Below are 72,089 nucleotides of genomic sequence, written 5' to 3' on the forward strand. Positions count from 1 at the left end.
GTTAAATGACAGACTAAATAAACTTCTACTGCTTCCACTCTAAAAACAATACTTCTGGAGTCTAAAAAATAAAACAAACTAGTGAATATAATAAAAAAAAAACAGACTCACAGATATAGAGAACAAACTAGTGGCTATCAGTGGGGAGAAGGAAGGGAAGAGGAGCAATATAGGAGTAGGAGAGTAAGAGGTACAAACTATTATGTGTAAAATAAATAAGCTACAAGGATATATTGTACAACACAGGGAATATAGCCAATATTTCATAAGAACTATAAATTGAGCATAACCTTTAAAAATTGTGAATCACTATATTGTACACCTGTAACTTATACAATATTGTACATCAACTACACCTCAATAAAAAATAAAGTAAAACAAAACCTTAAAAAATAAAAACACTTAGGTTGCTTCCATCTCCTAGCTATTGTAAATAGAACTGCAATGAACATTTTGGTACATGACTCTTTTTGAATTATGGTTTTCTCAGGGTATATGACCAGAAGTGGGATTGCTGGGTCATATGGTAGTTCTATTTGTAGTTTTTTAAGGAACCTCCATACTGTTCTCCATAGTGGCTGTACCAATTCACATTCCCACCAGCAGTGCAAGAGTGTTCCCTTTTCTCCACACCCTCTCCAGCAAAGTGTCCATCATCAGATGAATGGATAAAGAAGATGTGGCACATATATACAATGGAATATTACTCAGCCATAAAAAGAAACGAAATTGAGTTATTTGTAGTGAGGTGGATGGACCTAGAGTCCGTCATACAGAGTGAAGTAAGTCAGAAAGAGAAAGACAAATACCGTATGCTAACACGTATATATGGAATCTAAGGAAAAAAATGTCATGAAGAACCTAGGGGTAAGACGGGAATAAAGACACAAACCTACTAGAGAATGGACTTGAGGATATGGGGAGGGGGAAGGGTAAGCTGTGACAAAGTGGCATGGACATATATACACTACCAAACGTAAAATAGATAGCTAGTGGGAAGCAGCCGCATAGCCCTGGGAGATCAGCTCGGTGCTTTGTGACCACCTAGAGGGATGGGATAGGGAGGGTGGGAGGGAGGGAGACGCAAGAGGGGAGAGATATGGGAACGTGTGTATGTGTATAGCTGATTCACTTTGTTATAAAGCAGAAACTAACATACCATTGTAAAGCAATTATACTCCAATAAAGATGTTAAAAAACAAAACAAAAAAACCTCTATTTGAATATATATTATCCATTATTTAGATTTTGTACTTTACCTATTTCAGGAAGCTCAAAATCCACATATTCAGTCTGTCTCATGACTTGTCTTAATAGCACTTTGCCAGACACTAGGACATTTGTGTGCCCTATGAAATGTCAGAGGGAATGTAGGGGAAAGTTCTGAAGGAAAGGAGAAAAGCAAACTTGGTGATCTCAGGTCTTATGACCCTCAGCATGGGGGTCACATCTTCAGCAGATCTCTGTCACAGTCACAGTTTAGTGGGTGAGTCAGGTGAGGACTTCAAGGGACCATAGGATTCACAGTGGAATTCTATTTTAAAGTTAAAGATAATCCTAAACTATGAAGACATGCCATGACATTTTTTAAACAGGATTTTAGAAGAGAGTATAATGGCATAATAACAACTACTATTTATTATTTTCATGTCCTATGAGATTTGCAATAAACTTTTAATTATGTATTTTAAATATATTTAGAAAATGCATAGCAGCTTCTATATACCAGGCACTGTTCTATACTATTTAACATAATAAGCATTTGAATTTTCATAAGAAGCCTGTGAAGTCATCACTATTACAGGCATACCTTGGAGATATTGCAGGTTCAGTTCCAGACCACCACAATAAAGTGAATATCGCAACAAAGTGAGTCACACCAGTTTTTTGGTTTCCCAGGGCATATAAAAGTTATGTTTACACTGCATTAAGTGTGCAATAGCATTATGTCTAAAAAAATCCCAATGTGTATACCTTAATTTAAAAGTAAACAAAAGCACTTTTTACAAAAGTAAGAAGTTAAAAAATGCTAACCATTATCTGAGCCTTCAGGGAGTCTTAATTATTTTCCTGGTGGAGGGTTTACAATATCTGGTGGAGAATTACCAAAATGTAGCACAGAGTAAGGAAGTGAGCAAATGCACCAATGGACTTCCTTGACAAAGGATTGCCACAAACCTTCAATTTGTAAAGAACACAATATCTGCTAAGTGCAATAAAACAAGGAGGTATGCCTGTATTTAATATGCCATTTTATAGATGAGAATACTTGGAAGGTTAAAATTTACTCACTCTCCTATAGCAAGTAAGGGATAGTACTGATCTTCAAACCTAGGCAATCCAATTTCAGAGTCTCAACCACTGTGCCATAGTATGTCTTATACTGTTGTTTTTAATTTTACCAATAATGTTGGGTGAATTGAACCTTCAACACATAAAAGTCAATTTCCCAAGGTCATAGAGCTAATGTACACCAGGGCCAGGATGTGAGCTGAATTTGGCCTGACAAAGACTATCTTCTTCCACAGTTATCTTGTTCCACTTCTTGCCAAGTACAAAGCATTAAACATTATTCTGATTTATTCATCTGCATCTGAACCTGCCTTTTTGCAAAGCCTCTCTTCCCTAATAATTTCCCCCTTCCTGGGTTCCCTGTCTTGGCAAATGACCCCACCATATTCTCAGTAACTAAAGCCAAACACCTCACCCTACCACTATTCCACAGCCATCCCTTCCCATTTAACTTTAAAATGAAATTCCACTGTGAATCCATCAGTTTCTTGGAAGTACTTGTCTGACTCACTAAACTGTGACTAAGACAGAGATGGTAGCATGGCTTATTTGTTAATGGGGAGGAGCCAGTAGAGAGTGAGAGGATGAAGACATAGGAAGATGTGGTAACCAATGGAACAAGAGCTTGAGAGGGTGAAAGAATTTGGGAGTACCTATACAACCACACTTTACCCAGTATACACTTCTGTGTACCCTGTCATAGTCCTTGAGTTATTTGCTTCCAGGTTGTTCTCCTACTAGACCATGAGTTCCACGGACCCTGTTTTGTCCATTTGGATCTCAGGTTCCTAGTGTGGTGTCAGCATAATTTAGTATGGCTTCCAAATGTGTTAAGTGTGCATAAATTCATTGGTACAATAAAATATATTACGCAGCACTATCGCATACCAGGAATTGGGCTAGAGAAACTGTTTGCCTTTATAAAAATTGCATTTTCAGTGGTTTACATGTGTAGTGCACCAGAATGTTCCTAAGGAGCATATAACACATATATAGCCCTTTATAGTTCACAAAAGTATTTCCACATACAATAATGGCATCTAATACTCACACCATCACTGGGAAGTAGTTGTTTCACTCAACATTTTACATAAGGGGAAACCAAAAACCAGAAATGTTAGGCAATTTCTCTACAGACAATGGTCATAAATGGTTGAAAATATACCATTCAGAAATACACACACACACATATTTGGTTATCACAGTTTTTCTTACTAAGGTCACTGTATAGTGCAGAGATAAATTTTTTAAAAAAGAAGAAAATGGAGGAAAAGTTTTATTTTTAGTTTTTTTCATTCTAGGATACTACTACTTTTGATCCATGAAGTTCAGATACCCAAAAGGCGAGGGGAAAATCATTTAAGAGTGATAGAAGCTAGCTTTTTGAAATCCCATGTGCAGCATGTATTTAATTGGCCCTTTTAAATGTGTACTTAATAGTAAATGGTAATGGTTTAATATATGCTTTCGAGAAGGATTTTTATAATACTCCAAGTCCAGTTTTCACTGATGTGAATAGTCAAATGGAGGAGTTTCAGGGGAGGAAATTCTAGTATCTTTATAAAGATCCACATTATATTGTTATTTGATTAGATCTTGAGAGGTCATTTACTAAGTTATAATTGTTATTAAGACTGGGTGAAGCAGCATATTGGGTGCCCCAGGCCTGGGGGCAAAGCCCAGGAAGATGAGACTTGTAGATGGTTAGAAAACCAGTGGGACTAACATGAGGGCTGTAAGAAACCTAGACTCCACTCAAGAAGAGTGCACCCACACTTACTTACTTCCAAAACAAAGTGGAGAAAGCAGATTGAAACTGCATGGGACTCTGACCAGTTTACTATGACCACCCTGGTGCACACTCCAGCAAGTAATTGCTGGTCATGTATCTTAGTGTAATTTTCTTCCAGCCTTTCAAATGCATATATGTTTTAAACTGGGGTAAATAGAGCAGACATTTTTGGGGCCGTTTAATTCTGGGGACCAATAGCCGGTCCCTTTGCCCCACCCAACCTTAGGTATTTTTCTATCAAAACATTTGTTTTAATCCTATTAATGTCTGTTTTATTTATCCCATTTCTTTATAATCATCTAAAGATTTCTATCCTACCAGAACAAGTCCCTTTGAAGTTTTCACCTTGCTGGGAAGAAGACTCTTGACTTTCCCTTCAGCATTTTTCCCCCGTTAATCAACCTAACATTAATTAACCTAATGTTTTAATTAGCATCTGTAAGACCCATTGAGGGGAAGCCAAGACCACAAATAAGGCTTCCCAAAATGTTTTTCTGTTTGTTTTTGACTAAGCGAGTTCTTAGTTAGCCATTATTTTTTTTTGTATCCACCTTCTAATTTGTTTTTTTTCATAGGTACCAACAAAACAGCTCTTCATATGAGAGCTCCCTTAAAATTTACCAATTTAGAAGTTTCTAAAATTTAAAGGATCCATCATCTGGCCTTTGACAAGTAGCATCTTAATAGTGACTCAAACCAAAAAGATGCAAGAGGAGTCCCCACGAGATACTGTAAAGGATTTGCAGCCTTCACAAGATCCAGAAAGTTAACTCCCAAAATTAGTCTAAGAAAGTAAATACCTTCATTGCACAGGCAGATGCAATGAAGGTTGAAATGACAAAGGCCCCTGAGAGTTGGCACAGACAGACAAAAGACTGCTTGGAATCCCATTCTATTTGACTGGCTACCAAATGTATACTGTATGTGTATGTTCCAGATGGCAGAGACCAAGCTCTTATAATCCTAAAATTTATATGGAACCCCAAAACATCCCCCAAATCCAAAGCAATCTTGAGAAAAAAGAAAAAAGCTGGAGGTATCGGGCTCCCAGACTTTGGACTACACCACAAAGCTACAGTAATCAAAACAGTATGGTACCTGCACAAAAACAGATATATAGATCAATGAAACAGTATAGATATCCCAGAAATAAACCCACACACTTACAGTCAATTAATCTACAACAAAGGAAGCAAGAATATACAATGGGGAAAGGACAGTCTCTTCAATAAGTGGTGCTGGGAAAACTGGACAGCTACATGTAAAAGAATGAAATTAGAAATTTTTCTCACACCATATACAAAAATCAAGATGGATTAAAGACCTAAATGTAAGACTGGATACCATAAAACTCCTGGAGGAAAACATAGGCAGAACACTCTTTGACATAAATTGAAGCAATATTTTTTCGATCCATCTCCTAAAGTAAAGGAAATAAAAGCATAAATAAACAAATGGGACCCAATTAAACTTAAAAGCTTTTGCACAGCAAAGGAAACCATAAACAAAATGAAAAGACAACCTACTCAATGGGTGAAAATATTTGCAAATGATATGACTGTTAAGGGATTAAAATCCCACATATATAAACAGCTCATACAACTCAACATCAAAAAAAAACCCAATTAAAAAATGGGTAGAACTGCATAGACTTTTTTCCAAAGAGGAAGTGCAGGTGGCCAACAGGCACATGCAACGATGCTCAACATCGCTAATCATCAGGGAATTGCACATCAAAACCACAATGAGATGTTACCTCACACCTGCAGAATGGCTACCATCAAAAAGTCTACAAATAACAAATGTTGGCGAGGATGTGGAGAAAAGGGAACCCTTTTATGTTGTTGGTGGAAATGTAAACTGGTACAGCCACTGTAGAAAACAGTATGGAGGTTTCACAAAAAACTAAAAATAGAACTACCATATGACTATACACACACACACACACACACATACACACACCCCACTCCTGGGTATATATCTGAAAAAAACCCCACTAATTTGAAAAGATACATGTACCCCAATATTCATAGCAGCATTATTTACAATTGCCAAGACATGGAAGCAACCTAAGTGTCTATCAACAGATGAATGGATAAAGATGTTTTATATGTACACAATGGAATACTACCCAGCTGTAAAAAAGAATGAAATAATGCCATTTTCAGCAAGATGGATGGACGTAGAGATTATCGTATTAAGTGAAGTATGTCAGAGCAAGGCAAATACTATATGATATCATTTACATGTGAAATCTAAAATATGACACAAATGAACCTATCTACGAAACAGAAACAGACCCACAGACAGAGAAAACAAACTTATGGTTACCAAAGGGGAAAGGGGGTGGAGGAGGGGTAAATGATGAGTTTGGGATTAGCAGATACAAACTACTATGTATAAAATAGATAGACAAGGATTTACTATATAGCACAAGGGACTATATTCAACTTCCTATAATAAACCATAATGGAAAAGACTTTGAAAAAGAGTATGTATATATATGTATAACTGAATCACTTTGCTGTACACCAGAAACTAACACAACGTTGTAAATCAACTATACTTCAATAAAAAAATGATATTTTGCCATTTGCAGCAACTAAGTGAAATAAGCCAAAGACAAATACTGTATGATATCGCTTATATGTGGAATCTAAAAAATACAACAAACTAGTGAATATAACATAAAAGAAGCAGACTCACAGATATAGAGAACAAGCTAGTGGCTACCAGTGCGGGAGGGGCAATACAGGGGTAGGGGAGTGGGAGGTACAAACTATTGGGTGTAAGATGGGCTCAAGGATATATTGTACAACACGGGGAATATAGCCAATATTTTGTAATAACTGTAAATGGAAAGTAGCCTTTAAAATTGTATAAAAATAAAACATTTTTTTAAAAATTAAAAAAGAAGTTAAACATATTTTTACCATATGACCCAGACATTTCACTATTAGGTATTTACCCAAGAGAAAAGAAAGCATGTCTATGCAAAGGGTTGTACATAAATGTTCACAGAAGCTTTATGTCTAATACCAAAACATGAAAAACAAATATCCATCAACACATGTTTGAATAAACAAATTGTGGTATATCCATACAACGGAATACCACTCAGCAGTAAAAAGTATTAACTACTGATACACACAATTGTTTTGGATGAATCTCAAAATAATCATGCTAAGTGAAAGAGACAAAACAAAAAGGAGAATACATTACGTATTTCAATTTATATAAAACTCTCTTGAAAATGCAACACAGTACATAAAGAAAGCAGGTCAGTAATTGTCCATGGATGAGGCCTGGTGGGGAAGGACATAAGGGACCATTGGGGGTAATGTATTTGTTTGTTAACTTGGTGATGGTTTCATGGGAATATATATATGTCCAAACTTATCAAATCATATGTTTAAATATGTCCATTTATTTTATCTCACTTATACTTCAATTAAGCTGTAAAAAAAGGGAAGGGAAAGTAGAGGAAGGGAAAGGAAGGGGAAAGGGGAAAGGGAAGTATGAGGGAAGGAAGGAAGGAAAGGAAAGAAAGGAGGAAAGAAAGTGAGAGAAAGTAAGAAAGGAAGAAAGAAGGAAATAAAGAGAAAGATAAAAACACTTAGAGAAAGAAAACAGAAAAGAAAAAATCCTAAAGTTTCTTACAAATGCCTGAGGTCTGTAAAATGCTACACTTATTTAAGGTTTGTACTGAAAACTGTAGTACTTACTATACAAAATGATATAGAAAAAGGAATTGGAATAATTCCACCTCAACTCACACCTGAATACCAGAGTGCATCTGGTACCTGACATACAAAAGATGCACATATGTTGGCTAAACTGATAGTATCTAAAATGATCCCCAGATTGGAAGGTAGATATTTTTTGTATAAATGTCACAACAAAAGATTAATTAATTTGACAACTATTCAGTGATCCCCACCATATTTTAGGCATTGGCTTGGATTCTGGCTCTGGCAATGACCAAGGAAGCATGGTCTCACATTCTGTTGAGGAAGGCAGTCATATGATCAATAAAGGTCACATGATCATTAGCTGGACTAGATAGTCTTTGCAGGTACAGTGTACTGACATGAGAATAAAGGGCACAGGAGAAGATAAGAAAGTGAAATTGACTGGAGATGACTGGTCATGGAAGAGGGAGGAACACCAGTAGAGCAGGCTCTCTGTGTGTGGAAGTGATCACTTGATTTTCACAGTTCTACTGACTTTTTGGTTCATGTCTTCAATTTTGTCAATTTAAGATCAAATGATATGTAAGCCTTTTACCTATAAAACAAAACATAACAGTTTTAGCTGTAATTAGCTGGTTTTTATTCATCCAACCAGACATCCGTTCAGCAGATATTTTTGAGGGGCTGTTTAGCATCAATAATACTTGTTTGGGAAGCCTTCAGTGTCATATCCAATGCAGTCCCACTGTGAGGCTAGATCTGAGGCTGAGGGAGTAACAGAAGGTCCTAATTATGTTATGAACCTACTATATCTGGGACACACTGATTCTTGATGGTTCTGAAAAAGGAAAAGAATGATAGGTACAAGCCCTCCCTGAGTGAAGAAAATTGAGGTTAGAGAAATATCCTGAGTTCATGCATTTCTTATAGGTTATTTTCAACAAATAAATATTTTGTAAATTAATTTGTATTCTTTATTAAGCACATAGCTTGTGGTATCACCATTAATTCAATAAATAATTCTTTCTGGACACCAGGCCCCAGGGCACTTTCCTGAGTTCTGGGGATACAAAAAATTCAGGCTCCATTCAAGTTATCAAAATTCTCACAGTCCAATGGGAGGATGGTTATACAGAAATGTAATTTCCAGAAATGTGTAGAAGGCTCTGGCAAGGTTAAGAACAAGGGGTTCTGGGAATACAGAGGAAAGACCCTAAATCACAGCTGGAGGGGTCGGTGAACAGGATCAGGATAGGCACCTCTCAGAGGAAGGATTATGTAGTAGATACCATTATTAACCCCAATTTACATATGAGGAGACCAAGGGTCTGGTTATATTTGCTCAGAGTCACACAGTAATCCCAAGGTATGGCCAGTTTTCAGACCCAAGTCTGCGTGATCTCAGTGCCCTCTGCAGTTTACATTACCCTTGTTTTATTTATTTATTTGTTTGTTTGTTTATTTATTTAAACTTAACAGCCATTCTTTATTTTTCTAAAAGACCTTAGAAAACAAGGACTAGAAGGACATTTTAAAAATGCCACATAGACGATAGTAAATTTCTCTGGTACATTACCTTTGTTTTAAAATGTAGATTTTATTATTATTCACGTATGGTTAGGCCAACAGACCAAGAGAGGATTGCCATTGAAAAGACAGTTTGTTACTCACAGTTCCCTAGAAGAGGGGGCATGCCATGATAGGCAGGGCCACGGGGAAGCACCATGGTTATAGTCAGCAGGCAGGGAGAGGGGGCTGGGGGAGGGCAACATGGGCAAGAGCCTTTATTGTGGTTTTTGCTGGAAGAAATGGTCAGGGCAGGGTAAGCAGGTTTAGGATTGGCAAGTTTGAATAATTTTAGTGGGCTCTGGGGCATAGGGACTGCACCTACTTGTCTGGTACCTGGCTCTTGGGTAATTAGGGCAGGAGAATAGTGACCTAAGTGTGAGAACACCAGTGAGAGCCTGATAAAGAATGTAGTTCGGGTGTGGGCTTCTATTGGCTGATTTGCATTTGGAAGGAGTATTATCTCTAGGAATGAGCTAACCCTGGGAGGGGTAGTCCCTTCCAGTGTCAGCAAGGCCACAAGATGGCAAAGCATTGGAATAAAAAATATGCTTAATACAACCCTGCAGTCACTGTTATGACAATGTCATCTGTTTTTTTTTTCCTTTTTTTTTCTGAGTTTAATGTTTGGGAGTTTTATTAGCGTTTATATTGACTTATACATTAAAATTCAACACAAAAGGAGAGATCAAAACCATGTGACATATAGAAACACATATCAGACTACCACATAACCCTACTCTCTAAAATCTATGTGTCATGTCTTAATACTGGGCATTTAACAAGTGTGCTACAAATCTGAAATAAGCAAATAATAAGTTTCCATTATAGGCATTACTCCTCTAGATTTTGCAATCTTTGTAAAGCTTCTTTTATACCAAATGTTTTACTTTTTTTTTATATGTTCACGGTACTGGCAAATCTTTCCACAGTGTGCTTACCACCACACCATGTTAAACACATATTATAAAGTGGATGTAATTGTAAGCCCACAGATTTAAGCGATAATTCTCTGCCTTTTTTTTACTCCGCATTTAATCAACATAATTATTTTTTGACTTCAGACCAACACCCTAAAGTTGAATGTCATCTGTTTTAACTCACAGCCACCACTACATTTCCTGGGACTCTACTTGCCCAGAATTTTTGTTTTAAAAATCCTATAAAATACAGTATTAGGACTGGCTACATAATTTGTGGGGCCTAGTACAAAATGAAGATGCTGGGTACCTTGCTCAAAAAATCATTAAGAATTTTAAGACAATGGTAGCTCATCATTAAACTAATCAGGGGCCTTAGCAACTGCACATGTCACATGCCACGAAACCAGCCTTGTACAGCATAGTAGTCAATCAGCAGGCAACTTCCAGGGAAAAGACTACAGAAGGTCTTTCTGGTATTTCCTGGTTCCTCATCACAATAGAACCCTGGGGTAAAAGCTCAGCTTAGCTGTGAATGATGCAGTTCTCTGACATAGGCCTTTCCCCTTCCCTTTCCCAGTTCACAGCTGTTTCAGGGGATTGGACACTTCTTAGATGCAGGGACACAAAGGAAGACTACATCTTTTCATAATACTAGAGAGGGTGCAAAAATTTCCAAGAAGAGCTCAGTAATGTCACTTTCTAAGTAGCTTGCTCCTGATTCTAGGTAGATTAATCTTCCCTGTACAATAAATTATAATCTCTTGCTATGATCATTTTCACATGTGCCTTTGAGATAATGTTGGCTGAGCTGGAATTTTTCACTTTCCATTTGAAGTTTGTGTGAATAGAGTGATTTTACACAATACAAAACAACACCTTTCTTCATATTAAACAGCAGCATATTAATGTGTCCAAACTATCGCGTTTCCTTCCTATTATATCTTATTAATCAGTAACCACTGTTCCTGAATTTCATTATCCATAAAACTGAGCTCAGTATGAACACCTATTCCCTAAGACTGTTTTGTGAATTAGAAGAGTTAGTACATGTACAAATATTAAAATTTGTACAGGACTTAGCACAGATAAACATATTATGATTGTTATCTGTTATATCTACATGTCATACAATGTGTAAAGATAACTTGCAGGCAATAATGTTAATCCCAGGTGTATTCTATTCATCCACGAATTAAGAAGGCAAAAAATTCCTGGAGGAAAATACTCTTCTCGTAAGTACTTACATAAATACTTCAAGTTCAAATTTGTTAAATTCCTAGAGTTTGTACTTTGGAAGCTAAACACTTTGCTTTTTACATTTTTATGCAGTGGCTTCTGGTGTTGGCAAAAATGTTGCTCAATAGCCTGTAGAAATATGTTCATATTATAAAGTAAGTACAATAATGAGTTGTCCTTTCTATTTTTGAAATAGCTAATTTGATTTTAAAGTATTATTGCTTGATGGGACTTCCCTGGTGTTCCAGTGGTTAAGACTTCACCTTTCAATGCAGGGGGTACAGGTTTGATCCCTGGTCAGGGAGCTAAGATCCCACGTGCCGCGTGGCCAAAAAATAAAACAGAAGCAATACTGTAACAAATTCAATAAAGACTTTTAAAAAAATGGCCCACATGAAAAAAAATCTTAAAAGAAATTAAAGTATTATTGCTTGAGAAAGATCTGTAAAATGTTAAGAATCTAGCTGCTGGAGTTAGAAATATCTGGGTATATGATCATAATCCTAATCAGAATAAGAGCCATCTTTACTGGGCACTCACTATGTGCCAGATGCTGTCGGAAGCACTTAACACACACCATCCATTTTAGTCCTTACAACAATCTAGGAGGCATGCACTCTTATTGTGCTTCATTAACAAATGAGGAAATTTAGGATCCCAGGTTCCTTAACTTGTGTAGGAACACATAGTGAGTCAACAGAAAATCAGAATTTAAACTAGGAATTCTGATTCTAGAGCCAAGCACAACTAGCAATGATATCTCAAGAGTCAGAAAATTTCTCTGAGCCTCAATTTCCACATCTGTAAAATGGTAATAAATATAGGCCCTCTGACCTGAGGTTGTGAGACTTCCTGAATTAAAATTGTCTACTTTGCATTCTAGTTTTGGTCATCAGTAGAATAATTAAAGAATTAGTATGTTGGAGGAGCTTCAAGATGGCGGAAGAGTAAGACATGGAGATCACCTTCCTCCCCACAAATACATCAGAAATACATCTACATGTGGAACAACTCCTAAAGAACACCTACTGAATGCTGGCAGAAGACCGCAGACCTCCCAAAAGGCAAGAAACTCCCCCACGTACCTGGGTAGGGCAAAAGAAAAAAGAAAAAACAGAGACAAAAGAATAGGGACGGAACCTGCACCTCTGGGAGGGAGCTGTGAAGGAGGCAAGGTTTCCACACACTGGGAAGCCCCTTCGCGGGCGGAGACTGCAGGTGGCGGAGGGGGGAAGCTTCGGAGCCACCAAGGAGAGCGCACCAACAGGGGTGTGGAGGACAAAGCAGAGAGATTTCCGCACAGAGGACTGGTGCCGACCAGCACTCACCAACTCAAGAGGCTTGTCTGCTCACCCGCCGGGATGGGTGGGTGCTGGGAGCTGAGGCTCGGGCTTCGGAGGTCGGATCCCAGGGAGAGGACTGGGGTTGGTTGCGTGAACACGGCCTGAATGGGGCTGTGCACCACAGCTAGCCGGGAGGGAGTCCGGGGAAAAGTCTGGAGCTGCCGAAGAGACAAGAGACTTTTTCTTGCCTCTTTGTTTCCTGGTATGCAAGGAGAGGGGATTAAGAGCTCCGCTTAAAGGAGCTCCAGAGACGTGCGCGAGCCGCGGCTATCAGCACGGACCCCAGAGACGGGCATGAGACGGTAAGGCTGCTGCTGCTGCCACCAAGAAGCCTGCAAGCACAGGTCACTACCCACACCTCCCCTCCCGGGAGCCTGTGCAGCCTGCCACTGCCAGGGTCCCGTGATCCAGGGACAACTTCCCTGGTAGAACGCACGGCGCACCTCAGCCTGCTGCAACATCATGCTGGCCTCTGCTGCCACAGGCTCGCCCCACATCCGTACCCCTCCCTCCCCATGGCCTGAGTGAGCCAGAGCCCCCAGATCAGCTGCTCCTTTAACCCCGTCCTGTCTGAGCAAAGAACTGACGCCCTCAGGTGACCTACACACAGAGGCGGGTCCAAATCCAAAGCTGAAACCCAGGAGCTGTGCGAACAAAGAAGAGAAAGGGGAATTTCTCCCAGCAGCCTCAGGAGCAGCGGATTAAAGCTCCACACTCAACTTGATGTACCCTGTATCTGTAGAATACCTGAATAGACAACGAATCATCCCAAATTGAGGAGGTGGACTTTGGGAGCAACGATATATATATATTTTTCCCCCTTTTTCTCTTTTTGTGAGTGTGTATGTGTATGCTTCTGTGTGTGATTTTGTCTGTATAGTTTTGCTTTTACCATTTGTTCTAGGGTTCTGTCTGTACATTTTTTTTAATTAAAAATTTCTTTTTTGCAGCTTCCCTGGTGGTGCAGTGGTTGAGAGCCCGCCTGCCAATGCAGGGAACATGGGTTCATGCTCCAGTCCAGGAAGATCCCACGCGCCACTGAGGTGGGAGAGCCAAGTTCAGGACACTGGTCCACAAGAGATCTCCCAACTCCACGTAATATCAAACGGCGAAAATCTCCCAGAGATCTCCATCTGTGGAGAGGCCCAGCTCCACTCAACGACCAGCAAGCTACAGTGCTGGACACCCAATGCCAAACAATTAGCAAGACAGGAACTCAACCCCATCCATTAGCACAGAGGCTGCCTAAAATCATAAGGCCACAGACACCCCAAAACACACCAGCAGACGTGGACCTGCCCACCAGGACAACAAGATCCAGCCTCATCCACCAGAACACAGGCACTAGTCCCCTCCACCAGGAAGCCTACACAACCCACTGAACCAACCTTAGACACTGGGGACAGACACCAAAACAAATGGGAATTACGAACCTGCAGCCTGCAAAAAGGAGACACCAAACACAGTAAGTTAAGCAAAATGAGAAGACAGAGAAACACACAGCAGATGAAGGAACAAGGCAAAAACCTACCAGACCTAACAAATGAAGAGGAAATAGGCAGTCTACCTGAAAAAGAATTCAGAATGATAGTAAAGATGATCCAAAGTCTTGGAAATACAATGGAGAACATACAATAAATGTTCAACAAGGACCTAGAGGAAATAAAGTGCAAACAAACAGGGATGAACAATACAATAAATGAAATTAAAAATTCTCTACAAGGGATAAATAGCAGAATACCTGAGGCAAAAGAATGGATAAATGACCTGGAAGATAAAATACTAGAAATAACTACTGCAGAGCAGAATACAGAATGAAAAGAATGGAGGACAGTCTCAGAGACCTCTGGGACAATATTAAATGCACCAACTTTCGAATTATACGGGTCCCAGAAGAAGAAGAGAAAAAGAAAGGGACTGAGAAAATATTTGAAGAGATTATAGTTGAAAACTTCCCTAATATGGGAAAGGAATTAGTTAATCAAGTCCATGAAGCACAGAGTCCCATACAGGATAAATCCAAGGAGAAACACACCAAGACACCTATTAATCAAATTATCAAAAATTAATACAAAGAAAAAATATTAAAAGCAGCAAGGGAAAACCAACAAATAACACATAAGGGAATCCCCATAAGGTTATCAGCTGACCTTTCAGCAGAAACTCTGCAAGCCAGAAGGGAGTGGGAGGACATATTTAAAGTGATGAAGGAGAAAAAGGTACAACCAAGATTACTCTACACAGCAAGTATCTCATTCAGATTTGACAGAGAAATTAAAAGCTTTACAGACAAGCAAAAGCTAAGAGAATTCAGCACCACCAAACCAGCTTTACAACAAATGCTAAAGGAGCTTCTCTAGGCAGGAAACACAAGAGAAGGAAAACACCTACAATAATAAACCCAAAACAATTAACAAAATGGTAATAGGAACATACATATAGATAATAACCTTAAATGTAAATGGATTAAATGCTCCAACCAAAAGACATAGATTGGCTGAATGGATACAAAACCAACACCCATATATATGCTCTCTACAGGAGACCCACTTCAGTCCTAGGGACACATACTCATTGAAAGTGAGGGGATCGAAGAAGATATTCCATGCAAATGGAAATCAAAAGATAGGTGGAGGAGCAATTCTCATATCAGACAAAATAGACTTTAAAACAAAGACTATTACAAGAGACAAAGAAGGACACTACATAATGATCAAGGGATCAATGCACCCAACAGAAGACCACTTCAATACATAAGGCAAATACTGACAGCCATAAAAGGGGAAGTCGACAGTAACACAATCATAGTAGGGGACTTTAACACCCCACTTTCACCAATGGACAGATCATCCAAAATGAAAATAAATAAGGAAACACAAGCTTTAAATGATACATTAAACAAGATGGACTTAACTGATATTTATAGGACATTCCATCCAAAAAGAACAGAATACACATTCTTCTCAAGTGCCCATGGAACATTCTCCAGGATAGATCATATCTTGGGTCACAAATTGACCCTTGGTAAATTTAAGAAAACTGAAATCCTATCAACTATCATTTCTGAAAACAATGGTATGAGACTATATATCAATTACAGGAAAAAATCTGTGAAAACCACAAACACATGGAGGCTAAACAGTACACTACTTAATAACCAAGAGATCACTGAAGAAATCAAAGAGGAAAGCAAAAAATACCTAGAAACAAATGACAATGAGAACATGATGAACCAAAACTTATGGGATGCAGCAAAAGCAGTTCTAAGAGGGAAGTTTATAGCAACACAATCCTACCTTAAGAAAAAAGAAACATCTCAAAAAACAACCTAACCTTGCACCTAAAGCAATTAGAGAAAAAAGAACAAAAGAAACCTAAAGTTGGCAGCAGGAAAGAAATCATAAACATCAAATCAGAAATAAATGAAAAACGAATGAAGGAAACGATAGCAAACGTCAATAAAACTAAAAGTTGGTTCTTTGGAAGATAAACAAAATTGATAAACCATTAGCCAGACTCATGAAGAAAAAAAGGGAGAAAACTCAAATCAATAGAATTAGAAGTGAAAGAGGAGAAGTAACAACTGACAATGCAGAAATACAAAGGATCATGAGAGATTACTACAGGCAACTATATGCCAATAAAATGGACAACCTGAAAGAAATGGACAAATTCTTAGAAAAGCACAACCTCCTGAACCTGAACCAGGAAGAAATAGAAAATGTAAACAGGCCAAACACAAGCACTGAAATTGAGATCATGATTAAAAATCTTCCAACAAACCAAAGCCCAGGACCAGATGGCTTCACACGCAAATTCTATCAAACGTTTAGAGATGAGCTAACACATATCCTTCTCAAACTCTTCCAAAATGTAGCAGAGGGAGGAACACTCCCAAACTCATTCTACAAGGCCACCATCACCCTGATACCAAAACCAGACAAAGATGTCACAAAGAAAACTACAGGCCAATATCACTGATAAGCATAGGTGCAAAAAGCCTCAACAAAATACTAGCAAACAGAATCCAACAGCACATTAAAAGGATCATACACTATGATCGAGTGGGCTTTATCCCAGGAATGCAAGGCTTCTTCAATATACGCAAATCAATCAATGTGGTACACCATATTAACAAACTGAAGGAGAAAAACCATATGATCCTCTCAATAGATGCAGAGAAAGCTTCTGACAAAATTCAACACCTGTTTATGATAAAAACCCTGCAGAAAGTAGGCATAGACGGAACTTTCCTCAACATAATAAAGGCCATATATGACAAACACACAGCCAACATCGTCCTCAATGGTGAAAAACTGAAAGCATTTCCACTAAGATCAGGAAAAAGACAAGGTTGCCAACTCTCACCACGATTATTCAACGTAGTTTTGGAAGTTTTAGCCACAGCAATCAGAGAAGAAAAAGAAATAAAAGGAATCTTAACTGGAAAAGAAAAAGTGAAGCTGTCACTGTTTGCAGATGACATGATACTATTCATAGAGAATCCTAAAGATGCTACCAGAAAACTACTAGAGCTAATCAATGAATGTGGTAAAGTAGCAGGATACAAAATTAATGAACAGGAATCCCTTGCATTCCTATACACTAATGATGAAAAGTCTGAAAGTGAAATTAAGAAAACACTCCCATTTACCATTGCAACAAAAAGCATAAAATATCTAGGAATAAACCTATCTAAGGAGACGAAATACCTGTATGCAGAAAATTATAAGACACTGATGAAAGAAATTAAAGATGATACAAATAGATGGAGAGATATACAATGTTGTTGGACTGGAAGAATCAACATTGTGAAAATGACTCTCTTACCCAAAGCAATCTACAGATTCAATGCAATCCCTATCAAATTACCACTGGCACTTTTCACAGAAGTAAGTAGAACAAAAAATTTCACAATTTGTATGGAAACACAAAAGACCCCGAATAGCCAAAGGGATCTTGAGAAAGAAACACGGAGCTGGAGGAATCAGGCTCTGTGACTTCAGACTATACTACACAGCTACAGTAATCAAGGGAATATGGTACTGGCACAGAAACAGAAATATAGATCAATGGAAAAGGATAGAAAGCCCAGAGAAAAACCCACGCACCTATGGTCACCTTATCTTTGATAAAGGTGTCAAGAATATAGAGTGGAGAAAAGACAGCCTCTTCAATAAGTGGTGCTGGGAAAACTGGACAGCTACCTGTAAAAGAATGAAATTAGAACACTCCCTAACACCATACACAAAAATAAGCTCAAAATGGATTAAAAACCTAAATGTAAGGCCAGGCACTATAAAACTCTTAGAGGAAAACATAGGCAGAACAGTCTATGACATAAATCACAGCAAGATCCTTTTTGACCCACCTCCTAGAGAAAAGGAAAGAAAAACAAAAATAAACAAACGGGACATAATGAAACTTAAAAGCTTTTGCACAGCAAAGGAAACCATAAACAAGACACAAAGACAACCCTCAGAATGGGAGAAAATATTTGCAAATGAAGCAATTGCCAAAGGATTAATCTCCAAAATTTACAAGCAGCTCATGCAGCTCAATAACAAAAAAACAAACAACCCAATCCAAAAATGGGCAGAAGACCTAAATAGACATTTCTCCAAAGAAGATATACAGATTGCCAACAAACACAAGAAAGAATGCTCAACATCATTAAGCATTAGAGAAATGCAAATCAGAAGTACAATGAGATAGCATCTCTCACCAGTCAGAATGGCCATCATCAAAAAAATCTACAAACAATAAATGTTGGAGAGGGTGTGGAGAAAAGGCAACCCTCTTGCACTGTTGGTGGGAATGTAAATTGATACAGGCACTATGGAGAACAGTATGGAGGTTCCTTCAAAAACTAAAATAGAACTACCATACGACACAGCAGTCCCACTACTGGGCATATACCCTGAAAAAACCATAATTCAAAAAGAGTCATGTACCAAAATGTTCATTGCAGCTCAATTTACAATAGCTAGGACATAGAAGCAACCTAAGTGTCCATCAACAGATGAATGGATAAAGAAGATGTGGCACAAATATACAATGGAATATTACTCAGCTATAAAATGTAATTGAGTTACATTTAGTGAGGTGGATGGACCTAGAGACTGTCATACAGAGTGAAGTAAGTGAGAAAGAAAAATCTAATACTGTATGCTAACACATATGTATGGAATCTTGAAAAAAAAGGTCATGAAGAACCTTGGGGCAAGATGAGAATAAAGACGCAGACCCACTAGAGAATGGACTTGAGTATATGGGGAGGGGGAAGGGGAAGCTGGGACAGAGTGAGAGAGTGGCATAGACATTATACACACTACTAAACATAAAATAGATAGCTAGTGGGAAGCAGCCGCATAGCACAGGGAGATCAGCTCAGTGCTTTGTGACCACCTAGAGGGGTGGGATAATAAGTGTGGGAGGGAGGGAGAGGGAAGAGGGAAGTGATATGGGGATATATGTATAACTGTTTCACTTTGTTATAAAGCAGAAACTAACACACCACGTAAAGCAATTATACTCCAATAAAGATGTTAATAAAAAGAAGAATTAGTATGTTGGTGGAGGTCATCAAGAGGACGTGATCAACTGCTGACTCTCAAGCTGGACCTGGGCAATCAGAGGCTCCTCATCCCCTCTCCAGTCCTTGTAATGTACCTTCAGTCCACCATTCTCAAAGCTGGAGCCGTTTTCAAGGACACAGCCTTGAGACAGTAATGTGATGTTGAGACCATCTGGTTGGTATATGTGACCGAACCCCATTAAGGCCTCTATGTATACTTTTAAGATTCTGGGAAGCAGGTATGGAGATCTACTGTCTTGCAGCTGCCCAAGACAAGCCTCAAATGTAAGTCCCTTGTGGGGAATTCCCTGGCGGTCCAGTAATTCGAATTCTGTGCTTTCACTGCCAAGGGTCTGGGTTCAATCCATGGTTGGGGAACTAAGATCCCACAAGCCACATGGTGCGGCCATATAAATAAATACTTAAATGTGAAAGGCCAATATTTTTTTTAAAAAAAGTAAGTTCTTTGCTTACTAAAGTGCCACCTACCTACCTGGAGCGGTCTGCCTCTTTCTTCCACCTCTCCTTGCCCTTCATGTACAGGGGCCAGTTTGTAAGCCAACAGAGTAACATGACAAAGTAAAAGTTTTTAAAATGTGTTCTCAAAAATAATTCCTTTAGTTCTAATGATTTTTAGTAGCATGCCCAATAGGTTTTTGTTCCAATTCCTGAATTTAATTCTTTTTTCCATTTTAGTACAGATGATGGATCCCACTGTGTTCCTTCAGAGCTACCAAAGGGTTGACTGGGTGGAACATTTTTCAAGGAGTAAGGACACTTGGTGGTAGAGATTCTGGGAAGATGGTGGCGTCAGTGGCTATATAGCTTTTTGATCTCTCCAAACACATAAAAACAGAGCAACTAGAGAGCAAAAGCAAAATGCATGAATAATATTTTCAACAAATCTAGATTATAAGATATCCCCTCAGCCTCCAAAATTGAAGTGGATGAGGACAAACCACTAAAAGTTGCATTACTTACATGGTACTGGTGTCTGTGCAGGAAGAAAAAGAAGTAACAGCACAGCATTTTACTAAGTTGATAATATGAGAACCACAAACTAGCCAGCTCACTGGAAAGAGAAACTGAAACTGGCAGGGTTTCTGCCCTTTTCAATACCAGGTAAGTGCAAGGAGCCCAGCTGAAAAGGCACTAAAGGGGCTTGAAGCATCATAGCCCCTGCGAACTCTGAAAACTGACACTTCAGGGCTCCATTCTAGGACAGGAGCCCAGCATATGAGAAACCTCTGGAACTGGAATCATGATTCAGTAGGAAATGAATAAGAGAGACTAAGGAAATGAGAAGGTCTAAAACTGTGCTGTATACACACGTCCACACTTGTAGCTATTGAGTACTTGAAATGTGGCTGAGATATGCTGCAGGTGTAAATTACACACCAGCTTTTGAAAACTTAGTAGGAAAAATTTTTAATATCTCATAAATTATTTAGTGAAGTAAGTCAGAAAGAGAAAGACAAATACCATGTGATATCACTTATACATGGAATCTAAAATATGACACAAATGAACTTATTTATGAAACAGAAACAGACTCAGACATAGAAAACAAACTTATGGTTACCAAAGGGGAAAGGGGGTAGGGAAGTGATAAACTGGGAGTCTGGGATTAGCCGATACAAACTACTATGTATAAAATACATAGACAAGGTCCTACTGTACAGCACAGGGAACTATATTCAATATACTGTAATAAACCATAATGGGAAAGAATGTGAAAAATAGTGTGTATATATATGCATGGCTGAATCGCTTTGCTGTACACCAGAAGCTAACACAGCATTGTATATCAACTATACTTCAATAAAAATATTTTTTATCTAAAAAATAAATATCTCAATAATTTTTATATTGATTACATGTTGAAATAATATTTTGGATAGATGAAATTAAATAAATTATTAAATGTGTTTCTTTAGGCATTTTTAAATGTGACTACTAGAAAACGGTATTACATGTGTGGCTAGCATTATATTTCTACTGGACAGAACTCCATATTACTGAAGTTTGAGATGCCTTTTAGACATCTCAAGTGGAAAGGTCAATTAGATAGCTGGATATACATGACTGGAGTACAAGGGAATAGATGGGAGTGGATATACAATATTTTGATTCACCAGCCTAAAACAATACTCAGAGATGTAAGACTAGATGGAATCACCTAGGAAGTAAATGTGTATAGGAAAAAAAAAGGGCAAGAAAGGCAAAAAAACAGAGGCCTTGGCCAATCCAACACTTAGAGGTGTGGAAAATGAGAAAGGTCTAGGAGAATGTGGGGTGGACATAAAGAGAACAGTCTTCAAAGATTAAAGAACATATATAAAGGAAAAGGGAAGGATTAACTGTGTCGAATGCTGCCAAAAGGTGAATTAAGATGAAATCTAGGGCTTCCCCCTGGTGGCGCAGTGGTTAAGAATCCTCCTGCCAATGCAGGGGACACAGGTTTGAGCCCTGGTCCGGGAAGATCCCACATGCCGAGGAGCAACAAAGCCCGTGCGCCACAACTTCTGCACTCTAGAGCCAGCGAGCCACAACTACTGAAGTCCCGCGTGCCTAGAGCCCATGCTCCGCAACGACAGGCCACTGCAATGAGAAGCCCGTGCACTGCAATGAAGAGTAGCCCCCCGCTCGTCGCATCTGGAGTGAGCCCGTGTGCAGCAATGAAGATCCAACACAGCCAAAAATAAATAAATAAAAAAAATAAAATTTTTTAAAATGTTTCATGATGTTGGGTTTGGCAATGATTTTTAGGATTTGACACTAAAAACACAAGCAACAAAAACACAAGCAACAAAAGTGAAAATAGATAAATTGGATTACATCAAAAGGAAAACTTTCTGCATCAAAGGACACAGTTTAAATAGAGTGAAAAGGCAACCTATGGGAGAAAATATTTGCCAATCATATATCTGAAAAGAGGCTAACTTCCAGAACATATAAGGAACCCCTACAACTCAATAACAAGAAGAAAACTGATTTTAAAAATGGGCAAAGGACTTGAATAGACATTTCTCCAAAGAAGATATACAAATGTCCAACAAGCATACGAAAAGATGCTCAACACCACTAATCATTAAGGTAATGCAAATCAAAACCACAGTGAGATATCACCCCACATTTATTAGGATGGCTGCTATCAAAAAACAAAACAGGGACTTCCTTGGTGGTCCAGTGGTTAAGAATCTGCCTCCCAATGCAGGGGAAGTGGGTTCGATCTGTGGTCGGGGAACTAAGATCCCCCAGGCCACAGGGCAATTAAGTCCGAGCGCCACAATTGGAGAGCCCATGCGCCATAACTAGAGAGAAGCCTGTGTGCCGCAACTAAGACTGACAAAGCCAAATAAATATTAAAAAAAAAAAAGAGTAGTCAAACCCATAGAAAGAGAAAGTGGAATGTTGATTGCCAGGGACTTCAGGAGGAGAGGAATGGGGAGTTATGGCTTGATGGGACAGAGTTTCAGTTGGAGAAGATGAAAAAATTCTGGAGATGGAATGTGGTGAAGGTTGCATAACAGTGAATGCCATAAAACCGTACACTTACAAATGGTAATTTTGTTATATGTATCTTATCACAATTAACGAAAAAAAATTTAAAGTGTACAGGGAATTCCCTTGTGGGCCAGTGGTTAGGACTGCCAAGGGCCCAGGTGCAATCCCTGGTCAGGGAACTAAGATCCCACGTGTTGCACAGCCCAAAAAAAAAAAAAAAAAAAGATGAAATCTAGGAATTGTCCACTGGATTTTGCAGAATGAAGGTCTGCTATGTGATGACAATTGACACTTTCATGGGGAGGGTCCAGAGAAGGAAGAAATGCTTATGGTCAATAGCAGCTATGTAAATTTTAGTATGGTGGGCTTGAGTTAAGGACACTGGATTGAGGTCCACTCCCAAACAGATCAAATGCCCAAGAGACGCACTAAAACATTAACGTGCAGTAGAGTGGTGGCATCTCTGATTCAGCCCACTGAATGCTAGCTCACCGCAGGAAGGACCAAACCTAGGACCTGAACTATTGCTTCCCTCAACATCTGAAATATTGATGTTGTTGTATGGTCAGAGCCACTTCCAGGGACAAGATGTGGCTTCCTAAATATATTGATATATCCTTTAGTGTCTCTAATTCTCTGAGGCTGGGCTACAGAGCTAACTATACATCCAGGGCAGTCGCTAACATTTGCAGTATGTCTGGCACAAAAGTACAAATGAAGGCCCTTGGTCCATGTCCTTGATCTCTTCCCATTGCCAGCTATGTCCTACACCAAGAGATCGCTCACACCTAACCCAGAGAACACTTCAGCCTACATCTCCAAGCTTTGTCTACCCTTTGATTCTACAGTGGCCACTTGGCCACCTTTTGGGCCCGAGTTTGCATACCATAGGCCCAGACCTCCCTTCCTTAGGAAGGACCCTGAAAGTAAGGCCTTACAGGACCTAGAAGCAGCCTCGGGGAATAAGGAAACCTAAACGTTTTACACAAATGTTGTAGGGTGTTGGGACCTGGTGAGAACATCCCATTGTCCTTGTGGTCAATGTCCCTAGCTTTGTGGTCTGAATACAGCACGAAGAGGGCCTGCGTGGGAACCTTTATAATGTGGGGCTCAGGAAGAGGGTTCTTCTTGGCCAGTACTATGCCAGTACCGGCCACATACCAGAAAAGCAAGGAGAAAAAAATATGGGAAAGTAGGGAGGAGTTTCCTTTTACTGGTTTGGTTTAAATTTTTTTCACTCTATTCTTTTAATGTGGTCTCCTACCATGTTTCTACAACTAAACTTCTTAAAAAAACAGCTGAGTTGAGTTTCATCATAGAACCAGCAATATGGTCATGGTGGAAAATGTAGAACATAGAAGACCATACCACCAGTTATTCCAAAGATGAGATATATGCCCTGATCACAGGGTGACATGGTGTATGTCCATCCAGTTGTCTCCAAATATGTCTATATGTGCACACACACACACATACACACTCACCCTCGCATATCTGCTCACACTCAGTCACAATAATTTTTTAAATGGGATTATCCATTAACACAATTTTCACTAAATATATGACCATTTTTACATACTCATTAACCTTGAATCACTCTCCCATCCCCTCCCCTCCCCTCTCCCCACAGACCTCAGGAACCCCTGTTCCCAACATAAATTTTTTTCTCCCCTAGAAACTGAGACCTTCCCCCTTCTGCTCCTGACTCCTGCTGTTCTCCCCCTTCCTGATCCTGAGTCTTCCTTCTAGCACCCCCTACTCCCATCTGAGGAGGAAGTATTCTCCCTATCCATACAGGGTCATGCCCTGCCTCTTTCTTCAACCTGGATATCTCCATCGCCCCTCCTTTTCTCTAGCCACCTTGAGTTAAACCCTGCCCCCTTTTCTTGTCCATAGTTGCAAATCACCTATGTAAAGAGCATATATAATATATAAATGGAATTTTCCTGGACAGAACTCCATGTTAGACAGTGGAAATAAATGATTGCTAGGATAATATTTTATTCCCTCTCCCTTCCAATGAGTAAGCTAGTATGCCAACAACTTTCTTAAGTTCTCTAAATAAGACACAGGATTTTTGGACAATAAAAAATGCTACAATTTTTAAATGAAACGAACATTTTAATTTGTTCACACACAAAGTTAATTAGGGAAAGGCAACTTGGAAAAGGGAAATCTCAGAGGCCAAGGCAGGCCCTTTTGGGGGATAAGGGGGTACTGGAATCAAGTGCCAACAGCAGATAAGTGCTAGGTAGTGCCATTATGGGGAAGGGAGGCTTCAAAACTGCCTCTTCAAACAACAACTTCAAAACTGCCTCTTCAAACAACTTCAAAACTGCCTCTTCAAACAACAACTTCAAAACTGCTCATGATGTTGCTTAATAGCTAGAGCACTTGGAAACCTCACAGTTAACTGGCAGAGCAGGTAGCCCATTCAGGACAGTGGGTGGATGTTGATTTCTTTTGCAGGCCTTATGAGTATGCTCATGGAGAATCACAACATAGGAGATGTAGGAGAGGGAGGCATGCTCCCTACTTCAGCCGGCTCTCCTGAAAAGAGAGGGCTCGGGACATCACACTCGGGCAGAAAGATGCGCCTAAGGCTAGCGGGGCTAGGAGTAGAGATGGACCTCAGGCCAGAAAACCTATTGCAACTCGTGCCAGAAAAATTAGTGGAGGAGGAGGAGGGGCTCTGGTCCAGAGACCAAAGAACAGAGTTAAAGGAGGAGGAGGAGGAGGAGGGGGGGGAGGGGGAGGGGGAGGAGGAGGAGGAGGAGGAGGAGGAGGAGGAGGAGGAGGAGGAACTCTCACCACATGACTCAGGAGGTGTCGGTGAGGAGGCACGCATACGAACTGCATGCCAAACCTGCTGGGTAGCAAGGTTTGGGACCTCAAAATCAGAAGAGCTTGAGCTTCCCTCGAAGGCTAGCCTTAAGTCGAACGCAGGGGATGAAGGCAGAGAAGGGCTGCTGCTAGCGGCTGATCTTCGCTGGGTGGCGCGGCTCCAGGGGACAAAGCCTGGAGTCATGCGGCTGCGGAGAACAGGGCCTGGCAGGCTGGAGTGGCTGTCGACGGCAGCGCCTGGCCCAGATGCACGGCGGCGGGAAGCAGGGCCTGGCGCAGAAGCACGGCGGCGGCGACGAGCAGGGCCTGGTGGGCTGGAGTCGTTGTTGACGGCAGCACCTGACCCAGATGCACGGCGGCCGGAAGCAGGGCCTGGCGCAGAAGCACGGCGGCGGCGACGAGCAGGGCCTGGTGGGCTGGAGTCGTTGTTGACGGCAGCACCTGACCCAGATGCACGGCGGCCGGAAGCAGGGCCTGGCGCAGAAGCACGGCGGCGGCGACGAGCAGGGCCTGGTGGGCTGGAGTCGTTGTTGACGGCAGCACCTGACCCAGATGCACGGCGGCCGGAAGCAGGGCCTGGCGCAGAAGCACGGCGGCGGCGACGAGCAGGGCCTGGTAGGCTGGAGTCGTTGTTGACGGCAGCACCTGACCCAGATGCACGGCGGCCGGAAGCAGGGCCTGGCGCAGAAGCACGGCGGCGGCGACGACGAGCAGGGCCTGGCGGGCGAGAGTGCTTGTTGACGGCAGCACCTGACCCAGATGCACGGCGGCGGGAAGCAGGGCCTGGCGCAGAAGCACGGCGGCGGCGACGAGCAGGGCCTGGCGGCCTGGAGTCGTTGTTGACGGCAGCGCCTGGCCCAGATGCACGGCGGCGGGAAGCATGGCCTGGCGCAGAAGCACGGCGGCGGCGACGAGCAGGGCCTGGTGGGCTGGAGTCGTTGTTGACGGCAGTGCCTGGCCCAGATGCACGGCGGCGGGAAGCAGGGCCTGGCGCTGAAGCACGGCGGCGGCGACGAGCAGGGCCCGGCGGGCTGGAGTGCTTGTTGACAGCAGCACCTGACCCAGATGCACGGCGGCGGGAAGCAGGGCCTGGCGCAGAAGCACGGCGGCGGCGATGAGCAGGGCCTGGCGGGCTGGAGTGCTTGTTGACGGCAGCGCCTGGCCCAGATGCACGGCGGCGGGAAGCAGGGCCTGGCGCGGAAGCACGGCGGCGGCGATGAGCAGGGCCTGGTACTGATGCTTGGCGCCGGAGAGCAGCGCCCTGCCCGGATAGACGGCAGCAAGCTGCGCCTGGTTCGGGTGCACGGTGGTGAGTAGGGCTCTGCTCAGCTGCACGGCTACGAATAGCAGCGCTGGACCCGGATGCGTGGCTACGGAGAGCAGGGCCTAGCCTAGTTGCCTGACTGCGGAGAACGGGACCCGACGGGGTGGTGCAGCCGCGGCGAGCAAGGCGTTGCACCGATGCACGGCTGCGGAGAGCAGGGCCAGACTGGGTGGCGCGGCGGCGGAGCGCTGGACCTGGTCTGACTGCTTGACTGCGGAGAGCAGGGCCTGGTGCTTTAGCCTGGCTTTGGAGGACAGGATCTGGCTGTGATGCGTGGTTCCACAGAGAAACCTGAAAATGGCCGCTGCTGCTGGGCTCAGACCTTGGAGAAGATGGCGGCGAAGACGCCGAGCACGTGGACACCTCATCTCCGGAAAACAGACAGCGCCGTGGAAGCTTCAGAGACCCGGAAGCCTCCTCGCGGCTGGGCCGCTTCCTCCCACGTCCATTCCCTGGGCTCGTGGTCTGGGTCGGACGCTGGCCAGCGCCCCAAGCGGCTTGCCAGACGGCGGCCCCACTGAGCACAGGCATTGTCTGGACGCCTTGGCCCGTCCTGGGCACCACACAGCTCAGCTCTGCGTGGGGACTCCCGCCGCCATGGAGGTTGGGGCGCCCCCCTTCCTGCACACTGTCCATGGAGGGGGGCCCCGGGTCCTCCCCAGTGAGCGAAATGGCGCCAGCAGCAGCCACCTCACAGGATGAGGAACCTGCTGTGTCACCGCCTGGGGCACCGCCACCTGACGGAGATGGGTTGCTCGAGACTGTGGGGACCGAGGCACCGGGATCAGGGTTTTCAGTCCCACGGGTGTCGCCAGGGGCAGAGGCGACCTTGTTCTTCGGCCCTGCGGGCATCTCACCCTGTTGTGGCTTCTGCTCCTTCTCACAGCACGACTGGGTGGCCACAAGGCCAGATTCTCATTCAGAAACAGGAGAGCGCGGCGGCCGACGCTACCTCAGAGAAGCCCCGGGCGCCAAGAGGGAGGAGGATGGGCGGGCCCTGTGGAGTCTTCGCTTCTGATTGGTGGGCTGGATGTCACGTGACCTTCGTCTCCCAGGGAGGGGGCCAACTTGGCTCCACCTAGCGCCAAACAGGAGGGTGTGCTCCACATGTCAGGAGTTTGGTCCGCCCCACCCTGCTCAGCAGGCTGGGTCAATGCTGGGAATTCCCCATCCTTACCCTAGGAGTGTGTGCGTCTCGAAAGACGGGTTGAGGGCCACAAGACTGTCTATATAAATGATTCAGGTCACGCCGAATCAGCTTAGCTTATAGCACCACTCTGGTGGCTCAACCCTTAGCCAGGTGTCCCTCCTGGAATATAATCAGGACACTGCACCCGTAACTGTGACCCTGGAGGGGACGGTCCCGGAACTGCTCCGGGCATCTGGATGACCCCACAGGAAGGTTTGCTTGGAGAGAGGCCTGAAAGCGAGCAAACGGATGGGTCCTACAAGGGGGTCTTGGCTCAGGATGTTCAGTATGCTGCCACATATGCGGGACGGGGGGGAAGTTAATTCTTCAGCAAGACGCTTCCCCCTGCCCTGCTCCCTGAACACAGACAGGTTGCCTGGGATTAAGGGTGATGCTGTCCTTAAAGATGCATCATCATTTGTATGAGCTGCATAGTAATCCACTGATGAACGTACATTAATTTATTTGACCTACTCTCTAGTTTCTGTCCATATAAATATGGTGTGGTGCACAGGCTTGAAGTGCAATATTTGGACACATTTTTAGTCATTATTATAAAAGTCATTATTACTGCATGTTCAGTACCCAAAACAAAAGTAAATGTAGGAAAACTAGAACCTAGATTCCCACAGACCAGCAGGCAAGTACTGGGAATGTTTAATTATTTTTTGGTAGAATGGCTATTCATAAATAATTCAAAGTCCTTTTGTTTTATAAAAATGGAATTATTCATGCATACATATTATTTTGTAACCTGCTTATTGTGTCCAGAAAACACACTTTCCATGTCAATAAATACATTTCCACAAGGCCATTGTGTAACTACAAAATATTCCTTTTATGGAGGAAGCTTACATTTCTTTTTTTTTTTAAATAAATTTATTTATTTATTTATTTTTGGCTGAGTTGGGTCTTCACGCTACTGCGGGCTTTCTCTAGTTGCTGTGAGTGGGGGCTACTCTTCGTTGCGGAGCACAGGCTCTAGGTGTGAGGGCTTCAGTAGCTGTGGCATGTGGGCTCAGTAGTTGTGGCTCATCGGGCTCTAGAGCGCAGGCTCAGTAGTTCTGGCACGTGGGCTTAGTTGCTCCATGGTATGTGGGATCTTCCTGGAGCAGGGATCAAACCTGTGTTCCCTGCATTGGCAGGCAGATTCTTAGCCACTGCGCCACCAGGGAAGTCCAGGAAGCTTACCTTTTCAAACTGCTATATTGATCAACATTTATGTTGTTTCCAACTTTTCACTCTCTATAACACATCAATGTAAGACATATCCTTTTTACTAAAATTTGTTCATATCCTCGAATGTGAACTTGTTGTGGATAAATTCCCAGAAAAGGATATTCTGAATACAGGCCATACACATTTATAATTCTTTGATAAGAATTTAGGAAAGTGGTTCTTCTGAAAGTTGCTGTTACAGCAATTTTGGTGGAATGGAATGGGATATTTAGTGGAATGGATGAACAAATGGACTGAACCAACACAAAAATAGAATGGAATGGTGTTTGGAGTGTTAAATAATAGAGAGTAGAAAATGGATTTGAAATGGAATGCAGAATATGATGAAATTGCCACTGACTGTAGTGGAAATTAGAATAAAATGGAAAAGGAATATGGACTTGAACAGGATATGGAATGGAAAATTGAATGGAATATAATGGGAAAATGGAATGGAATGCAAAATGGCAATATCTAATGGCCTACGGAATAAAAGAAAAATGTTATATGAGAAAAGGAATGAAATGGAGTATAGTGTGAAATAAAATATTAAAGAAAATAGAAGGAAATCAAAATAGGAACGACCATAGTATGGAGTACAATATGCAATGGCCTGAAATAAATGGACCATGAAATATGCACTATAGATTTAAAAGTACCATAAAAGAATGGAATGAAATTTGGAATGAAAAACAGAATCCAAGATTATGAAGGATGGAATAGGAATTGAATGCTAATGGAATATATAAAATCAAATACTGATGAAATGCAGGATGGACTTAAATGAAGAATGAATGAATAGAATGTGTTCTGGTCATCCACCATTCCATAATATAGTGTTGTGGAATAATGTCCATTTCATTATGCTCATGGATTTTGTAAAGCTAGAATTCAGATAGGTTAGAGCAGGAATGGCTTATCTCTGCTCCACGATGTCTGGAGCCTCAGGTGTGAAAACTTGAATGGCTGTGAGGTCATAAGGGAAGGACAACAATCATTTGGCCAGAGTATCTGGGTAGTTGGTGTCACTTCCTGGAATAGGGAAGGCTTGAATATTGGGGTCACAGTGGGAATCAGTGATCTGTTCTGACCATATTAGCCACTATGTGCTCTGTAGTTGTCCTAGTGATTTAGGGTTATGAACCCCAACTTATCTCATGGCCATTCTCTTAATTCTATAGGTCAACTTTCACCAGTTTCATAGATCCAGTTTTCCTCTTAAGAGTCATTTCAGTTTATTCTCTGAGATCTTTCCTTTCCTCCTCCTCCTTTCTAGAATCTCTGGGTCTTAGTCATGATCCTTGACTTAGTAATAACTAAAATGCCCCCATCCCTGCTTTCTTTAAAGGAGCTATCTATATAGATATAGAGATGTATATAGTTTTTCCCCACTTATTGATTTGCTCTTCTCTAAGATCTCAAACTTTATGCTAAGGAAGTCCCTCTGTTTAACTCTATTGGTGTGTCTTCAGTGCCCTCTCCTTTTTCTTTCCCTGTGCTCCTGTTTAAGAGATAGTGTTTATGTATGTTTGTGCTCACAGAAAAAGAATCTGGAAGGGTGAGTTTTGTTCTCTCGTACTTTATCTTCTGAATGTTTTCAATGAGCATACATTACTCTTGTACTCAGAAAAAATAGAGCTATTTGCATTTTTAAAACAATTTATCATGTTTGTTTAGATTTTAAGCTGTTGTAAAAACAAAAAAAGAGGCTATCTTATATACTACTGGATGGGGTTATAAATTCATAGCATCTTGCCGATGAAATGTCCATTTGACACTACAATTTCTCTTCTAGGCATTAACTCTAAAGAAATACTCATATATACTCACAATGTTATGTGCTCAAAGGTGATTATTATAGTGTCATTTATTTTAAATAACCTGAAATCCTATTTCCAATAGGATACTGGATGTCCATAAAATAAACCTATGCAGCATTTATAGGATTTTTTAAAAAATTGTAATGCTGTGGGCTATGATATTTACACAAAAAACACATGATGTATTCTATCTACTGATCTATGTTTACATCTGTATATTTATTTTTACATCTACCTAGCTTTCTACATATATTAGAATTTCATTCACTATAGTGCAACAGGGAGGGGGGCATTTTGCCCCCCAGGTGTGGAGATTTGGAAATGTCTGGAGACCAGCACAATTGGGGAGGGAGAAGTGCTACTGGCATCTAGTATGCAGAGGCTAGGGATGCTCTCAGTCCCTTCAATGTACAGGAGAGCCTCTGACAACATAGAATTGTCTGACCCAAAATGCCAACAGTGTCCAGTTTGACAAACCCTGCAGTACAGCATTTACATTATTCAAAAAAGTTTAAGACAAAATTTACGTCATGATCAATCCTACCAGTGATTGATCACTATTGCTAAGTTTGATATGTGTATGTATTAAATTTTCTATGATAATTTTGTGCTTTAATAAATAGCAAAAGGGTATTTTTTGAAATGAACTAATTTTTTTTATTTTAAAAATTTATTCTTCTTCAACAAGCTACAAATGTTTTTCACATATGAAACATACTAGTCATTGCTTAAGAAATTATATAACTTAAGAATTATAATTTCAACTCATTTACATGGAGGAATATTCCACAAAAAATCCATCATCATATATTTACTGATTCTCAACCTTCTAATCAGAGTATTAATATGTAAATATTTATATATTTGGTTAAAATAAGGAAAAATTGTGGCATCATAATCATAATGCAATGTATTTGATATATAAAGGGCAGTGTGTTTGACTAACCAGCTCATAGTAACCTCATTACTACTCCAGTGACTGGTTTGTGAATGTATATTTCCCAGTTGTGGTTAATGAGATATAAATGTAAGTAGCTTTGGGGTCTTTGGGGAATGGTTTCTCAGCTTTTAAAAAATAGAAGAGATATAACAGATTGTTTACATAAAATAACTTAAAGAATGTATATATCAAATATTAGAATTAATAAATGAATTTAGCATGATTGCTGGATATAAGGTCAATATTACAAAATTGAGTTGTATTTCTATATTTTAGCTTCAAAAATTATAAAGAAAAAAATTTTAATGCCATTCAGTATAAATCAGAAAACATCAAATACCTAGGAACAAATCTAATAAAAGATATTCACAAGACCTCTGCCCAGAAATCTATATAACATTTCTGAGAGATATTAAAGAAGACCTAGATAAATTGGAGATATATCATGTTCATTGATTAGAAGACAACATTATGAAAATTAAATCAAAGAGAGATTTCTCATCAAAATGATTTATGGATTCAATCTAACTTCAGTTGAAATCCCAGCTGATTTTTTGTAAATGGAAATTAGCCAACTGATTCTAAAATATATGTGAATATCAAAGATCCAAGAACAGCCAGAGCCATCCAGAAGAAGAAATTTGAAGGAATTTCAAAGCTACATTGCAAGGGCAACTATAAAGCCATAATCATTAAGATAGTGTGATTAAAAAAAATGGTCATGAAGGACCTAGGGGCAAGATGGCAATAAAGACGCAGACCTACTAGAGAATGGACTTGAGGACACGGGGAGGGGGAAGGGTAAACTGGGACAAAGTAAGAGAGTGGCATAGACATATATACACTACCAAATGTAAAATAGATAGCTAGTGGGAAGCAGCTGCATAGCACAGGGAGATCAGCTCAGTGCTTTGTGACCACCTAGAGGGGTGGGATAGGGAGGGTGGGAGGGAGGGAGATGCAAGAGGGAAGAGATATGGGGATATATGTATATGTATAACTGATTCACTTTGTTATAAAGCAGAAACTAACACACCATTGTAAAGCAATTATACTCCAATAAAGATGTTAAACAAAACAAAAGATAGTGTGATTTGTGTAAAAGAATAGACAAATAGACCAATGGAACAAAGAAAAGAGTCCACAAACAGACGCACACATGTATGGCTATACACACACACACACACACACACACACACACACACACACACATATTTTCACCTGCTTTACAACAAAGGTACCAATGCAGTGCTTGGGAAGAAGGACAGTCCTTTAAATAAGTGGTACTAGACTAATTGTATATCCATCCTTATGGAAAAAATAACTTTGGCTCCTAACTTACATCATACACAAAAATTAATTCCAGAAAATAAAGCTGGAAAATAATGTATAAGCATATTATCAACTGTACTTCAATAAAAGAAAGAAAGAAATGTATACATGTATAATGTATAAACATATCTTCATGACCTTGGAGTAGATGATGATATCTGAAACAGGACAGAAAAAGCACTGACAATAAAGGAAAACGTTGAAAAAATATATATCCACACACACATCCAAAAAATATCTTACGTACAGAATAAAATCAAGAAGAAAAAAAGCCAATGCAATTGAACATTGGCGCAATATTTCAACAGGAACGTCACAATATGGGACATCCAACTGACCAATAAACAAAAAATTGCCCAAACTCAGTCATGAGGGATATGCAAATTTAAATTATAATGAGATATTAATAAACATCTACCAGAATAGCCAAAATGACAACCAGTATCAAGAGGTGGAGAAAATAAAGAAGTGGAACTCTAACTGCTGGTGGGAGTATAAATTGGTACTACCACCTGGAAAACTGTTTGGCAGTGTCAAAGCTGAATTTATGCCTTTTCTATAACCCAGCAACTCCATCTGTATTAGCTTTCTATTCCTGCATAACAAATTACCACAAACTTAGTGGCTTAAAACAATGTCCATTTATTAGCTCCCAGTTTTGTAGGTTCAGAAGTCCATGCATGGCATGGCTGGGTTCTCTGCTCAGTTGTCGCACAGGGTGATGTCAGCCTGAGAAATCAGTCGGCCAGTGCTATGGACTGAATGTTTGTGTCTCTCCTAAAATCCACATGTTAAAACCCTAATCCCCAATGTGGAGGTGGAGCCTTTGGAAGGTAATTAGGTTTGGATGGGTCATGGCAGTGGAGCCCCATGATGGGACTGGTGCCCTTATACGGGGATGAAAAGAACAGAGCTCTCTCTGTGTGTGAAGATACAGTAAGGTGGCCATCTGCAAACCAGGAAGCAGGCCTTCACCAGACACCAAACCTTTGGCTCCTTGATATGGGACTTCCCAGCCTCTAGAACTGTGAGAAATAAATTTTTGTTGTTTAAGCTACTCAGTCTATAGTAATTTGTTACAGCAGCCCAAACTAATTAAGACAGCCAGGCTGTGTTTCTTTCTGAGTGCTCTTCAGAAGAATCCACTTCCAAGCTCATTCAAGTTATTGGCAGAATTTAGTTCCACTTTTAGCTCCTAGAGATTTCTAACAGTTTCTTGTAACATCAGTCTCTCCATATAATTCTCTCACACTTGAATCTCTTAGAAAGCGCACAGGCCAGTTTAAAGTCTCACCTGGTTGGGTCTGACTTACTCAGGATACCTCCTTATTTGAAAGTCCTGATTTGGGACCTCAATATATCTGCAAAATCTTTTCCCATATAACGTAACATAATCACAGAAGCAATATGGCATCATAATACCAGGCTCTTCTCACACTTAACGAGAGGAGTTCATACTAGGTCAAGGGTCATTAGGAGTCATCTTAGAATTCTTCCCTCTGGTGCCAGGCAATCCAGTCCGTCCCACATAGAATAGTCATTCACCTCATCTCACAGTTTCCAAATTTCTCATGGTATTATAGCATCAGCTCAATTCCAAAAGCTCATCTAAATCTCATCAGCTCAAAGTCCAAAATCTTATCATCTCAATCATCTAAATCAAGCATGCATGAGGTTCCTTGGTATATAATCCACGCAGTACAACTCCTGGGGCACAATCCCTCTCCAACTGTGTACTGATGAAACTAAAGTGACAAACTATCTTCCCCTACACACAATAGTGGGACTGGCACAGGATAACAGCTATAAACATTATGGTTTAATATGGGGGGACATAGAAGGCAGAAAGCAGTCAGAATTCCAAAGTAGTCTGGAAATTCAGCTGATTTCTACTAACAGTCTGTCCAAGGCAATTAAGGAAGACAATTTAGTCTTTCTCTAGTATTTTGACATCAAAATTCTTTCAGTCTTCAGCCAATACTCAGTTCCAAAGCCAAACCCACATTTGTAGGGATTTGCAATGGCGGCACCCCACATCCAGGTGTCAAAACCTATATTAGTTTTCTATTGATATGGAACAAATGACCACACTCAGCAACTTAAAACAGCCCTCATTTATTAGCTCACAGTTGTGCAGGTCAGAAGTCTGTGCTCAGTGTGACCAGCTTCCCTGCTAGGGTCTAACAGGATGAGATGATGGTGGACTTGCTGTGTTCCTTTCCGGAGTCTCTGGGGAAGAGTCCCTTCTAAACTCTCCCATCTTGTTAGCTGAATTCAGTTCCCAGTTGCTGGAGGAATGAGGCCCCCATTTCATTGCTGTCTGTCAGCCTGGAGCAGCACTCATCTCCTAGAGGCTGCCTGCACTTCCTCACCCTGTGGCCCCCTCCAAATACTCTCTCATGCTTCAGATCTTTCAGCAAGGGCCAAGGCCCTTGTAAGTGCTCGCTGAATTAGGTTTGGCCCACCCCAAAAATCTCCCTGTCCTAAGATCGACTATCTGTGACCTGAATTACACCTGCAAAATCCTCCCCCCGCCATACAATTTAACACAATCATGGGAGTGATATCTTATTGATTATTTATTATATCCACAGGTTTCATCCACATTCAATGGGAGGAGACTATACAAAGCTAAGCGTCATTGGGTATCATCATAGAATTCTGCCTACTGCACAAAGTATATATCAAACAGAAATGCATAAATATGTTCTCCAAAAGGCATGAACAAGATGTTCTTGGTAGCATTATTAGAAATAGTCACAAACTGGAAACAGTGTGAATGTTTATCAACAGTTGAGTGAATAAATACAAGTGTGGTATCCATATAATGGAATACTACACAGCCATGAAATAATCAAATATCCCTACCTGCAACAAATATGGACAGATCCAAACATCAGTGTATTGAGCAAAGGAAACCAGCATAAAAATGTACATGAGTGATAATTCTGTTTGTATAAAGTTTAAAAAACAAGCAAAATGAACATATAGTGACATAGGTCAGAAGAGTGGTTAACTTTCAGGTGTAATGACTACATAAGGTCATAATATAGGTTTCTGGGCACCAGTAATGTTCTACGTCTTAGTCTTCGTGGTTTTACATGCATGTGTTCACTTTGTAAAATGTCATCAAGTTGTTGCCCCTTATGATTTATGAACTGTTCTCTTTGTATGTTCTACTTAGATGAAAAAAGAAAGCTAACATAAAAGAAAAAACTTTATAAAAGGCAAGAAGAGTTGACAGAAATATACTTCAGAATCACACCCCTTATAGGCAATTTTAAAATGGAAAAATGGAAATGCTTTTAACCCTTCCAGACTTCAGACTATATTATAAAGCTATAGTAATCAAAATAGCGTGGTACTGGCACAAAAACAGACATAAAGATCAATGTAACAGAATAGAGAACCCAGAAATAAACCCACACACCCTACAGTAAATTAATCTATGACAAAGGAGACAAGAATATACAATGGAGAAAAGACAGTCTCTTCAACAAGTGGTGATGGAAAAGCTGGACAGCTACATATAAATCAATAAATTAAAATACTCATACCATATACAAAAATGAACTCAAAATGGTTTAAAAGCCTAAATATAAGACATGACACCATAAAATTCCTAGACCAGAACATAGACCAAACATTCTCAGCCATAAATCATAGCAATATTTTCTTAGGTCAGTCTCCCAAGGCAAAAGAAATAAGAGCAGAAAATAAAGAAATGAGACCTAATCAAACTTAAAAGCTTTTGCACAGCAATGGAAACCATCAACAAAACAAAATGATAACCTATGGAACGGGAGAAAATACTTGCAAGTGATGTTACCAACAAGAGGTTAATATCCAAAATATACGAACAGCTCATACAACTCAATATTGAAAAAAACAAGCAACCCAATCAATCAAAAAATGAGCAGAAGACCTAAACAGACATTTCTCCAAAGACATATGGATAGCTAACAAGTACATGAAAAGATGCTCAACATAACTAATTATTAGAGAAATGCAAATCAAAACCACAATGAGGTATCACCTCACACCATTCAGAATGGCTATCATCAAAACGTCTACAAATAGGGCTTCCCTGGTGGCGCAGTGGTTGAGAGTCCGCCTGCCGATGCAGGGGACGCGGGTTTGTGCCCCGGTTCGGGAAGATCCCACATGCCACGGAGCGGCTGGGCCCGTGAGCCATGGCCGCTGAGCCTGTGCGTCCAGAGCCTGTGTTCCACAACGGGAGAGGCCGCAACAGGGAGAGGCCCGCGTACCGCAAAAAAAAAAAAAAGTCTACAAGTAATAAATGCTGGAGAGGGTGTGGAGAAAAGGGAACCCTTATACACCGTTGGTGGGAATGTAAATTATTGCAGTCACTATGGAAAATAGTATGGAGGTTCCTTGAAAAACTAAAAATAGAGCTACCATATGATCCATCAATCCCATTCCTGGGTAAATATCTGGAAAAAAACCCCAGAAAACTCTAATTCAAACGATACATGCACCTCAATGTTCACAGCAGCACTATTTACAATAGCCAAGACAGAGAAACAACCCAAGTATCCATCAACAGACTACTGGCTTAGGAAGATGTGGTACACATATATACAATGGACTATTACTCCAGCCATAAAAAATGAAATACTGCCATTTGCAGCAACACAGATAGACCTAGAGAATATTATACTTAGTGGAGTAAGCCAAACAGAGAATGACAAATAATATATGATATGACTCATATGTGGAATCTAAAAAAATAATACAAATGAATCTATATACAAAACAGAAGCAGACTCACAGACATAGAAAATTATGGTTACCAAAGGGGAAAAGGAGGGGGGAAGGGATAAATTAGGAGTATGGGATTAACAGATACAAACTACTGGGACTTCCCTGGTGGCACAGTGGATAATACTCCACGCTCTGAATACAGGTGACCCGGGTTCAATCCCTGGTCAGCAAACTAGATCCCACATGCATGCCACTACTAAGAGTTTGTGTGCCACAACTAAGGAGCCCGCCTGCTGCAACTAAGGAGTCTGACAGCCACAACTAAGGAGCCCTGGTCCCAATAGTTTAGGATTTTAACATAACTCTGTCAGCAGAGTAAACAAGAACTAAGAAAAACCGCAAAATTTGTCATTTGATTGAATTTATTGAATTCTTTGTTCAGTGCTTCAGATGAACATATGATCTTTCTCCTTTGACTTATTGATATAGTAGATTATTAAAATTTTCAAATATTTCCTAATACTACACCATGCTTTTATGACTAGGAAACTACCAGATTGTGGTAGATTTTTATAAACTGTCGAATTTTATTCACTCAAGCTTTATTGATAAAAAAATGTAATTTATGTTCGTAAGTGAGATAGAGCCATATTTTTCTCTGTGTGGGTGGTATACCATCTCTTCCAGGTTTTAGAATCAGGGTTTAGACTCCCTTCATAATTTTGGAAGATTTCTATCTTTTCTTCTAGCTTCTAGATCACTTTTTAAAATTGTTTTAGGAATTTGTGATTCATTAAAAGAATGGGATGATTGTATTCAATTTTCCTTGTGCATTCAGCAGTAATTTTGGTTCCCAATCCTAGTGGAAGAATAACACCATTTTCTGATAAAGGTGTGGCTATTCAAAAGTGCATTCTAGGAAAGGGAGAGAGATACACTGTAAATAACATAGATGCTGATTACAGAGGGACTTGGGTGACTGTCCTAGTTCCACCACTTAGTGTATGACTTTCCCCAAATTAATCTTAATCTTTCAACCCTGAGTTTCTTCATCTGGGAAATGGGAATATAGTCCCCTCTCTTGCAGTGTTTACCCCAAATTTAGCAAAGGGCAATTTTCACGTTATTACTCAAGTCAATTAATGTGCAAGCCTGCTGGGATCAAGAGTAAAACATGTGGTAATTTACAAAGTAACAATTAACATCAACAAGTAGGAGGTAATAACTGTTTTAGGAAATTGTATGTATTTCTGAGATTTTTTAAATCTTCTTGAAGTTATGCTTATTATTTCTATGTATTTTCCACATACAGATTATTTCTACATAAAATGCATCACCTATTCTTTAATTTTCTGAAAATAGCACACATGCATGCTCTTAAAAGTTAAATAGTAACACTAGCCTTTAATGAAATCAGAAATCATTTGATTCTAAATTCTCTTACACACATATAACCTACCCACTCCTGCTGCTCCGGCCCCCTGAGACAACTTTCATCTTTTCTGTTTCTCTGAAATTTACCATGATATTTCTAAATTATAGCCTTATAATGATTGTAGCATATTGCAAAAATGACCACAGGTGAGGACTTCTGGTTCTAGCTCCCTCGTGTAAAGAGGTTGGAAATCCTCACCCCCTTTCTTATAAGAAGAAGCTGGACAAACTGAATCAACATAAAAAAAATCATTGGCGAGCCAAGGTTGCAGAGCAAACCACCACCGCGAAAGACAGATTCAGAGTCATGATGGAGATCTGCTTACCTGGAGATGTCTCTAGAGCCATAAACATACAACATTTAAATGGTAAATTTGCTGAATTGCTTAAAGCTGAGCATGGAATAGTACGAGAGTAAGGGGACCTCCACGTGTCTGTGAGCTTTACCTTCAGGAAAATTTCCCCTCGTCCAGGCAGTGTGAGGCGACGCTGTAAATCCCCGGGTCAGAGATGGACGCGTGGAAACTCTGCACCCTGCACCTGCTGCAGAAGCTGTGCAGCGCCGGGTGGGTGTGGGATAGGTAAATAATGATGTTCTCAGCGCCCAGGAGGAGCATGAAGCGTGAGAGCGGGAGGAGGGAGTATCTGTGCTGCTTCTTCCTGCACAACCTGCAGCTGCAAACCAGAGCTCACAGGTTTGCAGGAGCGAGGCTCAAATTTAACCGGGAAGCAGTGGCAGCCCGCGGTGTAGTTCACCAGGCCTGGGGACTCGAAGTGTCGAGCAAACTTGACCGTATGCATGCAGCCGAGACCTCACAGTTTCCCCAAGGTCTCCCAGCGCTCTGGCTGCGCGCTCAGGTTTATCTCCTTTGAGAACACGGCGAGTGCCAGGGCGGCACATGTGGCTATGGATCTTTTGGAGTCCGCTTCACTAGCCTGCCGACTTTTGTCAGTAATGTTCTTTGCCGCCGCCGGGCTCCTGACCTTAGACAAGACGGTGGCTGCACGCGCCCGGCACCAAGACCAAAGTGGCTGCGCTGGTGGGGGCAGTGAGGGTGAGGGTGGGGTTGGGGGGCGGGGATCAAGGGGATCAGGGATCCCTGGCTGCTCTTGGCTGTGCGATTGAGCGGCAGTTCTCTTCCTTACCTTGCCTATGGCATCCTCAGCCATAAAAGCAAATCTGGCCAGGTCGTCACCCTGCAGTACAGGGTGGGGGGTGTGCTCAGGTTCTAAGAACTTACCAGGTCGCCCCTTTGTCTGCACTACCAAGATTGACCACTTATTGGAAATGAGGCCAAGAGGCTCTTCACCCTGAACCTAAAACAACTTTACTGCTGTAACATTTTGGCCTGTATATTTTGCTGTATATTGTAGCCCTTTCTCCAAAGAGATTTTTTAGATCATCCATACACACCTGGAGATTGCCTGTATCCATGTTCATTCTGTTACATATCTGCCCTGCGACCATGGAAATGGTCCTGAAATTCTTGGCTCCCAGTTAATCTCATATGAGAAAAGGGGAATAATATGCTATATTCTGAAGTGGTGGGTAGTAAAGTCAAAAATGTATTTGAAGTACTATTTAATACAGCAGAAGGGAATTGGATTTATTATGACTATATTATTTCTAAATTCATTTTCCAATAATTTCCTAAGTTTTAAAAGTTTTGTTGGATTTATTTTAGTTTCCTGCAATGCCAAGATTCAGGAAGTGTTCTGGATGCTGGATGCATAAAAGCCAACATAACTTGATCCTTTTTCTCCAGTCTAGTGTGGTAGGCAGACACACAGACAAATTACAAGAAAAGGTTTTACATGAGAATTATCAGTCTTTTAGGGGTATTGTGAGACTGCACAAGAGAGACACAAAGAAAAAGGTTGAAGACTGGAATGGACTGGAGATGGGTCGCCAAAAAGGAAACAGGATTCCCAAGAGGAGCCATGAACTTGGGAGCAAAACAGAAGCAACTGTTGCTCCAACACCCACTACTATCATTGAGGTCAGTAGCCATCAGGTGTTCTCCAGACAGGTGGGGCAGGCAAAACTGCTATACTACTTTCAAGGGCTTTACAGGAGTAGCACCTGAACTCTACTCACTTTTATCAGACTAATTTCTCTCCAGATGAGTGTCTTAGTTATCATGTCCTTGATAACTTCATAACATTCACTGAGGACTGAGTTGGGCCTGATGGTCAAGAAAGGCTGTGGGATTCTAGCATAGTTTCCTATTGCTGTTGTAACAAATTGCCACAATCTTAGTGTCTTAAAATAACCCAAATTTATTATTTCACACTTATGGATCCACAGGGCTGAGTTCCTTTTGATGCTCTAGGGGAGAATCTGTTTCTTGCCTTTTGCAACTTCTAAAGACTGCCTACCTCTTGCTGCCTCTTCAAAGCCAATAGCATAGTCTCTCTCTCTCTCTCTCTCTCTCTCTCTCTCTCTCTCTCTCTCTCTCTCCCTCCCCCTCTCGCTCTCCCTCTCCCTCCCCCCTCCCCTTCCATTGTCACATCTTCTCTTCACTGACCCTTCTTTCTCCTTCTTATAAGGACCCTTGTGATTATACTGTGCCCACCTGGCTAACCCAGTATAATCTTCTCATGTCAAGATCATTAACTTAATCACATCTGCAAAGTCCCTTTTGCCATATAAGGTAACATCCACAGGTCTGGAATTAGGATGTGGATACTTGGGGGAGGGGTATTTTTCAGTTTACCAGAATTTCCTTTCCCAGAGGCTAGGGAACCCCAGGCATTTTCACTCTCATATTTGCAAAAGGTACTCCAATTGTCTCAGTCAGACTGAGATCCGACTTCTGCCTGCCAAGCCTTCCCACAGCTGAACGCTGGCCCACGGGGACAGATGTGGCTTATGGGAATAGGGGAGGTTTACCCTGGTGTGACAAATAAGCTGGACAGTCTAGGTTGTACCTGAAAGTGATGGGCTACTCTCATCCATATATTTACAAATCCTGCCCCACCAAGAGGCAGAGTACAAAGGAGAAATATCCCAGGAAGACTGTCCCTCATGTGTGGGGAGTCCTGCTAACTCCGTTTTAGGGTGCCCCCTTCGCTTTATACCTCTTATTCATTTCAAGTCTAAGCTTAGACCTCATTTTCTCTAGGAAAACTTCCATGGTTCCTCAGCTGAATCTTGGATTGGTGCCCCACCTATTGTTTTCACAGCACCCTCTATGGTACACCTAATAGCTATTACTGATGATTAGCAATGTTGAGGATCTTTTCATGTGCCTGTTGGCTATCTGTATGTCTTCTTTGGAAGGATGTCTATTCAGGTCTTCTGTTCATTTTTCAATCAAATTGTTTGTTTTTTGATATAAAGTTGTATGAGCTGTTTATATATTTTGGACATTAACCCCTTATCAATCATACCATTTACAAATATTTTCTCCCATTCATTAGGTTGTCTTTCCTTTTGTTGATGATTTCCTTTACTGTGCAAAAGCTTTTAAGTTTAATTAGGTTCCATTTGTTTATTTTTGCTTTTGTTTCCTTTGCCTTAGGATACAGATCCAAAAAAAAAATTATGTCAAAGAGTGTTCTGCCTATGTTTTCCTCTAGGAAATTTATAGTTTCTGGTCTTACACTTAGGTCTTAATCCATTTTGAGTTTATTTTGTATATGGTGTGAGAAAATGTTCTAATTTCATTCTTTTACATGTAGCTGTCCAGTTTTCCCAGCACCAATTATTGAAGAGATTGTCTTTTCTCCATCGTATTGATATATTCTTGCCTCCTTTGTCATAGATTAATTGACCATTAAGTGTGTGGGTTGATTTCTGGGCTATTATGTTCTGTTGATCTATGGTTCTATTTTTGTGTCCTTTTGAGAAGGATAGGTATTGACTCTTCTTTATGTATTTGGTAGACTTCCTCTGTGAAGCTGTCTGGTCCTGGACTTTTGTTTGCTGGGAGTATTTTTTTTAAAGATTTATTATTTATTTATTTTTATTTATTTTTGTCTGCATCAGGTCTTTCGTTGCGGTATGCAGGCTCTTTGTTGAGGTACACAGGCTTCTCTCTAGTTGTGGTGTGTGGGTTTTCTCTTCCCTAGTGGTGGTGTATGGGCTCCAGAGTGCGTGGGCTCTGTAGTTTACGGCATGCAGGCTCTCTAGTTGAGGTGTGTGAGCTCAGTAGTTGTGGCGCACGGGCTAAGTTGCCCGAAGGCATGTGGGATCTTAGTTCCCTGACCAGGGATCGAACGCATCCCCTGCATTGTAAGGCGGATTCTTTACCACTGGACCACCAGGGAAGTCCCTCTGGGAGTATTTCTTTATTACTAATTCAATTTCACTCCTGGTGACTGGTCTGTTCAGACTGTCTATTTCTTCCTGATTTAGTCTTAGGAGATTGTGTGTTTCTAGAAATTTATCCATTTCTTCTAGGTTTTCCAAGTTGTTGGCCTGTAATTGTTCATAGTATTCTCTTATGATTTATTGTATCTGTGATATTGGGTTGTAATGTCTCCTTTTTCATTTCTTATTTGGTTTATTTGGGTCCTCAATCCTTTCTGCATGATGAGCCTGCCTAAAGTCTTATCAATTCTGTTTATCTTCTCAAGAAACTGGCTCTTGGTTTCATTGATCTTTTCTATTGTATTTTTTGGTCTCTGTTTTATTTATTTCCTCTATGATCTTTATTGTTTACTACCTTCTGCTGATTTGGGGCTTTGTTTGTTCTTCCTTTTTTAATTCCTTTAGATGGTAGGCTAGGTTATTTCATATTTTTTTTGTTTCTTAAGGTAGGCCTTTATCACCATAAACTTCCCTCTTAGAACTGCTTTTGCTGTGTCCCATAAAGTTTAGAAAGTTGTGTTTTTATTTTCATTTGTCTCGAGTATTTTCTGATTTCCTTTTTGATTTCTTCATTGACCTATTTTTTTTATTTTAAAAAAATATTTATTTATTTGGCTGCACTGGGTCTTAGTTGCCGCATGCAGGTTCTTCATTGAGGCATGTGGGATCTTCATTGTGGCATGCAGGCTTTTAGTTGTGGCATGTGGGATCTAGTTCCCTGACCAGGGATTGAACCCAGGCCCCCTGCATTGGAAGCATTCAGTCTAAACCACAGGACCACCAGGGAAGTCCTGACCTACTGGTTTTTTAGTAGCATGTTGTTTAATCTCCATGTGTTTGTGTTTCTCCCATTTGTCTTCCTGTAATTGATTTCTACTTTCATACTGTGCAGTCAGAAAAAATGTTTGATATAATTTCCGTCCTCTTAAATTTGTTGAGACTTGTTTTGTGGATAGAATGTGATCTATCCTGGAGAATGTTTCATGTGTGCTTGAAAAGAATGTGTTTATGCTGTTTTTGGATAGAATGTCCTGTAGATATCTATTAAGTTCAACTGGTCTACTGTATCATCTAAGGCCACTCTTTCCTTATTGACATTTGTTTGATCAGTCCATTGATGTCCATAGGGGGTTAAAGTCCCCTACTATTATTGTATTGTTGCCAATTTCTCACTTTATGTCTGTTAATATTTGCTTTTTATAATATTTCCCAACTAGCTGTTGTTTATATGTGTCAGCATTGTGTTTTGTGCTTTACATACAGATCAACACTGTGGGGTTGGTTTTACCAAACCCATTTTGTCTTTTTAATTTTTTAATTGAAGTTTAGTTGACTAACAGTATTGCATTAGTTTCAGATTACAACATAGTGATTCAGGGGTTTTTTTGCAGATTATATTACATTATAAGTTATTGTAAGACATTGAGTCTAATTCCCTGTGCTATACAGTAAATCCTTGTTGCTTATCTATTTTATGTATAGTAGTTTGTATCTGTTAATCCCATACTCCTAATTTGCCCCTCCCCCACTTTTGTAACCATAAGTTTATTTTCTATGTCTGTGAGTCTGTTTTGTATATAGAGTCATTAATATTATTTTGTAGATTCCACATATAAGCAAAATCCTATAGTATTTGTCTTTCTCTGTCTGAGTTACTTCACTAAGTATAATATTCTCTAGGTCCATCCATGTTACTGCAAATAGCAATATTTCATTCTTTTTTATGGTTGAGTAATATTCCATTATATATGTATACAACATCTTCTTAAGCCAATTGTCTGTTGATGGACACTTGGGCTGTTTCCATGTCTTGGCTATTATAAACGGTGCTGCTATGAACATTGGGGTGCATATATCTTTTCATATTAGAGTTTTCATTTTTTCTGGATATATACCCAGTTGTGGGATTACTGGATCATATGGTAGCTCTACTTTTAGTTTTTTGATAAACCTCCATACTGTTCTCCATAGTGGCTGTACCAATTTACTTTCCCATCAACAGTGTAGGAGAGTTCCCTTTTCTCCACACGCTCTCCAGCATTTGTTATTTGTAGACTTTTTGATGATAGCCATTCTGACTAGTGTGAGGTGATACCTCATTGTTGGGCTGCACCCCACAGGCCTACAGGGCCTGTGCTCACCCAGCTTTAAGACTGAAGAAAGAGCCTGGAGTAAGTAACAGAGACATCAGTGGTTTAACGGATAGGGGAGATTGCACATCTGAAGCAAGGTCCTGGAGTCACACCGCACCATGTGGGGCTGATTGCAAGCAGGACATGGTGGCAGTCTTTGCTGGGGGAGGGGGTGGGGAAGGGGAGATTACCAGTTATAAGGGAATTGACATCAGGTGGGCTCATTAGTTACCAGGGAAACCAGTAGAGGGGGAGGGACATGCCCCTCACCACACCTTTGATAAGAACAATCACCAGCTGGAGCCTAGGGCAAGCATGTAGGAAGGTCAGTCATGTGAGTAGGGTTTAGGTGAAGCAGGCACTGGTCGTGCAGGTGATATACAGAGAACAAGAGAACAGCCATCTTGAGTGGCCTGAACATGTACTCATTGTAGTTTTAATTTGCATTTCTCTAATAATTAGTGATGTTGAACATCTTTTCACGTGCCTTTTGGCCATTTATCTGTATGTCTTCTTTGGAAATATGTCTATTTAGATCTTCTGCCCATTTTTTGACTGGGTTGTTTGTATTTCCAATATTGAAGTTTATGAGTTGTTTGTATATTTTGGAAACTTGTCCCTTGTCAGTTGCATCATTTGCACATATCCTCTCCCAGTCCATAGGTTGTCTTTTCATTTTGTTGACGGTTTCCTTGCTGTGGAAAAGCTTTTAACTTTAATTAGGTCCCATTTGTTTATTTTTGCTTTTATTTCTTTTGCCTTGGGAGACTGATTTAAAAAAATATTTCTATGATTTAAGTCAAAAAATGTTTTGCCTGTGTTCTCTTCTAGGAGTTTTATGGTGTCACGTCTTACATTTAGGCCTTTAAACCATTTTGAGGGACTTCCCTAGAGGTCCAGTAGTTAGGACTCCACACTTTCACTGCAGGGGGCACGGTTCAATCCCTGGCTGGGGAACTAATATCCCACATGCTGACATGCCATGCAGCAAGGCCAAAGAATTAAAAAAACAAAGAAAACCATTTTGAGTTCATTTTTATATATGGTGTAAAGTAGTGTTCTAGTTTCATTGATTTATATGTAGCTATCCAGCTTTCCCAAGACCGCTTATTGAAGAGATCTTTTCTCCATTTTATATTCTTGCCTCCTTTGTCATAGATTAATTGACCATAGGTATGTGAGTTTATTTCTGGGTTCTCTATTCTGTTCCATTAATCTATATGTCTGTTTCTGTGCCAATACCATGCAGTTTTGATTGCTGTAGCTTTATAGCATTGTCTGAAGTCTGGAAGGGTTATACCTCCAGCTTTGTTCTTTCTTATCTGGATTGCTCTAGCAATTTTGGGTCTTTTGTGGTTCCATATACATTTTAGGAGTATTCTAGTTCTGCAAAAGATGTCATGGGGATTTTGATAGGGATTGCATTAAATCTGTAGATTGATTTGAGTAAATATTTGCTTAATATCTTTAGGTGATCCTGTATTAGGTGCATATATGTTAATAAATGTTATATCCTCTTCTTGTATTGGTCCTTTTATTATTACATAATGCCCTTTTTTTGTCTTTTGTTATAAACTTTGTTTTAAAGTCTACTTTGTCTGATATGGGTATTGTTACCCCAGCTCTCTTGTCATTTCCATTTGCACGAAATATCTTTTTCCATCCCCTCACTTTCAGTCTGTGTGTGTCTTTAGTTCTGAAGTGAGTCTCTTGTGAGACCCATATAAGTAGGTCTTCTTTTTTATCCAATCAGCCACCCTATTTCTTTTGATTAAAACATTTAGTCTGTTGATGTTTAAAATGATTGCTAATAGGTATGTACTTATTGCCATTTTGTTACTTATTTTCTGGTTATTTTTGTAGTTCTTCTTAGTTCTTTTCTTGTTTTTGTTTCTTCCCTTCTGGTTTGATGATTTTCTTTAGTGGTATGCTTGTGTTTCTTTCTCTCCAGTTTTTGTCTATCTATTGTGGGATTTTGATCTGTGGTTACCATGGGGTTGATATATTTTGACCCATATCTATCTATATCTACTTGTTTTAAACTGATAGTCATTTAAGTTCAAACAAATTTTAAAAGATCTACATTTTTATTTCCCTCCCTGACGTTTAGTGTTTTTAATGTCATATTTTACATCTTCATGTTTATCCATTAACTGTTTATTGTAATTATAGTTGATTTTACACTTTTTGTCTTTCAATCTTCATACTAGTTTATTTGAGTGGTTGATCCACAGCCTCAACTATATATTTTCCTTTAATGGTGGGATTTTTCCTTTCATACAAATACTTCTTGTTGAATCCTTTTCTTTTCTACTTATAGAAGACCCTTTAATATTTTTTTAGGGTTGGTTTAGTTTTGATGAACTTCTAGTGTTTGCTTGTCTGAGAAGTTCTTTATCTCTCCTATTCTACATGATAATCTTGCTCGTTAGAGTATCCTAGGTTTTAGGGATTTTTTTCCTTTCAGCACTTTAAATATATCATGTCACTCCCTTCTACAAAGTTTCTGCAAAAAGAGCAGCTGATAGCCTTATGTGGATTCCCTTGTATATGACTTGCTGTTTTTCTCATGCTGCCTTTAGAATTATCTTTATCTGTAACTTTTCCCATTTTAATTATGATATGTCAGTGTGGGTCTCTTTGGGTTCATCTTTTTGGGGATTCTCTGTGCTTCTTGTACCTGGATATCTGTTTCCTTCTTCAGGTTCGGGAAATTTTCAGCCATAATTTCATCAAATACCTTTTCAACCCACTCTCTCTCTCTTCTCCTTCTGGTACCCCTATAATGTGGATGTTAGTATGCTTGATGTTGTCCCAGAGGTCCCTTAACCTGTTCTCATTTAAAAATTTTTGCTGTTCTGATTGGATTATTTTCATTATTCTATCTTCCAAGTCACTTATGTGTTCTTCATATCACCTAGTCTGCTGTTAATTTCTTCTAGTGTGTTTTCATTTCAGTTTTTGTATTCTTCAGCTTTGACTGGTTCTTTTTATATTAAAATTTTTATATTAAATTCTCACTGTGTTCATCTATTATTTTCCCTAGTTCAGTTAGCATTCTTATTACTAATTGAAATTTTTATCTGGTAAATTATTTTTCTGTTTCATTAGTTGTTTTTTCAGGTTTTTTTCTTGTTCTTTCATTTGGAACAGATTCCTCTTTCTCCTCATTTTGCTTAACTTCCTCTGTCTCTATGAAATTAGGTGAAATGGTTACCTATCCCAGTCTTGAAAGTGTGTCCTTGTATGGAAGCATCCCTACACAGTCTACGTGTGCCCAGTGGCTTTGGTGGGAGAGCTGGATCTGAAGTGAGCACATGTTAAATCTTTCCCCAGGGTGTACTGGCAGTTACCTCCTTAATGGGAGGTCAGGCTGGAGATGGAGGGGCTAGAGCCAAAGCCAGCTGTGAGCTGGGCTTTTCCTATTTTCTCGCTATGCTCAGTGGCTATCTCCACCCTATCAGGGGTGGGGTAGTGTCCCAAGGTGCTGGAGTGGAAGTCCTGAGGATTGGGTCTGTGCTGGTTCCTTTTCCTCTAAGTGTGCACACTCCCCCCTCCCAGCATCAGCACTTATGCCCAAAAAGGGAGCAGTGCTGGAGCAAGAGGGGCCATAACGAGCACCTGGTGTGCTCCAGGCATGTGCTGGGGTGGTTCCCGCAAGCCAGTCAGAATTCCAGACCATTTCAATCTGTCAGCAAATGCCAGTAATGTCCATCCTTGCCCCTTTCAGATGAAGTGCTGGGTGTGAGCCAAGTCTGTGCTTCCCAAGTGTGCATTCTCCTTTGCAACAGCTGCCTTCCCCCTACTAGGGAGCTCCACTGGAACAAGAGGGGCCAGAGCAGGCATTTGACATTGATGGGAAACCAGCCAGAGTTCTGGGAAGTTTCATTCTGCTTCCTCTGCCTTGTTCCCAGGAGTATGTGTGCTGTTTATGAGCAGAGTCTCAGTTTCTTACAGCCATCCTTGTAGTCCCATTGGTTTTCAAACCAGCTTAAGGGACTCTTCTTCCTGGTATTGGACCCCAGAGCTGGGGTGCCAATTATATAGCTCGAGCTGCTCACTCCCCAGGGAGGGTCACTGAGCCTGTGTGATCCCCCTCATCTTCAATAATTTTTTGATATATGTATACATTGTGAAAAGATCACCACAATCAAACTAATTAACATATTCATCACCTCCCATAGTTACCTTTTTTGTGTTGGATAAGAACACTAGAGGTCTACTCCCTTAGGAAATTTCAAGTATGCATTATTATTAACTATAATTACCATGCTGTACATTAGATCACCAGAACTTATCCATTTTATGACTGAAAGTATGTACCCCTTGATCAGTATATCCCCTTTCCCCCCACCACCCAACCAACAGACTGATACTGTAAGTTCAACTATTTTTTTTGATTCCACATATAAGTGAGATCATTGGATATTTGTCTTTCTGTGTTTGACTTATTTCACTTAGGTTAATGTTCTTCAGGATCATCTGTGTTGTCTCAAATGTCAGGATTTTCTTCTTTTTAAGGAATATAAAATACTCCAGTATACGTGTGTGTGTGTGTGTGTGTGTTTATCAATCACATTTTTTTAACCATTCGTCTATTGTGGGACACTTAGGTTGTTTCCATACTTTGGCTACTGTCAATAATGCTGCAGTTAAGATGGGAGTGTGGATATCTATTTGAGATATTTTATTTCCTTCAGATATATACTCAGAAGTGGGATTGGTGGATCATATAGTAGTTTTATTTTTAATTTTCAAGGACCCTCCATACTGTTTTCCATATGGCTGAACTTACATTCTGCCAGTCGTTCACAAGAGTTCACTTTTTTCCATATCCTCACCATCACTTATCTTTTGAGTTTTTGATAATAGCCATTCTAACAGTGTGAGGTGATATATCTGTGGTTTTGATTTGCATTTTCCTGGATATTAGTGATGCTGAGCACCTTTTCATGTACCTGTTGCCATTTATATGTATGTCTCCTTTGGAAAAATGTATATTCAATTCCTTTGCCCATTTTTAATTAGGTTGTTTTTTGTCTATTGAATTATATGAGTTCCTTATAAGTTTTGGATTTTAACCCCTTATCAGATATGGTTTGCAAATATTTTCTTCCATTCCATAAGTTGCCTTTTCATTTTTTTTGATTGAGTCTTTGCTGTTCAGAAACACTTTAATTTTATATAGTACAACCTGTTTATTTTTGCTTTTGTTGCCTATGCTTTCAATGTTAAATCCAAAAATTCATTGCCAAGACCTGTATCAAAAAGCTTATGCTCTATGTAGGAATTTTATGTCTTCAGATCTTACATTTAAGTCTTTAATCCATTTTGAGTTGACTTTTATGTATGGTATAAAATAAGCATCCAGTTTTATGTGGATATCCAATTTTCTAAGCACCATTTAATTGAAAAGACTATCCTTTCCCATTGAGTATTCTTGGCTCCTTTGTCAACTATTAGTTGACCATATATGCATGGGGTTATTTTAAATCACTTTATTCTGTTCCATTGGACCATGTGTCTCTTTGTATGCCAGTAACATATGCGTTTGATGACTATAGCTTTGTTATTTAGTTTGAAGTCAGGAAGTATGATGCCTCCAACTTTGTTATTCTTGCTCAAGATTGCTTTATCTAGGAACTTCCCTGGTGATCCAGTGGTTAAGACTCTGGGCTCCCAATGCAGGGGGCCCAAGTTTGATCCCTGATCAGGGAACTAGATCCCGCATGCTACAACTAAAGATCCTGCATGCTACAACTAAAGATCCCGCATGCTGCAACTAAAAAAGATCCCACAGTCAGCAATGAAGATCCCGTGTGCTGCAACTAAGACCCGGCACAGCCAAATAAATAAATATTTTAAAAAAGATTGCTTTATCTAGGGAATTCCTTGGTGGTCCAGTGGTTAGAACTCCATGCTTCCACTGCACGGGGCACAGGTTTGATCCCTGGTCAGGGAACTAAGATCTTGTAAGCCATGTAATGCGTCTGAAAAAAAAAAAAAAGATTGCTTTAGCTACTTGGGGGCTTTTGTGGTTCCATACAAATTTTATGATTATTTCTATTTCTGTGAAACATGCCAATGAAATTTTGAAATGGATTGCATTGAATCTGTAGATTGCTTTGGGTAGAATGAACATTATAGCAATATTTATTCTTTTAGTCCATGAGCACAAAATATATTTCCATTTATTTGTATCTTATTTGATTTGTTTCATCAATGTTTTATAATTTTCAGTGTATAGATCTTTACCCTCCTGGTTAAATTCATTCCTAAGTACTTTATCCTTTTGATGCTATTGTAAATAGGATTTTTTTCTTATGGATATTTTTTTCTTATGGTCTTTTTGGATAATTTATTGCTACTACATAGAAATGCAACTGATTTTTGTATGTTGACTTTGTATCCTACAACTTTACTGAATTTGTATATTAGTTTTAATAGTCTTTTTGCTATAATGTTTAGGGATTTCTATAAATAAGCTCATAGTATCTGCAAATAGAGACAGTTTTACTTCTTCCTTTATGATTTGGATGGCCTTTATTCCTTTTCTTGCCTAATTTCTCTGGCTAGGCCTTCTAGTACTATATTGAATAGAAGTGGTAAGAATGGGCACCCTTGTCTTATTCCTGATCCTAGAGGAAAAGCTTTTGGGTTTTCTCCATTGAGTGTGATGTTAGTGGTCATATATGTTTTTATATTTTTGAGGTACATTCCTACTACGCCTAATTTGTTGACAGTTTTTATCATCAGAGATTGTTAAATTTTGTCAAATGCTTTTTACCACATCTATTGTGAGGATCATATGATTTTTATTCTTAATGTTGTTAATGTGGTATATCATATTTCTTTGCATATGTAGAAGCATTCTTGTATCTTAGGGATAAGGCCAACTTGATCATGTTATGTAATCCTTTTAATGTGCTGTTGAATTTAGTTTCCTAGTATTTTATTGGATATTTTTGCTTCCATGTTCATCAGGAATATTATCCTATAATTTTCTTTTCTTATAGTGTCCTTGTCTGGCTTTGTTATCAGGGTAATGTTGGCCTTATCAAGTGAGCTTTGGAATCTTCCCTCCTCTTTAATATTTTGGAAGAGTTTTGGAAGAGTTGGTATCAATTCTTCCTTAAATATTTGGTAGAATTCACCACTGAAGCTATCTGGTTCTGGACCCTTCTTTGTTGGGAGATTTTTGATTACTGATTCAATCTCATCACTGGTTATTGGTCTGCTCAAATTTTCAACGTTTTCATTTTGGCGTTGGTGGTTTGTATGTTTCTAGGAATTTATACATTTCTTTTAGATTTCCCAATTTATTGGTATAAAATTGTTCATAGTAGCCTTTTATTATTTTTTTATGGTGTCAGTTGTAATGTCTCCTCTCTCACTTCTGATTTTATTTATTGTGCTTTCTATCTTTTTTTCTTGGTCTACCCAAAGGTTTGTCAATTTTATCGTTTCAAAACACATCTAAATTTCGTTGATCTTTTCTATCATTTTTCTAGTCTTAATTTCATTTATTTCTGCTCTGATCTTTGTTATTTCTTTCTTTGTGCTAACTTTGGGCTTAGTTTGTTCTTCTTTTTCTATTTTCTTGAGGGGTAAAGTTAGCTAGTTTATTTGAGATCTTTCTTTTTTCTTAATGTAGGTGTTTATAGTTATAAACTTCCCTCTTAGAACTGCTTTTACTGCATATTATAAGTTCTGGTATGTTGCATTTCCATTTTTGCTTTTTTCTCAAGATATTTTTTGATTTCTCTTTTTATTTCTTCTTTTACCCATTGTTTGTTCAGGATTGTGTTGTTTAATTTCCACCTATGTGTGAAATGTCCTGTTTTCCTCCTGTTTCTGGTTTCTACTTTCATACCATTGTGTTTGGAAATTATACTTGGTATGATTTAAATCTTTTAAAATTTGCTAAGAGTTGCTTTGTGGCCTAACATATGATATATCCTGGAGATGCTTGAGAAGAATTTGTATTCTGCTGCTGTTGGATGGAATGTTCTATATATGTCTGTTAGGTTCATTTGCTCCAAAGAGTAGCTCAGGTCCAATGATTCTTTATTGATTTTCTAGATGATCTATCCATCGTTGAAAGTGGGTTATTGTAGTCCCCTACTATTATTGCATTGCTTTCTATTTTTCCCTTCAACTCTGTTAATATTTGCTTCATATATTTAGAAGCACTGTTGCTGGGGCATGTATATTCACTATTGTTATTTCCTCTTAATGAATTGACCCTTCTATCATTTTATAATGACCATAGGTGTTATTATCATTTTGATTCAAAGTGTATTTTGTCTAATATAAGTATAGTTATTCCTGTTCTCTTTAGGCTTCTATTCATATGGAATATCTTCTCCCATCCTTTCACTTTCAGATATGAGTGTTCTTAATTGTGACGTGAGTCTCCTGTAGGCAGCATATAGTTGGATACTGTTCTATTATTCCTTCAGCAACTCTGTTTTGATTGGAGAGTTTAATCCATTCACGTTTAAAGTAATTATTGATGGGTAAGGACTTACTGTTGCTATTTTGTTCATTGTTTTCTGAATATTTTGCAGATCCTTTGTTCCTCTCCTTTTCTCTTTCTTCCTTTGTGATTTTGATTTGATGATTTTCTATAGTGGTATACTTTGATTCCTTTCGCTTTCTCTTTTGTGTATCTACTATTGCTTTTTGCTTTGTGGTTACCATGGAGCTTACATAAAGTATCTTATAGTTATAACAGTCTATGCTAAGCTGATAAAAACAACTTTGTTTGCATGTAAAAGCTTAACACTTTTACCCACCTCCCACATTTTATATTTTTGTTGTCACAATTTACATCTTTTTATATAGTGTATCCATTAATAAATTATGTAATATTTATTAATTATAAATTAATTTTAATTCTTTTGTATTTTAACCTTTATACCAGAGTTATGTGATTTACACATCACCATTACAATATTAGTGTATTCTGAATCTGACTCTATATTTACCTTTACCAGTGAGTTTAATACTTTTATATGATTTCATGTTACTTGTTAACATTCTTTCTTTCAACTGAACAACCCCCTTTAGCACTTTTTGTAAGGCAGGTAGTGGTGATCAACTCTTTCAGCTTTTGTTTATCCAGGAATGTCTATATCTCTCCTTCAATTCTGAAGGTTAGCTTTGCCAGTTAAAGTATTCCTGGGTGGCAGGTTTTTAAATTTTCCAGTTAGAACTTTGAATATATAATTCCACTCTGTCTAGGCCTGCAAGATCTTTGTTGAGAAATCTGCTGATTGTCTTATGGAAACTTCCTTGTTTATGATAAGTTTCTTTTTTCTTGTTGCTTTCAAATTTCTTTTTCCTTAATTTTTTATAGAATTTTTTTTTTTGTGGCTGTGCCACGTGGCTTGCAGGATCTTAGTTCCCTGACCAGGGATCAAACCCGGGCCCCCTGCAGTGGAAGCATGGAGTCCTAACCACTGGACCACCAGGGAATTCCTTCTTTGTCTTTAATTTTTAACAATTTTATTATTATATGTCATGGTGAAGTCTTCTTTGGGTTGAAAGTGATTGGAAACTTTTGAACTTCATTTATTTCCCCAGAATTTGGAGGTTTTCAAGCATCATTTCTTTATATAAAATTTCTGCCCCTTTCTCCCACTCATTTCATTTTTGGATTTCCATAATGCAAATATTGTTTCATTTGATGGTGTCACATAAGTCCCATAGCTTTTTTCTTTTCTATTCTTTTTTTCTTTTTGTTCCTCTCATTGGATAATTTTAAATGACTTGCCTTTGAGTTTTCTGATTCTTTCTTTTGCTTGATTGTGTCTACCGTTGAGACTCTCTATTGCAATTTTTAGTTAATTCATTGTATTTTTCAGCTCAAATATTTCTCTTTGGTTCTTTTTCTTTATGTTTTCTATCTCTTTCTTGAACTTCTCATTTTGTTCTTGCATTGTTTTCTTGATTTTGTTAAATTATTTATCTGTGTGCTTTTGTAGCTCTCTGGGATTATTTAGAACAATTATTTTGAATTCTTTGTCAGGCAGTTTATAGATCTCCATTTCTTTGGGGTTAGTTACTGGAAGTTTATTGTGTTCCTTTGGTGGTATCATGTTTCCCTGATTTTTCATGATCTCTGTAGCCTTGCATATGTGTCTGCTCATTTGAAGAAGCAATCACCTCTCCCAGATTTTATGGACTGACTTCTGTAAGAAAAATCTTCATCTGTGGGTGGGGGCATGCTGGAGTGTGTTGTGGTCCTGGGTCTGTGATGTGACATGCCAAGTGCAGGGACATGTCCAGGGGTTGTGGTGTCTTGTTAGCTTAGGCAGCTGGTGTTCACATCAACATCTGTGTCATCCTTGACAGCAAGTGCTGCAGGGAGACTTTGGTGGCTGCAAGGACTCTTGGGGTCCTCAACAGCACCTCCAGGTCCAACAATGAGGGCTAGGGTCCAGTGACAGGGGCTGTGGCCAACTGTGGGCACATGAAGAGCAGCATAGGACTGGTCTATTAGCGTGCACTTGTTTGGCTGCGGAGTCTAGGAGACGGCAGACATACAGCAGTGGGGGCTGGTGACAGGAGTTGGTGGAGGGGACATGCAGGTGCACTTCTGCAGAGGCTAGCTGTGAGTATTATGATGCAGGCCAATGACAGGATCAGGGCCAGATCCAGGTGCACAAGCACACATGGGTTCCTGGGCTATTGGCATGCAGTCATGCGTCTGCAAAGGTACCTGCTGGTGCATGCATGGCAATGATAGCCAGTGACAGGAGTTGAGGCTAGCAAATGCATGTGGACAGCTGTAGTGGCTAGTTGTGGGCATGCACAGTGGTGCAGGCCAGTGACAGGAGCTGGTGCTGGATCCAGACCCACAGGCATTTGTGGGGCCTTGGTTGTTGGCATGTGCTCATGTGGCTGCAAGGGCTAGCCATGGGCATGCACACAGTGGTGGAGGTTGGCTATGGGGGTCTAGGCTGGTGTCATGAACACATGGATCTGCAGAGGCTGGGGTTGGCAGAGATCCAACACTGAGGTGTCCGTGGTGGCACTGGCGTGGGTGGCTCTGGTGTGTGGTGGGTAGGGTGTGAGGATGAATTCAGATAGGTAAAGTCTGTGAACCTGAAAACCTGTGGGGCCCTGAGTGATGAAATCTGATGAGGGCTCACAGTGGCTTTTCTGGCCATTGGTTTCCTCAGCAGCAAATTGCTGGGATCTTCTGCAGAGTAGTCTGATAGGGCCTGTAATGAGGTCCTCAGTGATGAAAGCTGCAGGGGGAGGGGGTCACAGCATCCTCAAAGGGTACTAAGTCATCAGAGGCTAATGCTGTTGGAGTCTTTTGCAGAGCAGGCCACTGAGAACCATGGTTGCTCCCACTGTGTGGCTGACACTGGTAACCCCTGCCCTTCTTCCTTGTTCCTAGCCATCTCTAGATGTCTCAGATTTGCTGGTCTCTGGGTGGGATGAAACCAAAGAGGGTCCTTTTTGTAGTGCCCTGAAAGGCTGGGAAATCTGGTGACTCACACTGATCTTTTTCTGGCAAGGTGAACTCTCTTGGGCTAGGGAGTTCCATCTTGGCACTGAGCAGTGCTGGCCTGGGGGATAGGATAATGTAGGCAAAATTAAGCTGTTCTTATTACCATTTCTATATGGTTATTCACAGTTTTATTTGCTCCTCTGTGTTGCTGAAGCTTCTTTAGTGTACTCCTGAGATCTCCCAAAGTTATTTTCATTTGTGGATAGCTATCTAATTGTTGTTCTTTGTGGAAGAATGGAGGCTAGGGTTTCTTACTCTGCCATCTTGGTGATGTCATTCAATTCAGTTTTTTAGCCTTAGCTGGACAGCTTGGAGTCTGCCCATATATTTAGAGTTCAGAGGTCAACCAAGAATTTAGCAAATATCATGTGAAGAACTTCGCTTCCTCCTCTCTGGCTATCTCCATACCAGCATATACCCTCCTCACCTTCTATCTGCTATGGTTACCCCCAAACAGTGTACTCCAGTTTGTCAAGCCATCAAGACTGTAGATTTTCCATTTGAGTTTTTGGTCATTCTGTAAAAGAAGACTGGAACCTGCTCTCAGACTAAAATTCATAATAATGGTAAACATATTTCTTTAAACATGTCATTCTCCTCTAATTTCTGCCTACTTTTATTCATTCCCATACCTTCAGGTAAGTGTATGACTCTATGTGTGTGTGTGTGTGTGTGTGTGTGTGTGTGTGTGAATTTATATAGTTGTTACCTGTAGGGAGGTTGGTCTGATAGGAACATTTAAGCCATACCAGAAGCCGAACTTTGTGAATTAATTTTGTTAATTTCCTAAATTTAATAATAAAATACTACCATATTAAGTACAGATGAAAAGTTTTAGCAACAACCTGGAAAATTCATGCTAACATTAGTCAAAATAAAGCTGGAGAAGCAATATTAATTTCAGATAAAGCAGACTTCATAGCAAGGAAAATTACTGGAGGTAAAGAGGCACATTACATAATGACAGAGGGGTCAATACACGAAGAAGACACACTAATCCTTAATGTATATGAGTTTAACAATAGATCATCAAAATATGTAGGCAAAAGCTGATAGAAGAACAAGGAGAAATAGACAAATCCACTGTTATAGTTGGAGACTTCAACACCACTCTATCAATACACAGCACATCCACATGCAGAAAATCAGTAAAGTTATAGGTGAGCAGAAGAGCACCATTGATCAACTGGATCGAATTGACATTTACAGCATACTTCATCCAAGAACATTAGAGTACACATTTTTTCTCAAGCTCGCATGAAACATCGCTAAGATCATATTCTGGGCTATAAAACACACTCTAACAAATTTGAAGGAATAAAATTTATACAAAGCATGTTCTGAGACCACAATGGAATTAAACCAGAAATCAGTACCAGAAAGCTGGAAATCCCAAAATCTTGATATTAAACAACAAACTTCACTTTGTAATAACGCATGAGTAAAGGAATAAGTCTCTAGAGAAATTAAAAAGTATTTTGAACTAAATGAAAATGAAAACACAACTTATCAAAATCTTTAGGGTGCAGTGAAAGCAGAGCTTGGGAGGAAGTGTATAGCATTTAATGCATATATGGCAAAAGAAGAGATATCTAAAATCAATCTAAGCTTCCACCTTAGGAAACTAGAGAAAGATGAACAAATTGTATCTATAGTAAGCAGAAGAAAGGAAATAATAAAAATTAGAGCAGAAATCAATGAAATTAAAAATAGGAAATTAACAGAGAAAAATCAATGAAACCAGAAGCTAATTCATTGAAAAGATCAATAAAATTGATAAATTTCTATCTAGGCTAACCAAAACAAAGAAAGATGACAAATTACTAATATCAGAAATTTTAAAAGAACTATCACTACTGATCCCATGGACATTAAAAAGAATGATAAAATATATTATTAACAACTCTATGTCCACACATTTGAGAATTTAGATGAAATGGACTAATTTCTTGAAAGACACAATCTACCAAAACTCATGCAAGGAGGAATAGATAACCTGAATAGGCATATATCTATTAACTAAATTGAATAATAATTAATAGCCTTCCAAAATAGGGAGGACCATGCCCAAGTGCATTCACTGGCTAATTCTACCAAACATTTAAAGAAGAAATGATACCATTGTCTAAAATTTCTTCTAGAAAATTGAAGCAGAAAGAACACGTTCTAACTCATTCTATGAGTCCAGCATTATCCTAATACCAAAACCAAAAAAAGATATTACAAAAAAGGGAAATTACACACCAATATCTCCTATGTGTATAGAGGCAAACTCATCAAGAATTAATAGCAAATCAAATCTGACAATGTATAAGAAGAATTATACACCACAATCAAGTGAGATTTATTCCAAGTATGCAATGCTGGTTCAACATTTGAAAAATAATTAGTTTAATCCATCATATGAATAAGCTAAAAAAAAAGATCACACCAATAGATAAAATCCAACACCCATTCATGAAAAAAAAAAACCCTGGAAAAGTTGGCATAAATGGGAACTTCTTGAACTAATTAAGAACATCTACAAAAAAAAGCTATAGCTAATATTACACTTAGGATGAGAAACTGGATGCTCTCCCCCTAAAATTAGGAGCAAGACAAATATGTGCCCTCTTCACTCCTATTCAGCCTTGTACTGGAATTCCTAGCTAATGCAATAATACAGGTAGAAAATAAAAGAAAAGGTATACAGTTAGTAAAGGAAGAAATTGAAATGTCTTTTTTCACAGATGACAGGATTGTCTGTGCAGAAAGTCCTAATGAATTGACTAAAAAACCCTCCCCTGGGACTTCCCTGGCAGTCCAGTGGTTAAGACTTCACCTTCCAATGCAGGGGGTGAGGTTTTGATCTCTGGTTGGGGAGCTAAGATCCCACATGCCTCACAGCCAAAAAACCAAAACATAAAACAGAAGCAATATTGTAACAAATTCAGTGAAAGACTTTAAAAATAGTCCACATTAAAAAAAACCCTCCCAGAACTAATAAGTGATTATAGCAAGGTTAAAGGATACAAGGTTAATATATAAAGTTCAATCACTTCCCTATATACCAGCAATAAACAACTGGAATTTGAAATAAAAAACACAATACCATTTACATTACTACCCCCAAAATGAAATGCTTAGGTTTAAATCTAGCAAAATATGTACGAGATCTATATGAGGAAAACTATAAAAGTCTGATGAAAGATATCAAAGAACTAAATAATTGAAAAGATATTTTATGTTTATGGATAGAAAGACTCAATATTGTCAAGATGTCATTTCTTCCTGAATTGATCTATAGATTCAATGCAATCCCAAGCAAAACTCCAGCAAGATATTTTGTTGATATCAACAAATTTATCCTAAAGTTTATACAGAAAGACAAAAGACATAGAATAGCTAACACAATACTGAAGAAAAAACTTTAATACTTACCATAAAGAGATAGTAATCAAGACAATGTGATACTGGCAGAATAATAGCAAATAGATCAACTGATTAGAATAGACACACACATATATAGTCAGCTGTGGTTCAACAAAAAATCAAAAGCAATTTAATGGAGAAAGGATAACATTTTCAACAAATTGTGCTGGAAGAACTAGGCATCCACATGCCAAAAGTATGAATCTAGACACAGGCCTTAAAACTTTCAAAAAATTAACTCAAAATGGATCATAGATCTGAATGTAAAGTGCAAAACAATGACTTCTAGAAGATAACACAGGAGAAAATCTAGGTGAACTTGGGGTTTGGTGATGGCTTTTTAGATAAAACATCAAAAACACAACCCATGAAAGAAAAACATGGTAAGTTAGAACTCATTAAAAGTAAAACTTACGCTTTGTGATAAACACTGTTAAGAGCATGAAGAAAAGCCACAGACTGAGAGAAAATGTTTGCAAAACAAACATCTGATAAAAGACTGGTATCCAAAATATATAGAGAACTATTCAAACTCAATAAAAAAAACAAGCATCCCAATGAAAAATGGTCAAGAGATCAGAACAGATACCTTACCAAAGAAAAAATACAGATGGCAAATAAGCATATGAAAAAATGCTCAGCATCTTTTGTCATTAGAGAATTGAAAATTAACAACAGTGAGACACGACTTCACATTAGAATGATTAAAATCCCAAACACAATACCAAATGCTGATAGGGATGTGGAGAACCAGGCTCTGTCATTCATTGCTGTTCAGTATGAAAAATGATATGAGCACTTTGGAAGATACTCTGACAATTCTTTCAAAGATATTGATTTTCTTTAACATCTTTATTGGACTATACTTGCTTTACAATGGTGTGTTAGTTATAACAAAGTGAATCAGTTATACATATACATATGTCCCCATATCTCTTCCCTCTTGCATCTCCCTCCCTCCCACCTTCCCTATCCCACCATCTAGGTGGTCACAAAGCACCGAGCTGATCTCCCTGTGCTATGCAGCTGCATCCCACTAAAGCCACACTCTCACTTCAACCCAGCTTACCTTTCCCCCTCCCCGTATCCTCAAGTCCATTCTCTAGTAGGTCTGCATCTTTATTCCCGTCTTGCCCCTAGGTTCTTCATGACCTTTTTTTTTTTTTTAGATTCCATATATATGTGTTAGCATACGGCATTTGTTTTTCTCTTTCTGACTTACTTCACTCGGTATGACAGTCTCAAGGTCCATCCACCTCACTACAAATAGCTCAGTTTAATTCCTTTTTATGGCTGAGTAATATTCTATTTTATATATGTGCCACATCTTCTTCATCCATTCATCTGCTGATGGACACTTAGGTTGCTTCTATGTCCTTGCTATTGTAAATAGAGCTGCAGTGAACATTTCGGTATATAACTCTTCTGAATTATGGTTTTCTCAGGGTATATGCCCAGTAGTGGGATTGCTGGGTCATATGGTAGTTCTATTTTTAGTTTTTTAAGGAACGTCCATACTGTTCTCCATAGTGGCTGTATCAATTTACATTCCCACCAACAGTGCAAGAGTGTTCCCTATTCTCCACACCCTCTCCAGCATTTATTGTTTCTAGATTTTTTGATGATGGCCATTATGAATGGTGTCAGAGGATATCTCATTGTAGTTTTGATTTACATTTCTCTAAAGATTAATGATGTTGAGCATTCTTTCATGTGTCTGTTGGCAATCTGTATATCTTCTTTGGAGAAATGTCTATTTAGGTCTTCTGCCCATTTATGGATTGGGTTCTTTGTTTTTTTAATATTCAGCTGCATGAGCTGCTTGTAAATTTTGCAGATTAATCCATTGTCAGTTGCTTCATTTGCAAATATTTTCTCCCATTCTGAGGGCTGTATTTTCGTCCTGTTTATGGTTTCCTTTGCTGTGCAAAAGCTTTGAAGTTTCATTAGGTTCCATTTGTTTATTTCTGTTTTTATTTCCATTCCTCTAAGAGGTGGGTCAAAAAGGATCTTCCTGTGATTTAGGTCATAGAGTGTTCTGCCTATGTTTTCCTCTAAGAGTTTGATAGTGTCTGGCCTTACATTTAGGTCTTTGACCCATTTTGAGTTTATTTTTGTGTATGCTATTAGGGAGTGTTCTAATTTCATTCTTTTACATGTAGCTGTCCAGTTTTCCCAGCACCACTTATTGAAGAGGCTGTCTTTTCTCCACTGTATATTCTTGCCTCCTTAATCAAAGATAAGGTGACCATATGTGCGTGGGTTTATCTCTGGACTTTCTATCCTGTTCCATCGATCTATATTTCTGTTTCTGTGCCAGTACCATACTGTCTTGATTCTTGTAGCTTTGTAATATAGTCTAAAGTCAGGGAGCCTGATTCCTCCAGCTCCGTTTTTCTTTCTCAAGATTGCTTTGGCTATTCAGGGTCTTTTGTGTTTCCATACACATTGTGAAATTTTGGTTCTAGTTTTGTGAAAAATGCCAGTGGTAGTTTGATAGGGATTGCATTGGATCTGTAGATGCCTATAGGTAGTAGAGTCATTTTCACAATGTTGATTCTTCCAATCCAAGACCATGGTATATCTCTCCATCTATTTGTATCATCTTTAATTTCTTTCAGTGCATTATAATTTTCTGCATACAGGTCTTTTTTCTCCTTAGGTAGGTTTATTCCTAGATATCTTAGTCTTTTTGTTGCAGTGGTAAATGGGAGTGTTTTCTTGATTTCACTTTCAGATTTTTCATCATTAGTGTATAGGAATGCCAGAGATTTCTGTGCATTAGTTTTGTATCCTCCTACTTTACCAAATTCATTGATTAGCTCTAGTAGTTTTCTGGTAGCATCTTTAGGATTCTCTATGTATAGTATCATGTCATCTGCAAACAGTGACAGCTTTACTTCTTCTTTTCCAATTAGGATTCCTTTTATTTCTTTTTCTTCTCTGATTGCTGGGGCTAAAACTTCCAAAACTATGTTGAATAATAGTGGTGAGAGTGGGCAACCTTGTCCTGTTCCTGATCTTAGTGGAAATGGTTTCATTTTTTCACCATTGAGAATGATGTTGGCTGTGGGTTTGTCATATATGGCCTTTATGATGTTGAGGAAAGTTCCCTCTACGCCTACTTTCTGGAGGCGTTTTATCATAAATCGGTGTTGAATTTTGTTGAAAGCTTTTCTGCATCTATTGAGACAATCATATGTTTTTTCTCCTTTAATATGTTAATATGGTGTATCACGTTGATTGATTTGCGTATAGTGAGGAATCTTTGCATTCCCGGGATAAACCCCACTTGATCCTGGTATATGATCTTTTTAATGTGCTGTTGGATTCTGTTTGCTAGTATTTTGTTGAGGATTTTTGCATCTATGTTCATCAGTGATATTGGCATGTAGTGTTCTTTCTTTCTGACATCTTTGTCTGGTTTTAGTATCAGACTGATGGTGGCCTATAGAATGGGTTTGGGAGTGTTCCCCCCTCTGCTGTATTTTGGAAGAGTTTGAGAAGGATAGGTGTTAGCTCTTCTCTAAATGTTTGATAGAATTCACCTGTGAAGCCATCTGGTCCTGAGCTTTTGTTTGTTGGAAGATTTTTAATCACAGTTTCAATTACAGTGCTTGTGATTGGTCTGTTCATATTTTCTACTTCTTCCTGGTTCAGCCTCGGAAGGTTGTGGATTTCTAAGAATTTGTCCATTTCTTCCAGCTTGTCCATTTTATTGGCATAGAGTTGCTTGTAGTAATCTCTCATGATACTTTGTATTTCTGCAGTGTCAGTTGTTACTTCTCCTTTTTCATTTCTAATTCTATTGGTTTGAGTCTTCTCTCTTTTTTCTTGATAAGTCTGGCTAATGGTTTATCAATTTTGTTTATCTTCCAAAGAACAAGCTTTTAGTTTTATTGATCTTTGCTTTTGTGTCCTTCATTTCTTTTTCATTTATTTCTGATCTGATCTTTATGATTTCTTTCCTTCTGCTAACATTGGGGTTTTTTTTGTTCTTCTTTCTCTAATTGCTTTAGGTATAAGGTTATGTTGTTTATGTGAGATGTTTCTTGTTTCTTAAGGTAGGGCTGTATTGCTAAAAACTTCCCTCTTAGAACTGCTTTTGCTGTATCCCGTAGGTTCTGTGTCATCGTGTTTTCATTGTCATTTGTTTCTAGTTATTTTTTGATTTCCCGTTTGATTTCTTTAGTGATCTCTTGGTTATTGAGTAGTGTGTTGTTTAGCCTCCACGTGTTTTTATTTCTTACAGATTTTTTGCTGTAATTGATATCTAGTTTCATAGCTTTGTGACCGGAAAAGATACTTGATACAATTTCAATTTTCTTAAATTTACCAAGGCTTGATTTGTGACCCAAGACATGATCTATCCTGGAGAATGTTCCATGAGCACTTGAGAAGAATATGTATTCTGTTGTTTTGGATGGAATGTCCTATGAATATCACTTAAGTTCATCTTGTTTAATGTATCATTTAAAGCTTATGTTTCCTTATTTATTTTCATTTTGGATGATCTGTCCATTGGTGAAAGTGGGGTGTAAAAGTCCCCTACTATGATTTTGTTACTGTTGATTTCACATTTTATGGCTGTTAGTATTTGCTTATGTATTGAGGTGCTTCTATGTTGGGTGCATAAATATTTAGAATTGTTATATCTTCTTCTTGTATTGATCCCTTGATCACTATGTAGTGTCCTTCTTTGTCTCTTGTAATAGTCTTTGTTTTAAAGTCTAGTTTGTCTGATATGAGAATTGCCACTCCTGGTTTCTTTTGATTTCCATTTGCATGGAATATCTTTTTCCATCCCCTTACTTTCAGTCTGTATGTGTCCCTAGGTCTGAAGTGAGGCTCTTGTAGACAGCATATATACAGGTGTTGTTTTTGTATCCATTCAGCCAATCTATGTCTTTTGGTTGGAGCATTTAATACATTTACATTTAAGGTAATTATCGATATATATGTTACTATTACCATTTTCTTAATTGTTTTGGGTTTATTATTGTAGATCATTTCCTTCTCTTGTGTTTCCTGCCGAGAGAAGTTCCTTTAGCATTTGTTGTAAAGCTGGTTTGGTGGTGCTGAATTCTCTTAGCTTTTCTTGTCTGTAAAGCTTTTAATTTCTCCATCAAATGTGAATGAGATCCTTGCTGGGTAGAATAATTTTGGTTGTAGGTTTTTCTCCTTCATCACTTTAAATATGTCCTGCCCCTCCCTTCTGGCTTGCAGAGTTGCTGCTGAAAGATCAGCTGTTAAACTTTTGGTATTCCCTTATGTGTTATTTGTTGTTTTTCCCTTGCTGCTTTTAATATTTTTTCTTTGTGTTTAATTTTTGATAGTTTGATTAATATGTGTCTTGGCATGTTTCTCCTTGGATTTATCCTGTATGGGACTCTCTGTGCTCCCTGGACTTGATTAAATATTTCCTTTCCTATATTAGGGAAGTTTTCAGCTATAATCTCTTCAAATATTTTCTCAGTCCCTTTCTTTTTCTTTTCTTGTTCTTGGACCCCTATAATTCGAATGTTGGTGCATTTAATGCTCTCCCAGAGGTCTCTGAGACTGTTCTCAATTCTTTTCATTCCTTTTTCTTTATTCTGCTCTGCAGTAGTTTTTTCCACTATTTTATCTTCCAGGTCACTTATCCGTTCTTCTGCCTCAGTTATTCTGCTATTGATCCCTTCTAGAGAATTTTTAATTTCATTTATTGTGTTGTTCATCCCTGTTTGTTTGCTCTTTAGTTCTTCTAGGTCCTTGTTAAACGTCCCCTGTATTTTCTGCATTCTATATCCAAGATTTTGGATCATCTTTACTATCATTATTCTGAATTCTTTTTCAGGTAGACTGCCTATTTCCTCTTCATTTGTTAGGTCTGGTGGGTTTTTGCCTTGCTCCTTCATCTGCTGTGTGTTTCTCTGTCTTCTCATTTTGCTTAACTTACTGTGTTTGGGGTCTCCTTTTCATCAGCTGCTGGTTCGTAATTCCTGTTGGTTTTGGTGTCTGCCCCCAGTGTCTAAGGTTGGTTCAGTGGGTTGTGTAGGCTTCCTGGTGGAGGGGACTAGTGCCTGTGTTCTGGTGGGTGAGGCTGGATCTTGTCCTTCTGGTGGGAAGGGCTGCATCCGGTGGTGTGTTTTGGGGTGTCTGTGACCTTAATATGACTTTAGGCATCCTCTCTGCTAATGGTTGTGGTTGTGTTCCTGTCTTGCTAGTTGTTTAGCATGGGGCATCCAGCACTGGAGCTTGCTGGCCATTCAGTGGAACTGAGTCATAGTGTTGGGATGGAGATCTCTGGGAGAGCTTTTGCTGATTGATATTACCTGTGGCCAGAGTTCTCTGATGGTCCAATGTCCTGGACTTGGTTCTCCCACGTCAGAGGCTCAGGCATGACACCCAGCCAGAGCACCAAGACCCTGTCAGCCACACAGCTCAGAAGAAAAGGAAGGAAGAAAAGGAAAAATACTGACTAGATATAACCCTAAACCAAATGGTAAAAACAAAACTAAACAGAGAATGTCGCATATAGAAACATAAACACACACTCATAAAAACAAAAGAAAACAAAACAGAAACAAACAAAAAACAACAGTCAGAACCCTAGGACAAATGGTAAAAGCAAAGCTAAAAATACAAAATCACACAAAGAAACATACACATACACACTCACAAGAAGGGAAAAAAGGAAAAAAACTTTTTTAAATAGTAAAAAAAAATAAAATTTAAAAAATTAAAAATACGGAATATAAAATAAAGAAAAAGAAGAGAGCAACCAAACCAGTAAACAAATCCACCAATGAAAACAAGCTCTAAAAACTAAGCTAAGATAAACATAAGACCAGAAACAAATCAGATACAGAAAGCAAACCCCAAGTCTACAGTTGCTCCCAAAGTCCACTACCTCAATTTTGGGAGCATTCGTTGTCTATTCAGGTAGCCCACAGATGCAGGGTTCATCCAGTTGTTTGTGGAAATTTAATCCGCTGCTCCTGAGGCTACACAGAGATATTTCCCTTTCCCTTCTTTGTTTGCACAGCTCCTGAGGTTCGGCTTTGGTTTTGGCCCTGCCTCTGCATGTAGGCTGTCCTCAGGTGTGTGTTCTCTGACCAGACAGGAGCGGGTAAAAGCAGTGGCTGATTAGGGCTCTCTCAGGTCGGGGAGAGGGAGGGGTATGGTAGTCATAATTGGAATGTGGCGCGAGCCTGCGCCGGCAGGACATTGCACCAGCCTGAAGTGCGCTGTGTGTTCTCCTGGGGAAGTTATCCCTGGATCTCGGGACCCTGGCAATGGTGTGCTGCACAGGTCCCCTGGGGGGAGGGGTAGTGACCTGTGCTTGCACACAGGATTCTTGGTGGCAGCGGTGGTAGTGTTAGCGTTTCATGCCCAGCTCTGGAGTCCGAGCTGATAGCCGTGGCTCACGCCCATCTCTGGAGCTCGCTTAAGCGGTACTCTGCCTTCTGTGGGCACACAGAGCAGAAATCCCCTCTCCTCACGCACCCAGAAACAATGGTCTCTTGCCTCTTAGGCAGTTCCAGAATTTTTCCCTGACTTCCTCTTGGCTAGCTGTGGCACACTAGCCTGCTTCAGGCTGTATTCACACAGCCAAACCCAGTCCTCTCCCTCGGATCCGACCTCCAAAGCCCGAACCTCAGCTCGAGCCTCCACCCGCCCCGGCAGGTGAGCAGACAAGCCTCTCGGGCTGGTGAGTGCTGGTCGGCACTAATCCTCTGTGCGGGAATCTCTCCGCTTTGCCCTCCGCACCCCTGTTGCTGCACTCTCCTCCACGGCTCTGAAGCTTCCCCCCACCCCTCCCACCCCCCCGTCTCCACCAGTGAAGGGGCTTCCTAGTGTGTGGAAACTTTTCCTCTTTCACAGCTCCCTCCCAGAGGTGCAGGTCCCGTCCCTATTCTTTTGTCTCTTTTTTTTCTTTTTTCTTTTGCCCCACCCAGGTACGTGGGGATTTTCTTGCCTTTTGGGAAGTGTGAGGTCTTCTGCCAGCATTCAGTAGGTGTTCTGTAGGAGTTCTTCCACATGTAGATGTATTTTTGATGTATCTGTGGGGAGGAAGGTGATCTCCATGTCTTACTCCTCTGCCATCTTGAAGGTCTCCGTCAAGAGGCACAACATTTGATAGACTTGTTTGGTATTTGAGGTACAGCATACCTCATATGAGGATCCTGCTCATCCCATTACATAAGGTCACTCAAAAGTAGCCATCTTTGAATGTGGTCCTGACCAACAACAGGCTAAAGAAACTATCCAGCAAGCTGTATAGACTTCCACTTGGGCTAATCAGCTCTAAGGAGCCCTTTCAGCAACAGGTGTCAGTAACTGATAACTATGCAGACTGAAGCTTGTGACAAAAAGATCTGGCCACTAGGCAACAGTACTCCCTGGAGTTTGGCACCCCCTCCTCACCCAGGTAGCAGGTGACCACCTGGTATACCCCATTTGAGAGACTATTACTGGCTTGTTCTGGGGTGTTCATAGACTCTGAGAGACTAACAAAGAAACAGTAGTGTTGTTAAACACTGATATTGAGATGGGTCAGATATGAGAACACCAACAAAGTAGATATTGCCCAATAAGCATCCATTACTAAGTGGAAGTGGTATATTCAGAGAAAAAGTAAGCTAGGCATTATGGAGTCTCATGGTTACATGAAAAAGTGGCTGGTCACCCTCAAGATGAGGCTGTCTCAGATATGGGGCTCTGTGCCAGCACCTTGAGCTTCTTGGGGGCTTTAGTACTCTTGAGGTTCCTGAGGATACCTGGGCCAGATTCACCGATGGATCAGCTATGTTTAAGGCCAGTAGGGTATAATGGGCCACTGCTGCTGTGTAGCCCCAAAGAAAACTGTGTACTAAAACTGTGCATGGAAAAGGAACACTGTTCAAAAGTGAATTTCCATGGTGTTTTACCTGGAAACCACTGCCCAAAATGTACTGTGTTATATGCTCACTGACTCATGGGCAAAAGCCAACAGGCTGTCAGTGTGGTGCCTGGCAGTAGGACAACTCTCAGCCTCCATAGAGACAAACACTATATGGCAGCAAAGTGTACAAGACCCACAACCCCTGCATGTGTGTGTGTGTGTGTGTGTGTGTGTGTGTGTGTGTGTACACATTTTCACCTATTTGGCCTATGCAAAGATAGATGGTCATGGAGAATGACAATGGATTATTGTAAGATTAACCAGGTGGTAACTCCAATAGCACTTCAATTCTTTTGGAGTGTAGCGCACCTGTTTAGGGGTCACACTTTGTACCTCACCTTTAGGAGCCTGCTGAGAATTGAGTCTAGTTATAGATGTAGAATCAAAGAGGGGTGCTGGTGTGGGTCTTGAGGAAAATCATCTTTGTCTTGCATGGCAACTGCCTAGAATGAAGACATTACAGTTTCCTCAGGCAGTGCAGGGTTAATCTCCTCAGATGGGGTGGAAGAGCTGCTAACACTGGCAGTGGGAAAGCTGTTACCACTGGGGGTGGGGAGGCCGCTTCTACTGCAGATGGGGAGACTGCTTTCATTGACAAAGCAGACATCAGATTTTAGGGACTGCACATCCCCGATTTCATCAAGGTCTTCCCACATGTTCCCATCCCAACTTATAAAATCCCTTTCTTTCCTAATCAATGCCCTCACTTTAATGGTAGATACCCTGTGATGCTGGGAGTTCATGTTGCAATTCAGCTAATTAGTGGGTGAAATTCTGTTTGATTTTCAGCAATATCAGTGCTGCAACAGCAGGAGATTAGGGTCTCCTTCTCGGCACACATAGAAGCTTTCAGATAATTTATGTGGTTCTGGAGTTGGGAATTTGAATTCCCTGAGCCCATCCTTTTCTTGCACTGCTTTGTCCAATGACATTAGAAGCAACCAGCCAACCTCACTATATTCACTAATTTTCCAAAAATGTTCAAAAGTATAATATAGATAGTCACCCAGCCTCTTGCTTCTTGTAAGTGGTGGATTAGGAACATACAATACAGATATTTTACATATCTGTATTGCCATATCATACCATGTTCTATCAGTGTTCTCTTTACTACTAGAAATAGTCATTAGTATCTTTAAATCTAATAAGTATAGAGAGCCAGTTCCAGAAATTCTGGGCCAATTCAGAAAGCTCATTCTTACTATCTATTCCTCTAGAACCATTCTCAGTACCAAAATCTTTATTAGTCAGGGTTCTCCCGAGAAACAGAACTAATAGGATATTAATTACTTAATTAAGAGAAATTGGCTCAAGTGATTATGGAGGCTGAGAAGTCCCTCAATCTGCCATCTATAAGCAGGAGACCCAGGAAAGCTCTGAAGACCTGAGAACCAGGTGGAGCTAATGCTGCAAGTCTTAGTCTGAGGGCAGGAGAATACTGATGTCCTATCTAAACTAGTAAGGCAGAGAGGGAACAAATTCTCCTTTCTTCCGCTTTTCTTTTTTCTACTCAGGCCCTCAACGGATTGGATGATGCCCACCCACATTGAAGAAGGCAATCTGATTTACTCAGTCTACCAATTCCAATGTTAATCTCATTCAGAAATACCCTCACACATACTCAGAAATAATATTTAGCCAAATATCTGGGCATCCTGTGATCCAGTCAAGGTGACCCATGAGATTAATCGTTACACTGACCAAATCTACAGTACCCATAAGAGGACACCTGGATACAGCATGCATCTGGATATAGCATCACACAGGGTATGGTAATTCATCCACAATTCAGGGCTAGGTCCAAAAAGCAAAGCCTAGTGTTTCCAGAACATGAGGCCAAGAAGCCTGGTAAATGTGCCCAGTTTGCCAGCTACACAGTTGCGTGGCAAAGGGAGCTTTAGAGCACATATCCAGAGGTACTAAACCTCGCCAGTCCTGGCAAATAGACTATATAGCCCCAATACCCTCCTCTTGAGAATACCACTGGGCATTACTTCATAGACACTTTTTTCAGAGTATGGCAT

General features: G+C 39.8%; 1 protein-coding gene and 1 pseudogene across 1 annotated transcript; both read right to left on the reverse strand.

Moving 5' to 3' along the window:
• Positions 1-25,174: 25,174 nt before the first annotated feature.
• EZHIP (EZH inhibitory protein) lies at positions 25,175-31,855 on the reverse strand. Its single transcript, XM_089904930.1, is given in 7 exon segments — positions 25,175-26,188; positions 26,219-26,591; positions 26,658-26,803; positions 26,834-28,087; positions 28,089-28,174; positions 28,546-28,642; positions 31,851-31,855. Coding segments are annotated over 7 exon segments (2,727 nt in total). The 3' UTR covers positions 25,175-25,422.
• Positions 31,856-39,917: 8,062 nt separating this feature from the next.
• Positions 39,918-40,555, reverse strand: LOC149744323 (uncharacterized; annotated as a pseudogene).
• Positions 40,556-72,089: the final 31,534 nt, after the last annotated feature.

Source organism: Delphinapterus leucas, chromosome X (genome assembly GCF_059928025.1).
Source record: "Delphinapterus leucas isolate spDelLeu-1000000601 "Yukka" chromosome X, BTC_Dleu_Yukka2, whole genome shotgun sequence".
In the NCBI taxonomy this organism is placed as follows: Eukaryota; Metazoa; Chordata; class Mammalia; order Artiodactyla; family Monodontidae; genus Delphinapterus; species Delphinapterus leucas.